General features: G+C 34.6%; 2 protein-coding genes across 2 annotated transcripts; one reads left to right on the forward strand and one right to left on the reverse strand.

Annotated features, from left to right (window-relative positions):
- Positions 1-35,818: 35,818 nt before the first annotated feature.
- Positions 35,819-37,711, reverse strand: LOC128205277 (uncharacterized). The gene is made up of 2 exons (XM_052907199.1): positions 37,572-37,711; positions 35,819-37,273 (listed from the first exon to the last, which is right to left on the reverse strand). The coding sequence occupies exon 2, from the start codon at positions 37,110-37,112 to the stop codon at positions 36,363-36,365; it is 750 nt and encodes a 249-aa protein (XP_052763159.1). The 5' UTR covers positions 37,113-37,273; positions 37,572-37,711; the 3' UTR covers positions 35,819-36,362.
- Positions 37,679-47,830, forward strand: LOC128204340 (uncharacterized). The gene is made up of 3 exons (XM_052906093.1): positions 37,679-37,813; positions 43,227-43,438; positions 45,925-47,830. The coding sequence occupies exons 1-3, from the start codon at positions 37,679-37,681 to the stop codon at positions 46,838-46,840; spliced, it is 1,263 nt and encodes a 420-aa protein (XP_052762053.1). The 3' UTR covers positions 46,841-47,830.
- Positions 47,831-72,089: the final 24,259 nt, after the last annotated feature.

Genomic DNA, 72,089 nt, shown 5'->3' on the forward strand with positions numbered 1-72,089 from the left:
AAATAAGTAATAAAGATATTTCAGTAAAACTGTCTAGTCTGAGATTATATAATGTCATATGTGACATTGTGGTCATCAAGTGGAAGTAGGAAATAGTCATTATCATCATGTTCACATATGTTTGTTTGATAACTAGACACCCACTCACATTTTGAATAACAATTAAAAAAACGTAAAATTGAAGTTTAAAAAAACAACATAAACCGGGTTTATGTTTAAACATTTTGCTACTGAGCTTGTTTCTGTAGCTTTTCACATAATTTTCGAAAGAAATGACTGCCTTTACGGGTTAAAAGTATATGTGTATTAGTTATATAAATCACTAAACTGTGTAAACAGAAACTTTTTATTTAAAATAGTAATATCTACACAGCATTATATTATATATATATATATATATATATATATATATATATATATATATATATATATATATATATATATACTAGATACATCAAAACGCAACTTGCTATGACTTCCAAGAGGTGCACACAGGCACGCACGCACGCACGCACACACGCTCGCACGCAAATACATTTACATACATACATACATATACATATATATAGTCGAACCCCGTTGGCTCGAACTCTTAGGGACAGGCGAAAATACCTCGAGCCTCGGAAAGTTCGAACCAAGCGGGAATGTTTACTTTCAGAATATAGAGATCGGTCCATTACATTCAGTTCGAGCCAACAAGGAATTCGACCCAAGCGAGTTCGAGCCAACGGGTTGATTGTATATACGTGTTCGTTTCCTTGGTAAAATAGTCTCCAGTAATCTACACCTGGGTATGTCATTATACCGTATCAAAGCTTTGCACCAAATGCAGTCAATCCTTGAGATATGAAACTCTGTTGTCTATCAAGCAGTAACATAGAGAGAGAAATCCCCAACATTTCAATACATTTCCTATAAAAAAATATACAGAAATCCTTTAATTATTAGATCCACCTGCTTTATGCCATGATCTGTTTATCATTTTCGAAATCAGTTTTGAAATAAATAGATATGACACTGGCTCTTTCTTTCATTAAAAACTGTTGGTGAGATACAATGCCAAGATGCACTCTTACTCCCAAATGAGAAGTACCACAATTAAAACAATTGTTTTAATTTACCGAATATGATGAACACATATCGAAACGAATTGTTCTCATGGAGGATACCGTGTTTAATTTGAAAGAAAGGTGCAGAATACACGGTATTTCTATCTTTTGAGACGATAGTTGATCACTGTTACTTTTCACCAGCCAATTACTATTTGTGCGTTAGCAGCTACTAAATACACGTTTTCATGTTTTAGTGATTAATATTATTCATAAACGCATTATTTAGTAAGTAGTTAAAGGTTTATCAATCACAATATGTTTGTATTGAGTATCACTTCAATTAATGATATTTTTGGAAAAAAATAGATTAATCAATACAATCAATAAATCTCCAAAAGTTTACGTATAACAAAAGAAAAGAATAGAAAAAGTTTTGTGCTGTTGTTCCATGTTTCTGGTTAGTGATTGTTTGTTTTTGTGATATATGTCTTTGGCGTTTACCCTGTGCCATTTATAGGGGTTTATGTTTAAACTTTTGTCTACTGAACTTGATTCTGTTGGTTTTCATATAAATATTCATTCACACCAAGACAACCTAATCTTTGGCTATTATGTGTGGCTTAGCACTCACCCACCACCATAGCTCGATGAATTCACCTATTTCTGGTTAGATGTTATCTGCAATGAAACAACAACACGAGAGTTATATAAGTCCGCATCAATGATTGTCAAGCTAAGCTCTGAAAAGATTAAGACACACACTTGCAAGTCATACAGCATTATTCATAGCTTATCAGAATAAAGACAAGAAAGGGCATTTAACTGACAAACAATGCTCGTGGAGTAACACCTGTAGTCCTAAAACAGATCAAAAAGAAAAACCTCGCCGATGCGATGAAAAGAGGCTCGAGTTTGTTTCTTAGGTACTTCCCTCTAAAGTACTTCGCAAGTTTGTAAACTTACGATGCAAACAAAGTTTGTATCACTTTCGTTTTAAGTAAATCGTACCTTTGCATCCCTTTAAGCCTTAAAACTTAAATGATCACAATTAATTTCCAATTAGTGAAAACAGTGACAACATCCTATATTGTAAAGTATGTGCTAATTATGGCTTCCTAAAGATTTTTCAAAAGCTGCATCCGCCTCAGAGATATTGAACATGATATTTGTGTCTTTTTTGTTTAAAGGCAAACGGAAATGGGCGTTGTCTTCGATGATCGCCATGTTTGCAAATGCTAGGGCCATGCTGACTGTAAGAGAGAGTTGCAACAGGAGGCAAATTAATTGGACATAGGTATAAAAGCGGACACAATTCAAGAGTTAAGGAATGGGTAATGTGAAAGATGTCACTATCTGGGTATGAAAGCAGTTGGGCAGGTTAAAGTGTGTCCGACGGATTCCAGGCGTACTTTAACCATTCCAACTGCGTTTATATTCCCGATAATGATATCAGTCACGCAATAACTTTCTTATATTTACATCGAAGATTTCTTTCCCGAATTGTTAACAATTACTTTATTCTATAAAAGAAAACCTTATAGTATTTTTCGTACCTGGGATGTTAATAGAACGACCCAATACATATATAAATAAATATATCTAAATGATAATAAATAATAGATAACGACACAACAGCACATCAAATTGACCTAAACCAGACTGCCAGACACGGACTTTCCAATGATCACGAAATTCGCATATCATAGTGTGAATGAGTTAAATATGCTATTGAAGAAAAAACATATTTACACATTGCTTGTTGATTCTACAAAGTTCCATTTTACAATTTTCAATGTTTAAAGTGAGAACGGTGCTAAAAGTAAATAAAGGACGGCGGCAATCGCAAAATTGAACAAAACCATATAAATATTTATATGAACGTTGAAAGCTTAAACATATATCCCATTCTATGGCACAGAACCAAAGCAAGAAACACAGAGCAAAAACAGAAACATTTATACATCATGGTCAGAAACATATTTGGTGGAGCTTGCATCAATGTATTACATAAAAGAACGATGATCACCACTAAAATCCCAATTAGAAAACAACAAGGAAATAGTACCATAATGCGACAAATCTGGCCCTCACAGCGTGTTTTAACGCCAAAGGTAATTTAAAATACCGCCTCTATTAAACAATACATTTGTGGTGAATAGGTTTTTGGTGTGTGATCGTAAATGAGCATTTTAATTTGTAAGCGATATTAAACGATAAAAATTCCTCACAGTCTGCTTTTAAAAACTACAGTGTTTTTTTTTTTTTTTTAATGGGATTATGGAGTGTACAATCTCTAAGGATAAGCAAAGAAAACATAACTACAAATACAATTACAATACATGTATATATTTGCTTAAATCTTCTTTCAAATGATAAATCTTTGTAAAGTATTGAACTAATGTGACGCCATACGCTGAAAAGCTTAGTTATGTATAGATGCTAGATTAAACTTTGTAAACATGAAAGGATTTCATCCTCAAAAACCTGAAGACAAGCACTCTTCAAAGAATTGCCATTATATAAATCAGAATTCACTGAATTCTAGCAATAAATCATTTGCGTTTATTGTTATTTTTTGTGGGTAAATAAAACGCCTAATGCCTTCTTGTTTATACATCAGATAAATCATTTTGGCACAATGGTAATATTATTTCCTGCAATGTTAACCACATTTAAATGATTCAGAATTGAAAGTCATTGCTAGGCGTTTGTAACATGTTCATCGTAAATTATCGGTCTGTTGAGGTATTCTATCATCAACGGTTAGCAAAACCATTCAGTTTTACTCTTTATATTACTATCAGGTAGCAATTGCATCTACCAATCTATAACTCCGAGTGGTTAGGATCAGTTCGCTATGATACAAGTCCTTTTTAACGTACTTTTCTAAAAGAAAGTGTGCTCGGTGCTTACGATTTGTCCGTTACATTTCCATTGCGGTTTTATTATACAGTGTGCAATTTAAGGCAGAATCCATCATTTAACAACTAATTATTTTGATGTTAGATGGAAATGCCATGTAATGTTTGGGATCTCGTTTGTTTTGCGCCTTACTTTGTTGAATGTTATTTAAATGCGTGTATGGTCTGTTAGTGGTGTTTATGCATGAGATGTTTTTTAAGGTCTCTGGTTCACAGTCGTTTGGGCCCTTGCCTTATGCCCCTCAATATAGTTTACATTAGGTTTTCGATTAGTGGGCTTGTCCCTGTTGTTTCACTGTAGCTATTGTAATGTTAATGGTGCAAAAAGGGGTATTTTGGGTTAGTGTAATAAAAAAGACAGCTCAAAAATAGACTAAATTCTAGGAATATTTGTCGAAAAATTGAGAGAAAAACAACACACACGCCATGTAAATGGTAACACAAAAATGGACGATGGCAGTGTTAAAACTTTGGTTAACGTAAGTAGTTCACCTCTTTGAGGATGTTTTTATTGCATTTTATTACAAATGGCCTTGTAACGATGACAGCACACTTATATGTCTGTTAAATTATAACTGAAGAACAAATCCATGGGCTAAGCATTTGAAACACTGCCGATTGACTGGCTACTAACATTGAACATCAAGCGAGTGAATACACATTTATTGATAAACAGTTACTTATACAGGTGATATATGTTTGTGTACTTATTGTACGGTTAGTGCTTGACAATACAATCGAAACTACATGAACGCACAAGTCAGAAACCGACCTACTGTGAGTTTATCCAAATGCACATGGATGATTTTGTCAGAATATGTTTATTTTGAGTTGATATTGATATGATTGTCCCGCCCGTGTTGTTACATTGATGTTCACCCATTTTGAAATAGAAAAAGACGTTTTACTAAGTTCAAGCAATACCGTCTAGTTTTAAGTTATCTCCGTAATTCAATAGTTTGCATTTGATAATGGTTTACCGATACCGTTTTAACAAAAACAAAAACATCTTAACAGATTATTCATGTTGTCTATGAACACAATACAATTGATCAATACAAACGCAACGATGGAATGCATTTCCAAGAGGATTGTTTACTCGATTACTAAACAGCTAATGTTAAAAATATGTATTGAGCTATGGTAAATATTGACATAGTTTGGAATTATTTCAATATGAGACAATGAATATATGTTAAAACTAAAGTCGAATTTAATTTTGGTTCAAGATAATTATATCCGTTAACTTAATCGATTGCAAAGCATGCACTGAAATTGACTAATTGTTAGAAAAATGATAATTTCGTTTCTGTTTGAGGAAAGGCGTCATTAGGATGCAAATCTGTGTTAGTGCATTTTAGATATTAGCATCGAGATTATTTCTGTATACAATTTATATTTGATTAACAATTTATTAACTTTGCATAGATTACATTTTTGAATTACACCATAATGACGTTAATGTGATATGCTACAGGAAGGTAATAAAAGCAAATTGTACTATGAATTTGTAGCAATTATTTTCTTAAATTACATAACGCCTAGGTGAAAACTTTTAAAAATATGCAAACTAAACTCTTTGTAACATTAAAAAATGAAACTTTACCAGTTGCAACTGTTTGTATTAATGAAGGACGACTTTCCTTAAATGCTTAAATAAAAATAACAATACACGAATTAAAATATAAGTTTCGATTCAATATAGACTGTTCATTAATGATAATGTCATGTGCATTATTCTCAACATCGTAGGGTAATAATTGTATGTACACGAATAGATGATTGGTTACAAAAAACAACAACATAACAGAGCGCCTGAATAATGTAACTACTTTAAATGGAACCATCACGGAGACTTTAACGGAATCAAGAGGATGTTGTGGGTAACTGAAGTACTCATCGATATACAAGCATAAACGTTTTCTGTGCAACTCCTGACGTAGCTATGGCGTAAAATGGTGGCAAATAGTTATAGATAAAGATGGCAATGACCGTGTTTCACAATTATTTTAGTTAAAATCAACAGTTAGTTACCGACTGACTGTTCTTATAATATGAAATAAGGCACTGCATTAGACGGGCTCTAGGTATGTTATCAACTGCAGAAACTGCTAATGCAGAACATTTTTTCTTAGGTAAACAAAAGCCAAAGGCAAAATTCATTTTATATGACATATTATGACTTTGACTACACCAATTAGATTATTAAGGTGCATTACAAGTAAGGTTAAGGCAATGCAAAGCAAATTTAATATTTTAATGTTTGAAAAAACTCATAATAACAAACACAAGTATACGAGGGGGAGTCAATAAGTTCGTGAACGAGCGTTTTAAAAAAAACAAATGCACGTTTGCGTGTAATGAAATTTAATATACCTAATCATACAAGCATTTACAGTAAAAAAATGATTCCTACTTTAAACATAACAAGGTAAACGAAACAGATTGAGTTTACTTAAAACTAAATATTACAGTTATCTGACAATTAACCTGTGCTAATTATTTTACTATGTAAAACAGCATTGTGTATATTTTAGATTTTTAAGGTTCTGCAAATAACCTGGAAAAATGGTTTGACCACCTCAGCAGTCTGAAATGAATATAAATTCCCTGTAGTTTATGTTGTTAGCACCATTCCATCATTGAATATAACAATGTATGCAGAAAGTATAAAAATATTTAATTATTTAAAGTATGAGTCTTTAAACTGAATTATACGTCTATAACATTTAAAAAACAAGAGGGCCCTGAAGGCCCTGTATCGCTCATCTGATCCAATACAGCTCATCAAGAATAACAATCTGATCAAGTTCCATGAACATATGTTCATAAATATGGCCTCTAGAGATTTAACATGCTTTTCCTATTACTTGACCTGGTGACCTAGTTTTTGACTGCACATGACCCAGATTCGAACTTGGCCTAGAACTAATCAATATATACATTCTGACTAAGTATAATGAACATACAGTCATAAATGTGACCTCTAGAGTGCTAACGAGCGTTTACAATGATTTGAACTAATGACCTAGTTTTTGACCGCACATGACCAAGATCGAACTTGGCCTAGAGCTAATCAATATACACATTCTGACCAACTTTCAGGAAGATACAGTTAAGCTAAACTCACTATTTTTGGTTTTCAATAATTTGGATACCATTTACTTCTTTAAGAGTTTTTATACTTTAGATAGGACTTCTCTATATGTTAGTTAAATTAAACCATTTTTCATTTATCAAAATTTCATTCAAGTATGTATTTTGAGTAATTCAAATAAGCTACTTAAGCCTGTTAAGCTTAAGAAGTTTCGAGAAATTGGGGCCTAGAGTATTAACGAGCTTTTCCTTCAATTTGACCTAGTTTTTGACCACACTTAACCCAGAACTTGGCCTAGGGATTATCAATATCAACATTCTGACCAAGTTTCCTGAAGATACAGTCATAAATGTGACTTCTATAGTGTTAACAAGCTTTTTCTTTAAATTCACCTGGTGACCTAGTTTTTAACCCTAGCTGACCCAATATCGAAGTCGTTCAAGATATTATTGAGGGTAAAATTCTAACCAAGTTTCATTAAGATAGTGCTCGAACTGTGACCTCTAGAGTGTTAACAGTCAAATTGTTGACGACGACGGACGACCACGACGGATGACGGACACAGGGCGATCACAATAGCTCACCTTGAGCTAAAAACAAGCACATAGATTATTCAACAAAACATTAGTTATTGATATTGATACACACACACACACACACACACACACACACACACACACACACACACACACATATATATATATATATATATATATATATATATATATATATATATATATATATATATATATATATATACTTGTAAACTTGTAATATATGCACAATAAAGCAATTTAACAGTCCACAACATTATCAGAACAAAAATGTACTATAATTATGCTTACATTAGCTCATTCATTAGCTCATTCAGTTTAAAACTACAAAATGTATATTCTTTGCCAATACACTTAATTGTTCAGAACTTATTAGGCTTTGTTTTAATTTTAACAATGTCACTGTATTTTAGACATAGTAAATTGCCCCCCCCCCCCCCAGCAAGAGTTTAACAGCCTACTGACAAGATGACTGTAATACACTATGATGTATTGATCTATTGATAGGGGAATACTCTGCAAGAAAATTGACACATTTCTCTGCATTTGATACATATGCAATTCTTGTCTCTTATTTCAATTGTTCATGATGATTACAGTACTGAAGTAATCGATCCAAGATACATAATGCACTCTGGTATAAAGTACTGAAGTGATCGTCCCATATGACAACTCTGGTATCCTGGATAAAATGTTACTGGTGAATCCAACTTACTGAAGAGATCAATCCCATATGCCACTCTGGTATCCTGGATAAAACCTTACTGGTGAATACAGTACTATAGTGATGAATTCCGATCTGAAACAGATTAACACCTAACTCAGAATATAATAAACAAGGGTCAATTTGTTTACATTGACGCAGATAAAGAGACTATCACACTAACAAATGAAGTCACTGTTGTTAAAAATATGTAAATATGGCCTAAGACCACAGTTATTCTCACTATATGTTTCATATAGACACTAACCTTGAGCTTACAATGTATCTCTTCAAAACAGTATTTTCATATAATATTTTTGCAAAAACAGACTTCAAAACTCCTATAGTTCAATTTCAGGCTGTATGCAACACATACTGAAAGTTTGGCAATGATATTTTAAACACTTTTAGAATGAGTATAAGCACCTGTGGTGTTTTCATAAAAAGCAGAAATAGCCACTTCCATCAATCGGTAAGCCGCAAACTTTTAAAGAGCCATTATTACCCCGTGCATTGGATTAATCTGACCAAGTAAAGTTTATATATATATATATATATAAGACAGCACCATAAAAATGGCCTGCCTATTCTATTAAGATTTTTTCAAAGCAAAATAAGATTTTTCCACTTTATCAGCTTAGCGTTTATATAAAAATTGACATAGAGCCCAACTGAAATGCTTCCAGGGACAAATGGTGCAGCAAAGGAAATGGCAAAAAAAACCCCAAAAAAACTGAAAGATTCATGACAGTGTTTTCATGTATGAGATGGCTACATGGTGTAGAAAATGCAGTGATAGCATAATTATGTTTTAAATTTTTGTGCTTTAAGTATCTGTTTTGAAGGCTAGATTTGCCTTAAAATTAAGATTACAGCTCTTAACCAGTGTCTATAATTTGCTTATTTACACCTGATTAGTATAAATCTCACTCTTTGGAATCATTGACACACAAACAAGTACTACAAAGTTGACTTACATCTTCATTCTGTAATATTAGATTCAGAGCTGCAACTCCTGGATCTAGATTGCAGGATCACTGCCATGGGCGAAAAGCCGCAGCAAACTGGAGCTTACTGGCACATCATATTCTGCAAGCAAGACACAAAATCAAAGTTTGACACAGAATAAGACTATATTCTTCTACTTAAAAAGTATGAGAAATGCCTGTAAACACTCATTTGAGACATACATAACCTTTAATGTAGGAATTATGCTCCAGTTAATTGTAAACACCCACCAATATATATGCAAAAAGCTACAGAAACATGCCCCAAGCCCGGACAATAGCGGGTACTTTGACTTTCAGTCAAGCAATCCCAGGGTAAAATCCCCACCCTGGGAAGAAACGATGTTAAAATACCTGTCAAATGCCCCTGCACTGCTATATTTTGCGCCAAGACAAAACCACCGCATTCACCCGGCACTGCATGGACACCTAAATGGAAAAAAAACACAGCCCTTTTCCCCCGCTATCCCCGGTTTACCACTGGACCTGGAGGGTCCAAAGTTACAATTGACTGGTGCATTAATGCGATAAATGTGCAGAAAAGTTTTATTAATTCCAAAAATATTATAACAAAAATATTGAATATATAGTCTTTTGGACTATTTGCAATAACTTTTTTAACAACTCAAAGGTTAATCTTTACTAATTGAGTACCCAGATGCATTTTGAAAGCCTTTAAACCAGACTTTTTTAGAAATCTGTCTTACTTGCAGACAATATTCCTTTCTAAAAAATCCTTGCCAAGAACGGGTATGGAATTCCATCACTTTACCATGTTTTGATCAGCATTGGTTCTTGTCCTTGAATACCTCAGTGGCTTCAGCAACCAGGCTGGCTATATTAAATAAACAATAAATTAGAGTTTTTAATTTATTAAAGCTGCACTCTCACAGATTGAACGTTTTGATCAAATTTTATTAAGCAATTGTCCCGAGATTCGCTACAGAAAAAAAATCGTTTTGGCGCCAATCTGGTGTACCCTTTAAGGTATTTTGAGTGTATTTAGGTTTTTTCTTTAGTGCATAAAGGGAAAAGGTTCTTATCTCAATCCCCCTGCTCACTTTTTATTGCTTTTGCCATCAGAGATGTATTTTTTTTTCATTGTATTTACTTTAAGTAAATGAATATTCCTGAATGATTGACAGTATGAATGAATGAAAAGTAGCAATATTTCTTTAGATAGGGATCTCATTGTGTTGCTGTGATTGTTTAAGTAGATGTTTTTCATGTTCATAAGCTAAAAATAATATGCACACTAAATGAAACATAATTCTGCATCATGTGTAGTAAGTTGTGATACTTGTTTGCAATTAATGCAGTGTTTGCTTAAAAGAGCAAAAAAAAAATAGGCGAATAGATGGACAATACAGTCCAAAGACCAATGAAGGTCAGCAGTTTTATAAGAAAATGATATTATCTCAAAGCCGCAACAAAAACGGCATGAAAGAAATTCAATTCGGAAAGAAACAGTTCATCAATGAGCTATTGAAATAAACACTGATCATGATGTCATAACAAGCGAATGTTAATAGCAAAGAGCAAGAAAATACTGGCAATTTATTTCAGGGAAACCTTGACAAAAGTCTGGTTTATTTCCAAACTTATTGCCTCCAGTAATACATAACATGGCAATACTTGCATTGCTGAAAATCTGTCCACAACAGTAATATCAAAAACCAGGTGGCATGGATGCATTCTGAAATACAAAAAAAAAATCTGTAATTTGTGCTAATCATACATATCCCATTCACAAGTGATTTACGCTGAAATGTAATTGTTCTAAACTATAGTAACACAACTTCTTTTTTATTTTGTATGACATGTTTCTTTGCCCCAATTTATGGAATATTTTATAACAGGTTCAAGCTTTTTAAGTCCGTTACGCTTAAGATTTATCGAGAAGCTGGGGTCTTATGCACCAGTCAATTGTAACCACGCCCCCCCCCCCCCAGGTCCGGGGGTATACAGGGGATAGACGGGGAAACGGGCCTTGTGTTTACCTTTCAAGTGGCCCGCAGTCCCGGGTGAATGCGGTGGTTTTCTCTTCGCTTTAAATACGGGGAATGGGCCTTACCTAGGGTCCCTGGGGTGCAGGGGCATTTGGTGGGGATTTTACCATCTGTTCGTCCCCACAGGGCGGGGATTTTAGCCGGGGTTGGCTTGACCAAATGTCAAAATCCCCAACATTCCCAGGACCGGGGGCGTGGTTACAATTGACTGGTGCATTATTGCATGCAGATTTGAGTGAATCGCAGAGGGTGTTTACAGTATTTACTGTCAACAACACAAACTTTTTTAGGCATCTCATTTAGACATTTTTACTAATTAACAAGCAGATATTTAGACACAATGGCAATTTTGTAAAATATTGACCATGAGATTGAGTGTGAGCAAGCCAGTACAGTTTGACTTACCATTTAGGTGAAAAATTACTAAACGGCGATGTAAATTGAAAAAAATGGAGTTTGTAGAGTTTTGTGCTGTTCTATGTTTCTTGTTTGTGATTTTGTGTTCTATGTCTTTGGCGTTTGCCCATTGCCACTAAACCGGGTTTATGTTTAAACTTTTTGCTACTGAGCATGTTTCTGTAGCTTTTTGCATATATATTGCACCTAATTGTTTAAGGTGCAGGTCTAAGAAAAGGCATGACGGTCTAAATCTAGAGGTGCAGTTGTATATTAAAGGTGTGCACCTCCATCTTAAATATAGAGGTGCAGTTGTATTTATGTAAGAAGTGCACCTCCATTTTAAATTTTTAATATATATATAGAACAGAACGTATGAATAAAGAATTGCACAGCTTAATAATATACAGGTGCACCTGTAAAGTAAGTGTATTTTAGTAACATTGATGATTCCATCACAAAGCCATGCTGTTTCATGGAAAGGGTACGGCAACTCTCACTCAGTCATGGGGGTTGTTTGGCAGGATGGTTCGCCTTCTCCACACTCTGGACTGACTATTTAGTTACAATATTTCACACGATCTGTGGCCTACAGCAAAACCATCAACCCGCATTTGCCGATTTGTCTTTCAATCACAATCTTGCACTCTTATGGTGTCAGCCTTCCTCTCAACATATTCAGTCACAATCTCTCATCTGCCATAGTGTTGCTTGCCACGAGTTGTCACTCGGCACTATTTATTTACAATCTTTCACACAATCTGTGGATCATATCAAAACCATTCATCTTTACAGTCAGAATCGCTCAAAAAGCCATGGTGTTGGACCGCAACCGTCCATTTAACTTTTCTGTTATAATCTTGCGCTCCGCCATGTTTTTTTTGGCAGGAGGGGAAACCCCTCCCGCACCCTCCCCTTCCAACTTCTTAATTTAATAACATCTGTCACAAAAAAGTGGTGTTGCATTTCAGTTCCCGGGTATTTGGACTGCAATTGTGGCCAGTCGAGCTATCTGATTGGAGCGATTCGGTCCCTTGGGTGATCTCTTGGTCTGAGAATTATATAAAATGTGTTTGTGTACTCTATGATACATATAATAAACAAATAATCCACTTTTGGTTGTATATTTTTACATATTAAATATTTTGATATTACATACAAACTTTATCATTCACATGGTGTCGGCCGCAACCATCCACTGATCTTTTCAGTCATAATCTTGCGCTCCGCCATGGTTTCACTTGGCAGGAGGGGAAACCCCTCCCGCAGCCTCCCCGCCCACTTTCTTAATTTACACAACAGTGGTGTTGCATGGCACAAGAGTTCACCTGTCACACAATTCCTGTATATTTTTTTAGTTTCAATCTCTCAACCAGCGTGTTGGTAACTGAAAGGTGTTTCCATCTATTGATCTCAGTCAAAACATCTAACACATCCATTGTTCAGGCTCACAGGCGGTACACCCCCATCCATCTTTTCAGTGACAATTTCTCGCTCAGCCATAGCGATTTCTGAACGGGTCAACCGCATGTCATAAGTTTATGAAATTGATATCTTCATTGTATGATTTACTGAAAAGTGTTTTATACAAAATAATCATACTGTACCTGGCTGACGTGTCAATCTCTGCTATGTGTACCGGTATAATCCATGGTCGTAATTAAATCGGTAATCCAACAGGAATTAATTCTTCGCAATTTCTATCCGATCAACAACTGTCAAACATCTAAATAGTATCGATTTTGTAAAGCCTAAAATGACAACTACTAACTGTCAAGTGTGACCTTCGTATAGAATGGTAAACAATGCGTATGAATATCTTTAATAAACAAGTGAAAACAAAGTATATATCTCAGACAATCTATAATAATATGTTTTATTTATCTTTGTGAGTTTACCAAAAGTATTCATAGTAATTGTTTATAAGCATATTTTGAATTATTTTAATAACTAGTGGGGTGCTATTTCGCATCTCATAAAATTTCATGAGCCTGTTTTCTTCCGTCACGTGTGTCGTCACGCTCTGATGATTTTGGTGTCCCGCATTCACGCGCTCAATATAGTTTGTGAAGAGAAAATTACAGGTTACAACATTTCTCTGTGGAGTGACACCTGTAGTCTGAAAACAGATTAAACAGGAAATTTAGGCTAGTTTGTTTTTCCTCTCAAATACCTTACAGTATATTGCTACTTTACGGTATTAAGAAAGTATAATATGTGTCAATATATTGTTAAATAAATCTAGTTTAATTTATGTAAAGAGTCTACGTTTTAAACTGAAGCAAAGTATGTGAAAGGTTTCCGAGTATTTGCTAGAAGTATACGTTTAAGAGCGCAAACACATTTCGCTAAATAAATGATGATAATACTACGTATTTAGATATCTTTTTTAAGTACTTTACATCGTAGATATCGATTGTAGCCTTGTTGTTTTAACTGAATCCAAACAATATAGTTACAAAAGAGGCTTTCTTAAGCGTGTGGCTGAAATACGTTTGAACAAGAGTGGCACTACCTCAAATACAATATATCTTAATATTAGCATATGCTAAAAATAATACATGTTGTCATCTACACAAAAACATTGGATCTATTTTAAATTTAACGAACCCGAAATCTACACAAAGTTATGCCGATAGTTTCGCACATCAATCAAAGAAATCAGACCATATGTTGTCTGTCAAGCTATTGCATAGACATTCCAAACATTTCAAAACTGTAATCATAAACAAATTTGTGCAAAACTTGCTGTTCAAATATAAGATACACCTGCTTTATTCCATGATCTGTCTGATGGAAATCAGGTTTGATTAATCTTGCAAATACACTGAGGCTTCCTTTTAATATATTATGTCGGTGCTATGAAATGCCATTAATTTATTTATATTTTTTAATGATTTATCATATCCACGGAAATTTAGGTTTAAATCAGTGAAATGAAGTTGATATGTAAACATTGCCATTCAATAAGAAATAAAAAACGCCCATTCACCCTTTTTTCAGAAAAAAAGTTCAGGATGCTTACTAGTTCTATCTTACTAATGGACTATATTTACACTATGACAAACGGAGTTCCATCTCAAATACCTCACAGTAGAATTATTGTTTACGTCAATCTAATGTTAAGTAGTTGTAATTTCATTTATGTAAGGAGTCTACGTTGTAAAATTGAAGCAACGAATGCGACAGATTTCCGAGTATTTGCAATATGCATTTAAGAGCACAAATCAATGATCATCATACTACAAAGATCAATTGAAGTAACGTTGTTTTAGCTCAACCACAAACATTACAGTTACAAACAGGTTTTCTAAAGCGAGTAGCTGAAAAGCGTTTGAACACAGTTACGAAGGTCCTTCAAAAAGTATGTTTATGTTAAATATCTGTGAACCGCTATATACAAACTTTCGCTTTGTCACGCAATAGCATATGCCCCTGTACACAGAAACATTTCAGTATTCATTCTAACCAATGCTTAAAACAATTAGAGCAGCATGACTTTGGTATACGTTTAAGACACTAACCCATTAATTACATTAGGTGATTTCTAGTTATGCATGTCGGCCCCAATTGCACATCCAGGAGAATACCTTGTTGGTGTCAATAATTGAAGTTTAACTTGATTCGTGTTTGTTTGTTTGTTCTCCCCATAACATACTAAATACCTTATGTTATGGCCCAGATAATGGCCATATTAACAAGATGTAAAATCGTTTTAAGTTGTGGTCAAAATAATGACGTTTCCTCTTTCTTAAATCCTTACCACAAAAGAGATACGTAAAACTAAATTATTGCCAATCTTCTACTACTATCGAATTCACAGCAACGACGTTCTTTATAGTCAAAGGCGGTATTGCCGTCCATTACAGTTGCCATGTTTGACCAGCTTACAAATATATGTTCATATTCATGATCTCCATAAATCAAGCTGCGTTTACATCAGACAACACATCATAGACGTATTCTAATTGGAATGACAGTCTACTTTGATTTCTAAATTTAATGAACACAACGGCGAATATTTGGACTGTGAAAATTGAGAGATACCACCTCTAAATTGAATATCCTTTTTATTACAACACCAAACAAATAAAAAGTAGATGCGATGCAGACAAACAAGCTTGACAAGCATGTTTTAATATAGGCTGTAAATGAAATTGCAAAGCAACTTACAACAAAAGTAATTAATGGAAATGGCGATTTCATTTCATATTGACGGGTTTTCATATTTATATTCATAAATAAAAAAACACAACATGAAAATAAAAAATCATATTAACAGGGGACATTCTGTATTAACTTATAGCCAACTGATTTTAGAGCTGCTATCGTCAAAATGATATGGTTACAGCATTTGGAAAACACACAATATGTAAAATATCCAGAAGTATTATTATGTCTCCCCCTCTCTGGGGGAGACATATTGTTTTTGCCCTGTCCGTCAGTCCGGTAGTCCGTCAGTCCGTCAGTCCGTCAGTCCGTCAGTCCGTCCGTACGTCACACTTCGTTTCCGATCGATAACTGGAAAACCGCATGACCTAGGATCACCAAACTTGGTAGGGAGGTTGGTCATGAGGTGTAGAAGATCCCTATTGTTTTTGGGGTCACTAGGTCAAAGGTCAAGGTCGCGGCGACCCCCAATGTAAAAAACATTTCCGCTCAATATCTTGACAATGGTTTGACCTAGGTTCACCAAACTTGGTAGGGAGGTTGGTCATGAGGTGTAGAAGATTCCTATTGTTTTTGGGGTCACTAGGTCAAAGGTCAAGGTCGCGGCGACCCCCAATGTAAAAAACATTTCCGCTCAATATCTTGAGAATGGTTTGACCTAGGTTCACCAAACTTGGTAGGGAGGTTGATCGTGAGGTGTAGAGTATTCCTATTGTTTTTGGGGTCACTAGGTCAAAGGTCAAGGTCGCGGCGACCCCCAATGTAAAAAACATTTCCGCTCAATATCTTGAGAATGGTTTGACCTAGGTTCACCAAACTTGGTAGGGAGGTTGGTCGTGAGGTGTAGAGGATCCCTATTGTTTTTGGGGTCACTAGGTCAAAGGTCAAGGTCGCGGCGACCCCCAATGTAAAAAACATTTCCGCTCAATATCTTGAGAATGGTTTGACCTAGGTTCACCAAACTTGGTAGGGAGGTTGGTCGTGAGGTGTAGAGGATCCCTATTGTTTTTGGGGTCACTAGGTCAAAGGTCAAGGTCGCGGCGACCCCCAATATAAAAAACATTTCTGCTCAAAATCTTGAGAACGGTTTGACCTAGGTTCACCAAACTTGGTAGGGAGGTTGGTCATGAGGTGTAGAAGATCCCTATTGTTTTTGGGGTCACTAGGTCAAAGGTCAAGGTCGCGGCGACCCCCAATGTAAAAAACATTTCCGCTCAATATCTTGAGAATGGTTTGACCTAGGTTCACCAAACTTGGTAGGGAGGTTGATCATGAGGTTTAGAAAACTCCTATATTTTGGGGGGTCACAAGGTCAAAGGTCAACGTCGCTGTGACCTCTAATGTAAAAAAATATTTCCGTGCAATATCAGGAGAATGCTTTGATCTAGGTTCACCAAACTTTGAAGTGAGGTTGGTCATGATGTCTAGTTGATTTTGCAATCAGTTGGTCAAAGGTCAAGGTCACTGACCTTGAGGTGAAGAACCGGTTTCTGCTCAATAACTCAAGAACGTTTACACCCAGGAACTTCATACTTGGTATGCCAGTTAGTCATGACTAGTTGATGGCCCCTATTGATTTTGGGATCCATCATTGATTATTTCTCACCTACGACCACACAATGGGGGAGACATGCGCTTTTTCAAAAAAGCAATCTCTAGTATTTTACTTGTTTCAGCTATCGTAACTTCATATTACGTCAACTTCCTTACAAGTAATGTACTCATTAGCTTTAAACATGTCGGTAGTCAGTTTCCTTTTAGCCAAATGTTAATTTAAGAGAAGGGATGAATGTATTAAAATACTGGTTTAAAAGCCCAGTGAATTATATATATATATAATATATTTAATTTTATTGCATTTGTTATCTTTCTATGTTTCTTTAAGACATTGTGTGTGTCTCGTTATGCGAATGGTAGGCCTTAGAATTGTGCTCTTAACAAGATACTCGTTAAACTTGGCCATTGCCCATTGTCTTATTTTCAAATATGTTGACGTCAAAAGAATAAAAAGGTTAAAGGTTTATACACGTACTCAGTCAGTCTCTGCATGACTATACACCTGTTCAAGCGTTGCTCATATTAATTGCGGCTCTTGTCATAGTAGCATTGCTGATAATTTTACATTTCATGTAATAAAATACTGAAGAATGCATTTCATAATGGATTATATAAGACTATTCTTGTAATACGTCAACCAAGGGAGTTGTTAATGTACATATTCAGATCTGAAAACGGATTAAAACCCATTTAACGGACGTCACACGAGTTGAGAGCTTCATTTGGTGTATTCCCTAAAGAGATATTATAAACATGGTTACATTTCAAGAATGAATGTGCTTGTTAATGATACAAGTCTATTTGTTATAGTGGACATCCCCCAGACTGCAGCTTTAAAACTACAGACATATATAAACAAAATTTCTATCAGGGGTAATAAGTGGCTTGGTCGTATCAATGGTCGTATCTCGGGAACGAAACAAACCCAATCATCCGCTTGTGTACATGTTTGACACTGATGTCCCGTTTGTTGAATCTCACAAACACCTGGGTATTATTTTTATTTCTAATGAAGGCAATTGGCATACTGACATTAACTATATTAAAGAAAAAGCTTGGTCCAGAGTTAACATCATGAAACGTCTACGCTATCAACTGGATAGGAGGTCTCTGGAGTTTATTTATCTTTTATTAGGCCAATTATGGAGTATGCGGATGTTATCTGGAATAATTGAACACAGTATGATAAAATTGATCATGACAAAATTCAAAACGAATGCGAACGCATTGTTAATGGTTGCACTCGCCTTGTTTCTCTGCGTCTGCTTCACATTGAATCTGGCTTTGAGAGCTTGGAAACAAGGCGTGAAAAACACAAGCTTTCACTCTTTTACAAAATGACAAAATGATCTCTCCTCTAATTATCTTTCAAGTTTGGTTCCTCAGACAGTCGGTCAAGCATCAACAAGATCACTTCGAAACGCATCCAATATCTCTAGCTTTCATGTACATACGTCACTTTATATGAATTCATTCCTTCCTTCATCAATCTCAGCATGGAATAGTCTCCCAGCTGAAGCACAAAACATTGACACTGTTTCGGGTTTTAAAGCGTACCTAAATTCGGATAATTCCAAACCAAATACACTGTTTTATTATGGAAAACGTCGATTACAGGTCATTCACACTTGCTTACGGCACGAATGCAGTTCATTGAAAGTTATAATATTATTGTACAGCGTTTATATGAAAGTATGTTGGTTGATGTTGCAAGAGGTAAATGTAATTGGGCATCAAATGTAAACTTTAATAGATAATGCAGGTTTCACGGATATTTGGCAAATGGCATGAATGTAAAATATTTCTATGTATTGTATAAACAAAGACTGATAGACAAGTTCAAACAAACATGGTTTAACTCTGTACAGATTAGACCTGTTTTATTTATGTATAGAGAGTTAAAACATATATTTGATTTTTTTGTTTATTTGGACAATGTACCGAAAACATACCGCATTGCTTTTACAAAATAAAGGTTCACACCCTTTATGTATTGAAACTGGCCGATACGGCAATGATAGAATAAATCATGAGCAACGATATTGTTTAATATGTGTTTCTGGTGATTTGGAAGATGAGTATCAATTTGTCTGTATTTTTTAAACATATGAAAATATTCGGAAAAAGTATCTTTCGAAAACCTACTATGTAAAACCAAGTGTTGTCAAATTTATTGAACTTTTACAAACAGTTAATACTAATGTTCTCCTACGGTTGTGAAAATTTATTCATGAAGCATTTGTTATACGTTCTAATATTGTTAACAATGTAGTGCAATAACAGATATGGATTTAAATCGTTCTTTGTTTGATGAATAACGTAGCAGTCCAACCTCTTTTGATATTGTTATTTATGCATGCATATGTTTATTAATTTTCTCTTTCATTTATATACTTAATATGAAAATAACTGATTAGTAGTGATTATGTCACGTGATATATAATGTAAATTAAACTTACCATGTAACAAGAAACAATATGTTTACGTTACTTAATAAATATGTTTGAATCTTGAATCTTGATTGAACCATCACCTTTTTCTTAAAAACACTGTGCCCTCATCCCTCTGTCCATGTGGAGTTCAGGAAACGACGTATAATTATCTTCTTATCTGTCCACTTTATACTGACCAAAAGAGACTTCTGCTCAACTCTATGGAGGCTTTGACTGACGTAACGCTTCGCAATTTACTATACGGCCCTTACAGAATAACAAAATAAGACACTGTTCGATGCAGTTCACATATTTATTCAAATGACAAAAAGATTTGATAGCAAGTGACAGTCACGTCCTACTACTAATAACTAACCCCACCAAGGAGTGTCTCCTTTCTGTAAACATGTAATATAAAGCACTACCAATCAGAGCTCAGTGAAGAATAGGCACTGGAAGTAATTCATTTAAACCAACCACCCTACCCTCTGTCTTCTCTCGTATCCTCTTTTACCTTCTTATTCTGTTCTCTAACAGAATTTACGACTTTTGTATTCGATAAGTGAAAATTAACTAAATTTACTATAGCAGTGTTAATCGCACAAAATGTCGGATTAAGTCGTCTGTAAAAAATCTTTAAATATTTAATAATATTAAATAAAGCCAAATTACGTTAAACACTATCACATGATTCAATTCAACAATATCAATATCTTTGTGTCATCTACATTGTAAGCTGTACAAATGTCCGTCATTAAATATGTACTTTTACTAAGGTTTGGAGAAGAACTGTTTAAGATATATTTATCTTTCGTTCTAATCCTTTTCTAGATTGAACATGTGTATTCTGTTTGTTTTTATGTTATGTGTGTATACGCTGATGAATAAAATATGTTTAATCTAAAATTGAATGTTGCTTGAAATAAATCGGTTAATGTTCACATTTTCATTGTTGAAGATAAAGTTCATACATGTTATGAATCTCATTTTTGATACACTTTTCAATGTGTTTAAATTGATTTTAAATCAAGTGCTTGTCTTGAAAAATAACAAAGTGTTCTCGAAGTAGTCACAGAATTTAAAGCCCCTTTTAATGCCAAGATGATAACATAGTAAACATATGTTGACTTGTTACATACACATTACGGATGGCATGACCATATTTCTGTATATTAAACGATTATTTTCTTTGACAATACAAACGAAAGTTAAACATATAAATACTGAGGTAGGAAACAGAATAACCTCAAAAGAAAAACATGTATGTGATTTTACTGAAAAAACAAAAACATTTCGTTTTATTTGGCATCTTTTTTTATTCCTTATGGCCTGGCAGATTGGGACAAAAACTACTCACCGATATTGAAAACGTATAAGGGATAAAGTTCTCATCTTGAAACAAGAATATATATCTACTTAAAAATGCGATAACTACGTACTTGTTCCCTGAGTGAAGTAAACTACTCCTTCAATATCATAAATAATTGTTTTGGTAACTAGTACACGTGTACTTTAATAAACATTGCTACATTATTTGTCGAGATCTAAATTGTCTTAATTACTGATTGTTTTCACACAAAATCGCAGATTGAATATCAAATTCTATTATTGTGTTGCCTTGGTACCCTATAAAACGTTTCTATGCGTTTAAATAGAGTAATTATTCAAATTATCCCTGTTAGTCGTAGCTAAAATGAATACATCGTATGACGATAATCTCGAGGAATCGTTGCATTTCCAGTTCGTCTGAAAAAAATGAGTTAAAACCATTATGCAGACAACGGGGAAATGAAACTTCTACAAAACAGTTAACATATGAAACATCGTTTATTCATACTCAGTCTAATGCATTTCGTAATTGATAACAAATTGATACCGCTACTTTCAAGAAGATGATTAGTGTTGTCTCAATAGACAATACCATAATGCATTTGTGTAAGTTTTACGGTAATTGTGGTGGTGTCTATCAAGGTATGTGTTATGAATTATATTATCATTTAAATCATACCAAATATCTATTTTGTTTATGTCCCTGTGGAAATGTGAATGCAAACATTATGTTTTACAAACCTATAACACTTCCAAGCGTATAACTATCATGTAGTAGAAATTCATTTGGAATAGCATATTTATATGAGAAACTACAGAAACAAGTCCAATAGTCTAAAGATTAAATATATATCACGTTAAATTACATAAGACCAACGTCAGAAACACAGAACAACAACAGTCATATCCACAAACAACACACAACATACAGACTGTATAACACACCTTCTATTGATCACGTTTCACGAAGGCTTTATTCATACGCAATACATTCATGAATCTAGCATCACCGATTAGTTAAACATATGTTGACAAGAACAAGTGTCTAGTAATTGGTCCAAAAAACAGGGTTGTTATCTGAGTAGTCACAGGATCAAGGCTGTGTATTTTTATTTTGCATATTAATGTATTACCGGCGTCTTGACTTCGACATGACTAATTAAATGTATTTGTTTACGAATACAAGTTGAATCTAGTCGTTGAAATTTGACGTTACCTTATCCGTTTATGAAATTCATTTCATTTTATTCAAAATACTGTGTTCATATTGATGCTGGCTCCGATTAGAAATACAATTTAAATTATTGTTTATCAATATTAGGACACGTGTGTGTAGAGGTTGCGCGCGTATAAATGAGTTTAAACGTTCAGTTATCTCATATATCACTGACCGCTACAAGGTGCTAGTCCCAAAGCTGTTTGAAGTTAGCTAAACATACGACATTGGACATTGAACATTCAAAAATAAAAGTCGTGCTGGCACGACATCAGACATTGGATATTGGACATTCAAAATTGAATGTCGTGCCAGAACGACATTGGATATTGGATATTGGACATTCAAAAATGAAAGACATGCTGGCACGACGTTGGACATTGAACATTCAAAAATGAATGTCGTGCCAGCACAACATTGGACATTGGACATTTAAAAATGAAGGTCGTGCTGGCCCGACATTGGACATTAGACAAAGTTTTCAACTTTTTTAGTTATGGACTGTTTTTAAAATACAAATACAAAAGCCGCAATACCAAAATCTCAAATCGTGAACGTCTGTTTCCGGTTGTCTGTTTATGATTATGTAAAAGTACGAGAACTGTCCACAAAATCATGTACATTGTTCAAAAATTGGCTTAAATCTGTTTACATACGTATTTCACGTTATCTTGTGTTTAAAGCATAGTGTAGCCAGGCAGTGGCATGATAAATGACCCTCGTAGTCATAACGTCTAGGGTCAATTATCCCGAGTGACACATAAAGGCCTGAGACAAAATCGAGGGTCTTTTTGTAAAGTATGTTAAAGTACTACGGATGACAATGAAAGCAAAGGGTAATTAAGCTTAAACACATAAGCAATTTGAGGTGGTTTGACGTCAGCGTAAAATTTGATCAAATTACCCATACATTTATACATAGGTGTCGATAAATATATAGCATTTTGGTATACATTTATCTGATCTTACACAATGTGTCAAATTCAGAAGGTTTAACAACTTTCTTTCTAACAGTATTAAAAATCCTTGAAAAAGCCAATATAAATAAATATTTATTATGTAATATATTTGTGCGAACACCTTTTGGACAACAATCGTGTAATCGTAAATCGAAATTCATGGTTTTGTATCATCAGGTACTGTGCGAAGTTCATGCAGTGGTATCCGAACGTTCTGAAATATCATTATAATTTATTTACAGTTTATTTTGGTAGAAAATTGAATTTATCCTTTTTAAACATTGTGTACGTAAACAAATCATTATGCAAAATACTACTACTATTACTTCTACTACTACTGCTACTGCTACTGCTTCTGTTTCTGCTCCTGCTGCTGCTGCTACAACTATTAATACTCCTTTTACTACTAAAAATGATCATACTCATAATTGAACGCACTTGCAAAATACGTTTTACTGTTACCGATCTTTGAAATGAAATGAAACCCGGGAGCCCAGTATTTGCTATATGTCTATCTTTTAGGCATTTTGGGATATGCAATTGCACTGGTTACTTTACTTTACGGTTATTTTCTCGTTTACATGCACTATTGCTATTACTTTCAGAAAGCAGTTGCATGAAACGATCTCTAATCTGTGATATTTCAATCATTGCACAACTAGAACATTCTTTGTATGTGTAAGAACCAGGACAGAGAAGTCACAAGTCTCTTCAATTTTATTATTCGATACGACATGTGCTCAGTGCGTGCTGTATTGCAATACATTGCGTCACTAACATAAGCAACATTCATTGAACAACTAATTATTTTAATGTTTAAAATGAATGTTATTTGATAGTATGGATCTCGTTTTCTTCTTCACCCGTTGTATGGTTTTAATTCCCTTAAATAATACGTTCTAGACATACCTTGTCTTTGGGTTTACATTTGAATTAGACACTTCACCTGCGAAGGAATGATGCAAAATGCAAAATATCATTGGGGAGTTTTTATTGGTTAAACTATTCAATTGCCTCGCGTCAAGATAAACATTTCATGGGAGATTTTCCGTAAATATTTACTAACAAAACAATATTCTGTAATAAAAATGTGTCTCATAGTTTGTGTCTTAATGTTTGTTATGATGACTTTCAGTCAAAACACAATTAGTAAAAAAATACTAACAGTATTACGCATCTATTTATTAGGTGGGCGTCAAATTGACAGAATCCCAACACATTTATCAGTAAAGTTATTACGATGCATGCTTGTTTATGTTGTTTTGATTTTTATATGTAGTGTTGATACGTTTGTGTCTTTGGATCCTTATCATTTCGGCCCTTGCCTTGTGCCTTTAAACAGGAAAGAGTTTAGAAATTTTGATTACTGGTATTGTCCCTGTTGTTTTCATTTATGAATACATTAATGATACAAAGCAGAAATAACTTTGCTTTGAGGTAATACATGTGATCAAAAATTACATTGGTTATTTTCATGCTTTCATCAATTATGTTTAAGCCCTAATCACTTGGCAAATAGGCTAGAAAAGCAGGATAACCTCTTATTTATTAATTCATGGAACAGTAAGAGACGAAACAGAGCGGGCCCCAACTTTGGGAGAGAACTAAGGTTCCTTATAATCATGATTAAGCTTAATTCAATATTTTTGTTATAATATAATTTCTTATATATAACTCGTGTAATATTTACGTTTTAGGAACTTTTGGACTTAAATGGAAATATATTAATAATACACTCAATTAACTTGTTTCTCTTTTTTGTTTTTTCTTCTTTTTAGTAAAATCAAGATTGACTGTATCAAAGTTTTGCAGTAAATACAGTCAATTAACGTGATAAGAATATATGTTGCCTGTCAGTCTATTGCACGTTCATATACTGTTTTTATAAACACATATCTGCTAAACATGCAGAAAGATTATGTTTTTTTTTTTAAATATTTGATACAACTACTGTATATCTTGATCTGTCTATCATATTAGAAATCAGGTGTGTAATAGTTTTGAGATTACACTGACGCTTCCTTTCATTTTATTATGTAGTGCCATTCTTTATTTAATTAGAGGTTAATACACGGCGTAGCCGGGCCGTTGAGTGATAATTGGCCCGAGTGACTCACAATGGCCCGAGACGTAGTCGATATTGCTGTCAAGAAATCGGTCATATATCTAGGACTTCAAGGGGGTTTTAAAAAAACACACAACATTACAAGATGACCCGCATGTCATGAAACAGTCTCAATCACACCGGGACCGTTAATTTCATTAATGTGGAATGATTTGTGTATCCGATGAATGTCCTCCTTAATGTAATTAACTAACTCAGTCAATTCAATATAAATTCTAGTTTATAACTGGCAACCAACGTTTAGTAGAGTATGTACTTGTACCAATTAATAGTGTAAATGTGGCACATTGCTATGATTAATAATTCTTTAAAATCACCCATCAAAGAAATTATCTAAATAATGTTGGATCATGTTTTCTGAATTTTTCTCCTGTTTTTTAAATGATGTCATTGCTACATTAAAGCTTAGGAACTTCGTCTCCTGACAATATGGTTCATATTGTTTATGAGAATTATTTTGTTACCGGGTTGGAGATACACAATGCTTGTAATGTATTAAAACTTGACACTACTTCCCGTTCAATCAGCATCGTCACGAATCCAAAAACATTTTCTAGCATCATCCGTTACTAATGAATATCTCCTTTCTCCAGTGCAACACATACCATGTACACATTTCAACTTGCTCCCTTGAGAAATAGTTGATTGCGCATTTTTTCCCGACAACGGGAAAACCACACGCGGAATATAATTAGTCTCAAGAAAAATAATTACTTCTTAAAGTTTCGTCTTCATTGGCTACGTCCCTACATATAATAGAAAGGAATAAAATTTGAAATAAATCAATAGCAATTATAGTTATTTTCTTACAGTTTTGCTAAACGTAACATTTAGTAATAAAGGAAATAAAATAAAGAAGATTCTACTCGTTTCTATCCGTTATATTCCGAGGGATTTAGAAAAGTGGATTGTTCGACTAAGATCCTTTAATGAAACGGGTTAATAGCGATTATTTTGTGTTCTGTCTTGAGTGATTTTACTTTTGTCCCAGCTAACACAATAAATACTTCTTATTGATATTTGCATGTGGGCTTGTCCATTGTGTTGCGTTTCTGTGATATAATAAATTATGTTTAACAAATAAACCACTTGGCTTTGAAAAGTTATTAATAACACACTATATACAGTTAAAGAATCAAACGTCAAACAAAACAATAGTTTTTGCGTATGCCTTTATCAACATTGATAAATTAACAATACAACAAAACAAACATGAAATGTATTTCATGTCAATTGAAATCTAAAGAACAGGTGGCGGATGTCATTACTCATCCGTTCCATTGAGTTGGAGAGGGAATAAACTAACAGCTTTATTTGTATCATTGATGGATTAAGCCTTGTGGCGATAGAGTAAGTGAGCCCCTGCCAACACACGTCCGTTGTTTTTTCAGTTGAACAGAGGACATAACTCTACAAGGCGATAGAGTGAGTGAGCCCCGGCCAACACACGTCTGTCTGTTTCAGTTGAACATAGGACATACCTCTACATGGAGATAGAGTGAGAGAGCCCCGGCCAACACACGTCCGTTTCATTCAGTTTAACAGAGGACAAAACAATACATGGCGATAGAGTGAGAGAGCCCCGGCCAACACACTTCCGTTTCCTTCAGTTGGACAGAGGACATAACTCTACATGGCGATAGAGTGAGAGAGCCCCGGCCAACACATTTCCGTTTCCTTCAGTTGAACAGAGGACATAACTCTACATGACGATATAGTGAGAGAGCCCCGGCCAACACACGTCCATTGTTTTTTCAGTTGAACAGAGGACATACCTCTACAAGGCGATAGAGTGAGTGAGCCCCGGCCAACACACGTCCGTCTGTTTCAGTTGAACAGAGGACATAACTCTACATGGCGATAGAGTGAGTGAGCCCCGGCCAACACACTTCCGTCTGTTTTAGTTGAACAGAGGACATAACTCTACATGGCGATAGAGTGAGTGAGCCCCGGCCAACACACGTCCGTCTGTTTCAGTTGAACAGAGGACATACCTCTACATGGCGATAAAGTGAGAGAGCCCCGACCAACAAACTTCCGTCTGTTTCAGTTGAACAGAGGACATAACTCTACATGGCGATAGAGTGAGTGAGCCCCGGCCAACACACTTCCGTCTGTTTCAGTTGGACAGAGGACATAACTCTACATGGCGATAGAGTGAGTGAGCCCCTGCCAACACACGTCCGTCTGTTTCAGTTGAACAGAGGACATAACTCTACATGGCGATAGAGTTAGTGAGCCCCTGCCAACACACGTCCGTCTGTTTCAGTTGAAGAGAGGACATAACTCTACATGGCGATAGAGTTAGTGAGCCCCTGCCAACACACGTCCGTCTGTTCCAGTAGAACAGAGGACATAACTCTACATGACGATATAGTGAGAGAGCCCCGGCCAACACACGTCCATTGTTTTTTCAGTTGAACAGAGGACATAACTCTACATGGCGATAGAGTTAGTATGCCCCTGCCAACACACGTCCGTCTATTTCAGTTGAAGAGAGGACATAACTCTACATGGCGATAGAGTTAGTGAGCCCCTGCCAACACACGTCCGTCTGTTCCAGTTGAACAGAGGACATAACTCTACATGGCGATAGAGTAGGTGAGCCCTTGCCAACACACGTCCGTCTGTTTCAGTTGAACAGAGGACATAACTCTACATGGCGATAGAGTGAGAGGGCCCCGGCCAACACACGTCAGTCTGTTTCAGTTGGACAGAGGACATAACTCTACATGGCGATAGAGTGAGTGAGCCCCGGTCAACACACTTCCGTTTTCTTCAATAGGACAGATGACTTACCTCTACATGGCGATAGAGTGAGAGAGCCCCGGCAAACACACTTCAGTTGAACAGAGGACATACCTCTACATGGCGATAGAATGAAAGAGCCCCGGCCAACAAACTTCCGTTTTCTTCAGTTGAACAGAGGACATAACTCTGCATGGCGATAGAGTGAGAGAGCCCCTGCCAACACACTTCCGTTTTCTTCAGTTGAACAGAGGACATAACTCTACATGGCAATAGAGTGAGAGAGCCCCGGCCAACACACGTCCGGTTTTTCATTTGAACAGAGGACATAACTCTACATGGCGATAGAGTTAGTGAGCCTCTGCCAACACACGTTCGTCTGTTTCAGTTGAACAGAGGACATAACTCTACATGGCGATAGAGTGAGAGAGCCTCGGTCAACACACTTCCGTTTTCTTCAGTTGAACAGGGGACATAACTCTACATGGCGATAGAGTGAGTAAGCCCCGGCCAACTCACGTTCGGTTTTTCCAGTTGAACGGAGGACATAACTCTACATGGCGATAGAGTTAGAGAGCCCCTGCCAACACACGTCCGTCTGTTTCAGTTGAAGAGAGGACATAACTCTACATGGCGATAGAGTTAGTGAGCCCCGGCCAACACACGTCCGTCTGTTGCATTTGATAGAGGACATAACTCTACATGGCGATAGAGTGAGTGAGCCCCGGCCAACTCACTTCCGTCTGTTTCAGTTGGACAGAGGACATACCTCTACATGGCGATAGAGTGAGTGAGCCCCTGAGAACACAAGTCCGTCTGTTTCAGTTGAACAGAGGACATAACTCTACATGGCGATAGAGTGAGAGAATCCCTGCCAAAACACGTCCGTCTGTTTCAGTTGAACAGAGGACATAACTCTACATGGCGATAGAGTGAGTGAGCCCCGGTCAACACACTTCCGTTTTATTCAGTTGAACAGAGGACATACCTTTACATGGCGATAGAGTGAGAAAGCCCTGGCCAACACACGTCCGTTTTCTTCAGTTGAACAGAGGACATACCTCTACATGGCGATAGAGTGAGTGGGCCCCGTCCAACACACTTCCGTTTTATTCAGTTGTATACAGGACATATCTCTACATGGCGATAGAGTGAGAGATCCCCGGCCAACACACTTCCGTTTTCTTCAGTTGAACAGAGGACATAACTATATATATATGGCGATAGAGTGAGAGAGCCTGGCCAACACATTCCGTTTTCTTCAGTGGAACAGTGGACATAACTCTACATGGCGATAGAGTTAGTGAGCCCAGGCCAACACACTTCCGTTTTCTTCAGTTGAACAAGGGACATAACTATACAAGGCGATAGAGAGAGAGAGCCACGGCCAACACACGTCCGTCTGTTTCAGTTGAACAGAGGACATAACTCTACATGGTCATAGAGTTAGTGAGCCCCGGCCAACACACGTCCGTTTTCTTCAGTTGAACAGAGGACATACCACTACATGGCGATAGAGTGAGAGAGCCCCGGCCAACACGCTTCCGTTTTTTTCAGTTGAACAGAGGACATAACTCTACATGGCGATAGAGTTAGAGAGCCCCGGCCAACACACGTCCGTTTTCTTCAGTTGAACAGAGGACATAACTCTATATGGCGATAGAGTGAGAGAGCCTGGCCAACACATTCCGTTTTCTTCAGTTGAACAGTGGACATAACTCTACATGGCGATAGAGTTAGTGGGCCCAGGCCAACACACTTCCGTTTTCTTTAGTTGAACAAGGGACATAACTATACAAGGCGATAGAGTGAGAGAGCCCCGGCCAACAGACTTCCGTCTGTTTCAGTTGAACAGAGGACATAACTCTACATGACGACAGAAATAGCCAAAACGACCGGATTTTTATGCTCCTCAAAACTATATCATGTGTTTACCTATACAAGTACGATGCGTATTTCAGATTCGATACTGAAATGAGAAGAAGAGTTAACCTGTAGTCAATATGAATGTAGAGAACGAAGACGATTGCGCAGTTGAGTGAAGTATGCATAAACTTAATAAACATAAACAAACTTCAAGTACAATTGCCATAAAAAGGACCAGGCATGCTTGATTTTAGAAAATGATTTTAAAAAGATCAGTGACATAAAATAAACTGCAATATATTTATATATATATATGATGATAAAACGACAGTACGATGATGATAACACGACAGTACGATAATAACACGACAGTACGATAATAACACGACAGTACGATGATGATAACACGACAGTACTATGATGATAAAACGACAGTACGATGATGATAACACGACAGTACGATAATAATAACACGACAGTACGATGACAATAACACGACTGTGCGATGATGATAACATGACAGTACGATAATACTAACACGACATTAAGATGATAATAACACGACAGTACGATAATAATAACACGACAGTACGATAATAATAACACGACAGTACGATGATGATAACACGACAATACGATGATGATAACACGACAGTACGATGATAATAACACGACAGTACGATGATCACAACAATACAGTAAGATGATGATGACATGACAGTACGATGATGATAACACGACAGCGAGATGATGATAACAATACAGTTAGATTATGCTAACAATACAGTTCGATGATGATAACATGACAGTACAATGATGATAACATGACTGTACGATAATGATGACATGACAGTACGATAATGATGACATGTCAGTACGATGATGATGACGTGACAGTACGATGATTATAACAATACAATAAGATGATGAACACGCAACAGTATAAGGATAATATCATGACAGTAAAATTATAATAACGCGACAGTAAGATGATGATAAAACGACAGTACGATGATGATAACACGACAGCGCGATGATGATCACGCGACAGTATGAGGATGATATCATGACAGTAAAAAGATGATAACGCGACAATTGGATGTTGATAACACGACAGTACGATGATGATAAGACTACTGTACGATGATGGTAACACGACAGGACGATAGTGATATCACGGCAGTACGATGATGATATTACGACGGTACGATGATGCACACCCGATAATATGATATTGATAACACAACAGCGCGATGATAAACACGCGACAGTTCGATGATAAACACGCGACAGGTCGATGATAATCACGTGACAGTTCGATTATGAAAAATCGACAGTTCAATGATGAAAAAGCGAAAGCCCGGTGATAAAACATGATAGTACGATGATGATTACGCGACGGTACGATAATAATAACGCTACAGTACGATACTACGATAACAAAAACACGATATTTAATGATGGTTAAAACGTGCCATAACGATTTTGAAAACACGAAAGTAAATCGCCTTTTCATCCTCGTACTGTCGTGTTATGATGTGTTTTTAATTGTCGTACTGTCGCCTTTTCATCATCTTACCGATAAGTTTTTGTCATCGAAGTTTCGTGATTTCTTTTTGCATCTAGGTACTATCCAGGTTTTCTGAACAATACAGTCAAGGGCGATGGCCCTAGTGGCAGTGAGTACAAAACAGAAATATGTTTGATGATAAAAGAATGTTCAAAACCTGATATCGCAAAGAACATTTAATGCATTAGTTAATTGAAACAACAGTCATCCATGGTGAGGAATACCGGGTACTTTGAGTTTCGGTCCAGCCAATCCCATGTGCACCCCCCCCCCCCCCACACACACACACACATTAAATTGCTCTTATTTGAAAATGCCTGCTAAATGCACACGCGTGGACATCCTAGGAAACCCATATTTCCCGCTATATTTGGCGCGGAAACAAAACCCTAGCATTAACTCATCATTGTCGGGCCACTTAGAAATTGAAAACACGGCCCATCCCGGAATACCCACGGGGGTAGGGGTACAATTGATTGGAACATCAACAGGAGTATGTATTTGACAAAAACGTCAAACGTACATTGCCTCCTGTTTTCAATGTTTTAAGATTTCTTAACAAAACTGATCCCATATTACAAACTTCTCCAGCAATGTTGGTTGACGAGTACAGTTTGCTCAAAACTATATCTTATACTGTTTAGTACATTTAATTAATCAGAAACATATATTTGACAAACACATAAACGTACAGTTCTCACTGTCTCTCTGTTTTCAGTATGTTATATGATTGCTTATCATAACTGGATCCCATAAAACCAACATATTTTAAAAGTATATGCCATTTATTTGATTACTAATGAAAACTGGATCCTATATAACCAAAGTATTTAGAAATATGTCTGATGAGTACAGAATGCTCGAAACTGAATCCCATATAGCCTTCATATTTTGAAATATGTCTGATGAGTAAAGAATGCTCGACACTGAATCCCATATAACCAACATACTTCGAAATATGTGTGAAGAGTAAAGAATGCTCAAAACTGAATCCCATATAACCTACATATTTCGAAATATGTGTGATGAGTAAAGAATGCTCAAAACTGAATCCCATATAACCTACATATTTCGAAATATGTGTGATGAGTAAAGAATGCTCAAAACTGAATCCCATTAAACCTACATATTTCGAAATATGTTTGATGAGTAAAGAATGCTCAAAACTGAATCCCATTAAACCTACATATTTCGAAATATGTTTGATGAGTAAAGAATGCTCAACACTGAATCTCATATAACCTACATATTTCGAAATATGTCTGATAAGTAAAGAATGCTCAAAACTGAATCTCATAAAACCTACATATTTTGAAATATGTCTGATGAGTAAAAAATGCTTAAAACTGAATCTTATATAATCAACATATTTCGAAATATGTCTGATGAGTAAAGAATGTTCAAAACTGAATCTCATATAACCAACATATTTCGAAATATGTGTGATGAGTAAATAATGCTCAACACTGGATCTCATATAACCAACATATTTCGAAATATGTGTGATGAGTAAAGAATGTTCAAAACTGAATCTCATATAACCAACATATTTCGAAATATGTGTGATGAGTAAAGAATGCTCAACACTGAATCTCATATAACCAACATATTTCGAAATATGTGTGATGAGTGAAGAATGCTCAACACTGAATCTCATATAATCAACATATTTCGAAATATGTCTGATGAGTAAAGAATGCTCAAAACTGAATCCCATATAACCAAGATATTTCGAAATATGTGTGATGAGTAAAGAATGCTCAAAACTGAATCCCATATAACTTACATATTTCGAAATATGTGTGATAAGTAAAGAATGCTCAAAACTCACTCCCATATAACCTACATACTTCGAAATATGTGTGATGAGTAAAGAATGCTTAAAACTGAATCCCATATAACCAACATACTTCGAAATATGTGTGATGAGTAAAGAATGCTTAAAACTGAATCCCATATAACCAACACATTTTGAAATATGTCTGATAAGTAAAGAATGCTCAAAACTGAATCCCATATAACCAACATACTTCAAAATATGTGTGATAAGTAAAGAATGCTCAAAACTCAATCCCATATAACCTACATACTTCGAAATATGTGTGATGAGTAAAGAATGCTTAAAACTGAATCCCATGTAACCAACATACTTCGAAATATGTGTGATGAGTAAAGAATGCTTAAAACTGAATCCTATGTATCCAACATACTTCGAAATATGTGTGATGAGTAAAAAATGCTTAAAACTGAATCCCATATAACCAACATACTTCGAAATATGTGTGATGAGTAAAGAATGCTTAAAACTGAATCCCATAAAACCAACATACTTCGAAATATGTGTGATGAGTAAAGAATGCTCAAAACTGAATCCCATAAAACCTAGATATTTTGAAATATGTGTGATGAGTAAAGAATGCTCAAAACTGAATCCCATAAAACCTGCATATTTTGAAATATGTGTGATGAGTAAAGAATGCTCAAATCTGAATCCCATAAAACCAACATACTTCGAAATATGTCAGATGAGTAAAGAATGCTTAAAACTGAATCCCATATAACCTACATATTTTGAAATATGTCTGATGAGTAAAGAATGCTCACCACTGAATCTCATATAACCAACATATTTCGAAATATGTCAGATGAGTAAAGAATGCTTAAAACTGAATCTCATATAACCAACATATTTCGAAATATGTCTGATGAGTAAAGAATGCTCAAAACTGAATCCCATATAATCAACATATTTCGATATATGTGTGATGAGTAAAGAATGCTCAAAACTGAATCCCATATAACCTACATATTTCGAAATATGTGTGATAAGTAAAGAATGCTCAAAACTGAATCCCATATAACCAACATATTTCGAATTATGTGTGATAAGTAAAGAATGCTCAAAACTTAATCCCATATAACCAACATATTTAAAAATATGCCTAGTATATGAATGCTCATGAAGACTGAATCCCACATAACCTACATATTGAAAAATATGCCTATTATATGGTTGCTCATGAAAACTGGATCCCATATAAACAACGTATTTAGAAATATGTGTGATGAGTAAAGAACGCTCAAAACTAAATCCCATATACCTACATATTTAGAATGATAGCTTATAAACACTGGATCCCAAATAACAAACGAATTCAGAAATATGTCTATATTGAGTTAAGAATGCTCAAATTGATTCCATTCTACCAGGAACGTATATTTGATGAAAAAGAAAAGAAACGCACATTACCCTCATTTTTTGTTTTATTTTATATACCATAACCTAAACCATGTGCTTTCTTTTAAACAATAGTCTCAATCATGAGAATTAACATCAAGTTGATGTTTGTTTTCAATTTAACCATTCAAAACACCCGCCATACACAATACGAGAACAATTTACGGTAATTAGAACGATTTACGGTTTTCCAAAATAAACTCCTCTAAATACTCGATTTTGTTTCCCATATAACTCTTGCCGAAAGGAGACACCTTCACTTACCTGTAGTTTAGTTGTGTTAACGAAACGTTTTGATATGCTTCACTGAATATTCGCATAACCCGTATTTCGCGAGTAAACAAGTTATGTCTCGTAAACCTAGAAGTTTTATAAAGCCGGCATAAAGACATAATTGATACTTCGCCCACTCAATATTCATATCGTTCAGGTACGGGGTGTATGTTACCATTTATAAATATAATGAATACAGGAAAATAAATTTAACATCAAAATAAAGAGACACACCAGGATTATTTTATAAGACGTTTATTCACAGACCGCAAGAGAGATGAATTCGCAGGTGTCCTCGAGTATGAAATACTTCCTGATCTTTATTTGACAGCTTAGGCGACAGAGCAATCTTGGTTTTGATATAAATATCCTATTGTAGCTTATGTGGTATTTTAAAGGTACAGAAGAATCAAACCTTTCAGGAACCAAAGATGTTGGATTTATAAACAATATATAGGGAACCTATCCATGCACCAAGAACACACCCTTAATCGACTTCAGCATCGAATTATATTGGCTCTATTTATACGTACGCCCTCTTTGGCTCCTACTACTATTCAGGGTTTATATGGCCTAGAAATAAGAAATAAATATAGTTCAGATTAAATTTATTTCAGAGTACAAGTCGTATGCTGGCTACAATTTGGTCAAATAATAAACACATTATTGTTTTCTATTTGTTTTTAAATCATGAACTTCACTACAATTTGAAATTTATATAAATATATCATAGCCACGGACAGTTTCCCATGCTTTGTCAGTGAAAGTAATGATACATCGTATGATACATACAACAATACATCTATCAGTTTGTACATGACATGAAACACAAAATATGTGTTTAAAGAACTTTGAATATGAAACGTTTGAGTTATTGTTCTTTTCTGTTTCTATTCTCTGAAAAAAGTCATAGACACGTGTGATGTTTTCGTCTGTGCTCCATTTAAGCGGGTTTAATGATGACCATATCCAATCCAAACGTGGACAAAGTAAAAACACTCAATCCAAATGTCGACAAAGTAAATACAGTGTTTATGCCCAAACATTCTTAAGCCGTACGAAACATTTCAAAGAAACTGATTTTAGATTTCCAAAACAATTCAATGTTGATAAAAAAGGTTCGTTCAACCCTCCTTGTTTTTATTCTTCTTGCAAACCTTTAAGTTTGAATGCGACATAAAGGACACCAGCGACAGCGTTTTGTCGCTCCATATTTCCGGTGGACACGGACAGGTTTCCCAGGCGTGGATCCTGCTCCACATAGGCGAAATAGTGGATGAGCTGCTGTTCAAGGGCGAGAATATAGTGCTGCTGGTGGTAGAGCTCGCATTCAACTTCATCATCGCTGTCGTCTGTTTCCTGGAGGGACGCAGATGCAGACAAAGCGAAACGCAACTGAGGCTTGTTAATGGGATCAGCCTTTGGGAGGAGGTCCTTTGTTATCGCACAAAGAACGATCAAACCGTCGTATCCTTCCTTTTCGTAGGAAGTCTTCCATCGTCCGTTGACGCCATCAGCAAGTCGCCATGTGTTAAATTTGAACGGATCAAACGGAACCTTTTTCAGTTTTCTGGCGTGTGTTTTACCAATTACAAACTTTTCAACGGGCCCCCTCTTTTCAGAAAGCTGTTGAAGAATATTTTTCACATGTAGGACGAGTGCCTTAACCGATCTTTTAAAAGTAAATGGTACTTTTTCCCGGTAGCTTTTATCCTTTTCCTTAAAATGTTTTCTTTTAGACGGTTCACCAGTTTCGTTATGTTGATGTTTCAAAGTTGTCGTGTGTTCTTCAATATCGTCGCCCTCATCGTATAATCGTGCCAAATTTGAAGCATATCCTATTTCCGGATTCCGTTTGTCCAAGAGCTTTTCAAACTCAACTTTAGGCATTCTCGTAAGTTGAAGACTGTCAATATACACACTCTTTTTCGTCTTCCTCTCTGTGCCTTACTATATTACTTTGAAAACTTCTGTGCTCAAATGTTTCGACCTCTGACCAAAAGACTGTTTTTCTCTTAAGAAAAATAATTCCTTTCCTTAAGGAAAATGCGCTGAAAAAGTAAATGATATCGCAATGATATGCATGTATTTAAAAGTTTTCCCATAAAAAGATGCATGGAATCCTGATAACAGCATCATAAATGAAAACATGCTTGAACATGTCAAAGCGGTGGATACGTAATTCAAAAAACTCAATTACGTCGTTTGTAATGACGCACAATTTAACTTTAAGTAAGTTTATCAATATATTCCTTTTTAACACAGTAAATTCTATATTTCATGCTTTAAACGCACAAACTCCGTTTTGCTATACGCCATGAAATTGTAGATCAAAATGCATGTACTTACTAAAACTCCGTGCGGAAACACAGTAAACACTATTTTCAATGTATTTCTTGAACGTACTCATGCGGCCATTTTGCTATTTCGCTATCAAATTATAAATAATACAATGCATGTATATACTGAAACTCAGTGCGGAAGATAATAACAGTGAATCAATACACAGGGTAAAAAAGCTTAACCTTGAAACGCTGATAAACACTCGTCTTGAATTTTGTGAAAATTGGAGTAACCCATTTGTACTTCAGGTAAATACAATTTATTTTAAGCATATGAAGTAAATTAATTATTAAAATTTATATTTGGATTTAAATTTAGGTAAATACAGTTTATTTTAAGCATATGAAGTAAATTGATTATTAAAATGTATTTTTGGATTTAAATTGAAAACAAATTATCACTATTATTTTTATAACTTGAATGAATAACTAAATAAGTTCAAGCTTCACAAAAAAGGTGAAGGTTCTAATTTTGTTTGGGTCGAATTATTTATATGTATATGTACTGTTCTTCGGTGACTTGCGGTACTTATCGAGCTTATGGAAAGTTTTGTCGTGTACTACAAATCTGATGTCTGTTACTTTTGTGTGCTTTTTCCGAAGGTTTCAGTATTCGGTTTAAAATGGGAGAACGCAATCATTGATGACAGTATAGGGTCTATAATAAGTAGTACTGGTTAACGTTTAGCAGATCAATGCAGTTGTGTTATCCAGTTAAGTGAAACGCTTTAGAAATAATCACTGGGAAGATACACTTGAACTACCATTTTTATTTAGTTATTTTTGTGACAAGTATTTGCAATCTTGAATCGCTTACGTCCTCGGTGGAGGTGCCCTATCGTTTCTTTATATATATCTATTTACTGCATGATTGTGTTTACAAATTGTTCTTAATCATCTTTTCTTAAAGACAGGTGTGATACAAACTTAATTCGTCGTTTGCAGTTTGTTTAAATACAAGATTTATTAAGAGTAAGATTTAGCTGCTCTAGGGTTGGACGAACCGGAGGAGGAACAATGATAAGAGTTTTTTGGAGGCAATGGAATCGATCGTGTGGGGTGGTAGGTGATGATGAAAGAAAAAATCGAAATATTGAGTTTTGGTCATGATTTTAAGTGTCCTTTTTCTTAAATTTATTATAATAGGACACATTCAACCACGCATATCTAAATATACCATAAAGGGAAATGACAAAATTACTTAAATAAGCGGCTGAAAATTGATGTGTCTGAAAACTGTTTGAAACATTGTGAGAGGTTAAAAAATGCTACAGGCAAAATTTTAGTGTTTACCTGTCGCATTTTTATCCCATTTGCCTTGATAAATTTTAACGTAAAACACTAAGTAAATGATTGAAAAAGAATGAATGAGTGAGTGAGTGAGTGAGGTGGGGTAAGGTGAAGTGAGGAATTAAATTTTGGCAAGCTGTCCAGTCATTATCTTCCGGCCTGTACAAACAATAACAAAGTAACAGTATGAAAGTGAGTAAATAAAGGTGCGGAAGCCGTATGATGGTGATATAAACGGGTCCTAAATGTTACTCTTCATACACACTTAAATGTTCATAAGCATGTATACAGTAGTGTGTGCCAGGAAAGTTGGGAGGCTTTGGTTCATACTTTACTTTGTTGGAGTGTTATAGTACACTTAACGAGTAAGGCCCACTTTCCTCGTTCACTCCGTGGATAGAAATTCGATGGACGCTGGTTTTCTCCGAGGATAAAACTGTTTTCCTCGCTGAAAACCCGCCAGGTTTTGCCGGGATGCTCGTTAACTGCGGAGTTTGATATAAATGGTAGGGTCGGGATTCGTCCGATTGTATGACCCTGCGGCGGAACTCCGCGTCTGAGGAGATAAGCAAGAAATTAATATTTCCAGTTCAGAAGTTAATCGTTTTTATCCTTTTGTGTTTTGGTTTTCGTATAACATGGCTGAAATAAAATAAATAGAATAGCTACCAAAGGCAACATGTCCGTTTGTCAAAACGGGTGTCCTAAGTGACACTCCACATAAGTGGCCTTGAAAAACAATAACATAAGCTCAATAACAGCGCCTGTTCCATGATCTAACGGTAGTGATGTAGATACAAACATAATCCCAAATGCTAGACGTGTTTGCAAATAATCACTTAAACTTGTATTTATTTTATTGTGATATTTCTACTAAACCAGTAACATTCATTTACTTCGTTACAAAAGTGGTCGGGTAGGCAAGGTATGATATAAAAATAATAAATACATGATTTAAGAGCAAACTTTCAAAAAAATGTTTAAAGCAATGTGTTTTGCAAAAATCAGTGACATTCGGTTTATGGAAAGGAAACGCTCTTCAAATTATTAATAAGAAGGCTTGAAAACGTTATCTGGAATGAGAGTGATCGGAAACTGGACATGTTTTGGCATTTTTACCATTAATTATAGAAATTTATAACATTTTTGAAACGTGTTGTATGGGATCGACGGTATATCCTATGTATATAACAAATTAAATACGCTCCCATAACCTGAATTGCACGTGCTGCCATTCTTCACAGCTCTGGTATCGGATCCCATGCTGAGCACGACGCACGTTTTTCCTTATGCAATGCACGGGAAATTCGACATTGTCGCGCACAAGTTTACACATTCAGCAATATAATTTTCACCAAAAAAACAATACTTTGTATTTACAATATACTACTTCTGTTTTAGATTAAATATGTATTCAGGGATTAAGGTTGATCAATTACGTTGGCTCTTTGAACTAATGATACTTTCTTAATAAATGAAATGAAATACCAAAAAAAAATGAAAGAAAATGTTTGTTATGTAAAAAAAACATATCTCTTTATGCCAAATGTCTTAATAAGTTGCGTTTTAGAACAAACATACTTATTGCAATAACACATTAGGAGAAATGGCAAAAATGTTATATTTCAATCATAAATATGTATAATAAAAAAGCTGGTGTTTGACTCTTGTTTGGGGACATTTTGACTAAATTTTTGACGTTTTCACTATTATAATATAACATTTCATCCTGGGACGTTTTGAACTGCTACCATCGGCATCACACCAAAATTTATTTCAACTACAGATCAAGTAATTATTCCAAACAAATGTAGCCATTCGATGCTTAACCGTTTAACCTTGTGAAATCATTATCAAACGATCAATATATTGAATAATACAGTCGAACCTCGCTATGTCGACGTCGGATAAGTCGACTTTCCGGTTATGTCGACTTTTTTTACCGGTCCCGAATTTATTCCTTCTTATTTTGTATAAAATAAATCTATTTGTGTCGATATTTTTATCTCGACTTTTTCGCTATGTCGACCTCGTTTTTCAGTCCCAGTGGTCGAATTTCACACATTTCCTATGTTCTTTATGTCGAACTGTAGATCGAGACGTAGGTGTGAAAATATTCATGACGGTTTGCGGCATGTCGCAAAAGTCCGTGCGTGTCAATATAACAAACTGTCATAATTGGGGGATACAAAAATGTAATTGGTTAGTGCGAATAATTAAAGTTGTTCGTTTATGTATTTAATAAAAGAGACATTTATTGCTCAAGCTCTTTGTATAAAACATGAACATTTTATTGATTATATATCAATCCTGAATGGGAACAGAAAGAATAACTTCAAAATGTCAAATGTTAGTTCCACTGCTCTGGTCGACCAATTCAGAGAAGGACCCAGTATAAAATCTTACAATGTACAAATGTATGCAATTGTGGTTTTATAAGTGTTTTGTGTGATCCATAAACGTAAAAGAAATACATTTGACACTAATAATTCTTCTTTTGTTTCACTTTATTTTTCAATAATAAGTTTGCTGTTTTCACGACGAAAATATTTAACACGACCGTTCAATATGTGGATGTAAACATCGGACAATCCAACTCAAACGTGTTGGGATTGGTGATATTTTTTGTAATTCGGATGAGTCGACTTTTCGTTATCTCGATTTTTTTCACTAGGTCCCGAAAAAGTCGACATAACGAGGATCGACTGTATTGTGTTTAAAAAAAAAAGTCTGTGAATAAAGAGTTTTAATGCCATGACTAAATTCTGACGTTTCGTAACTTGTAACGAGTTATTTGATTGGCTTATCAACGGCCAATCTCAGATGAATCCGAACGGAATGTCCTCATATTCCCACAGCGTGATGTCACGTAGCGTTAATTGAGAATCTGAACTTAATGAGACTGTTATTTAATATGTATTATAATGGTATGTAACTTATTATGTAAGCTTATTATGATTAAGATGTGCTAGACGAGCGCAACGAGTCTTTTTATTATAACCCTATTAATATAATTCCCATATGAAAAAAAACAAATCATGCTAACGCCGTTTTCTGATCAAAGTACAGTGTATTGAGGTCTACCTTTTATTCATAGCATTTTATCTAAATTTAAATGATTTTTACTGTCAATTGGATTTTTTCGCAAACATTCTAACATATTTTCTAAATGCCCGTCGAACATTTTTCTAAAATTAAAAAAGTATGATGTTTTCTGGTGCCATTGTTAAGATCATTTTTAAAATGATAACTCCCAAAACCTAAAATCGCATAGGGCATGAAATAATTTAAATATAAAAATCACACAAGTAAAGCATTTTTTGCAAATAAAACTTATTAAAGCATGCCAGATTTAAGTTAAACATCCTTTTAACTATATGAGATTGTTTGGCAATTGTTTTACCTTTTAATTGGTATCTCGATCTCATTGAAACAACCTTACTTTTGAGATCTTTAGAGATTCGCGCTCCAAGCAATGCAATAAAATGGCTTCTCAAAATGTTAAACGTAAAGGATGAAAGATATATTGAGCTGACATTCACTGATGCTATTATTCGAAGGTGTCTATGGATGGTCTATTTTCAATCAAAGGGAAATTACCAATTAAGTAATTTGATTTAAATTTGACTCGTTTTGGCAAAACGAAAGGAATTTCAGATAAACGGATGGATAAGAAAATATTTCACGTTTCAAGTATTTCAGGAAATGAACGAACATCCTTTTTTGTACGGAAGGCATCAGCACATAGTGCAGCAATTTCATTTTTGAAACTAGGTAATATACAAACATCTAAAGTATACACAAATAACATGTTCGTACAAGTTGTATGAATATTTATACGAAAAACTACAGAAACAAGCTCAGTAGCAAAATGTTTAAACCAAGGTTGATGGCACTGGGTAAACGCCAAAGACATAGAACATAAAAGCAAAATATCACAAACAAGAAACATGGAAGAACAGCATAAAACTCCACAATCAGCACATTGCATAAATACTATATATATAAGAACTAGTTATGCTTATTAAGGATTGTTAGGTACCGCCTTGGAACGGTCAGTTAAACTCTTATACAAAACAGGACTATACATAAATGCGATTTGTTTATGACGTCATTTCAGGAATGGAAATTCCTACAAATGTCGGGTAAAAGAAGAACAAAATTCTTACTACTACCTAACCTCCGTCGCCATCGTTAGTTGAACTGTGTCTTAACTTAAATTGTCGTCATTGTTACTTTTAGTAGGATAACATTTCCTTTGTTCGTATTTCTTCTCTTTTTTTTCGACCCTTTGTTATTTTACCTTTGGTGTGCTGCAGATGTTAACATTGTGGAATTTGAATTTTTGAATAATGATAACGATTTTCTTCAGGACATGTCTGATTCAAACAACACAGCGTTCAAAACAGCCATTAGGAGAGCGTGCAGTAATGTTCTTCCTATGAAACAGCTAAAGGTGTTTGGTGTTGTTTGTTTGGAAAAGGACAAGGAAAAAGAACAGACGCTGAAAATTGACATCAACATAAATAACAACGAAGAGGTCGGCGCAGGTCAATCTCAGCAGAGTGTCGAAAAAAATCACAGGTATGCGACTTATTTGATAAAAGAAAAAAACTAAAACCCAATTTACCTGCAAACAGACCTGTCAACACCCCAACACGATGTATAAATAACGGAAATCAATGATAAAAAATAAGATAATGCGAAATTTGAAAAAGGGCCGTATCTCCACCAAAGCTTGGTAGATTGGAACCAAAGTATTTTATCATGTGAAACACGCGTACGCATAATAATCTAAATCCACTATACCTCTCATCAGTTATCGCCCATACACCGAGTTTTGCTTTAAATCTGCACTCTCACGGATATACCATTTTTACAACTGTTTAATTTTTTGTCTTGGAAAGAGCAAATTTTTGCTTAATATCTGCAAGCCATTGATATAAAACTGCTGACAAAATTCAGATCGTAGATTTTCATATTTCCGTTCGAAATGTTTCATGGCTTAACCCGTTACTAACGGTTTAGGAAAAATGCATAAAAAATCCATTTTTCAACTTAATTATAAAACTCTGCGATCTAAATTTTTTTAGCAGTCTTATATGACTGGTTTCCATGGATTTTTGCAAAAATTGGCTCGTTCCAAGACAAAAAATAAAAAGTTGTCAAAACCTTCAATCTGTGAGAGTGCAACTTTAAACTTTCTTAGCTGAAAAGAGGACATAATTTATTAAGAGTTTGCAATTTATAACGTCAAACTAAATCTGTATTTTAATGTGCGAAACATGTGTACTAAACAATACGTCAACCCTTTCATGCGTGATCGCCCGAACATCGTCCTCTGCCCCCCGTCGACTCAAATTTTTTTGTGGGGATATGACACTCATTTATTCATTTCACTCATTTCATTTGTAAAGGTCTTTTTTAAAGCCAAGCCGTCAATTAGCCATGTCTGCATCGTAAAGTTTCGTTGATTTACGAGTATGTGATTTATTTAATTATGTGGTTTGGTTTAGGCTTATTTCGTCTTTTTTTAGCTCACCAGAGCACAAAGTGCTCAAGGTGAGCTATTGTGATCGGTCTTTGTCCGGCGTCCGTCCGTCAGTCAGTCCGTCCGTCAACAATTGCTTAAAAAAACTTCTCCTCTGAAACTACATGGCCAAATTCAATGAAACATCAGTAACAACGTTGAACAAAATGGCTGACTTCCTGTCTTGCTTTAATAAATATCTTCTCTGAAACTGCCTGTCCAAATTCAATGAAACTTTACAGGAGGCTTCCTTGGGTGACCCTCTACAAAAATACAACAAGGGGTCACGATTGATCAACAACAACAACAACAAAATGGCCGACTTCCTATTTTGCTTTGAAAAAATCATTTCCTCTAAAACTACCAGTCCAAATTCAATTAAACTTTACAGAAAGATTCATTGGGTGACCCTCTACAAAAATACACCAACGGTCAAGATTGATCAACAACAGCAACAACAACAACAAAATGGCCAAAATGTTAAAATCTGATAGTTATGTAAGGTTAGCTCTTGAAACAAGGGCAGCAAGTCTTGCTATATCGTCTCCCTTTTAGTTTAGGTTCCACTACTATTTTATGTAATAAGGGAATAGATTTTAAATGTTATTAAGTCTTCAACATAGTCACTTAAAGGTAATTATTATTCATTTTTAAGTTTATAGATTAAAATAATTATTATACACTTTATTATTTAGAAGAAATTTCATTTTAACTTAATAATAAATTTAATATTCAGACTTTTCCATTGAACTTCATAAAGATTATTCTATGCTGCGATCTTATCTTCTGTGTTGATAGTGAATAAGCCTTAATCCATTTAAAGATTTTTTATATTTAGAACATGTGAAGGAAAGTAATGTTGACATAGATGGAAGAAGCAGTGATATCAGTGGAAGGTGCTGAATGTGTTCCGATATTTGATTAGAAGAGCTTAAGGCAGTTTATTGATTTTATTGGATGGTGCACTGTTTGTTGTTTGTGTGACTATACTAAAAGTTCTTTCAGTGTGCAAGCAATTAAACATAGCACATAAACATAGTTTTGTCAGTGTGCAGGCAAATGAATGAAGTCCTATTTGTGTGCAGGCAATTAAATAAAGTCCTGTCAGTGTGCAGGCAACTGGAAAAAAGTCCTATGAGTGTGCAGGTATCTGTCAGTGTGTCAGTGTGCAGTCAGTTATCAAGTCCTGTCAGTGTGCAGGCAACTGAATGAAATCCTTTCAGTGTGATGGCAACTGTGACAAGTCCTGTCATTGATTATCCTGGAAACATGTTTGATCAGTATGTTTTTCAAAACAACAAATACCAAGCTTTTTTTATTACAAAGGTTAAACTTTTTACTCAGGTGAGCGATTTAGGGCCAATATGGCCCTCTTGTTCCTTTTAACTCTTTTCGTTGCGAATGATCCTTGCGTATGTTGTCACTTAAAAACTCTAGTTATAATGATTCAATTCAGAATTTAAATATAAATATTGTTATCACTTTAGATTAAATAAGATATAACTTTGCCTTGGTTACATAATGGTATTTGCATTTTCAGAGTTAGTGCGGATACTACTGAACTGTCGACAAAAATTTGGATGTTCGCTAAAAGGTTAATCAGTTATACAAATCAGTTGAAAGTGTTTGGTATTATCTACATATCGCATAGAACAACCGAGTATTATATCACTCTTAATCACAGTGTAGGTGAAAAGCCTGTCACAACTGGGAGCGTAAAACGCAGTATCGGTCAAACAATTAAAGAAAGCAAAAGCGTAACTGAAGACGTTATCCCTCCAAAAGGCAAGAAGCTAACAAAGAATGAAGACAAAGAAATGCAAGATAAGTCTCTTTGCACTGGAAGCGTAAAGCGCAATGTCAGTCAAAAAACAGAAGCAGGCAAACAACAACCTGTAACTAAAGACGTTTACCCAACATATTGCAAGAAGCCAACACAGAAAGAGGACAAGGGAACACAAGATAAACCTTTCCGCACTGAGAGCGAACAAACAGTGAACAAGCAAGAGAAAAACTGTAACATGGGAAACAGAACATTTATCTCACCTAAGTTTAAAGAGCCAAACAAGAAATTTCGACTTCAGACAGAGCATGGTATAATAGAGGGGTCGGAAGATACTATGCAGTTTGTGCATGTGCATGACGAATCCAAAACTGCTGAGACAGTAAGAAATGAATGTCGGGATTATAGCACTACAATCACAACACCGAGTAGACCCGTAGCAGCAACAAATGTAAACATGAAAAGAAAACGTAAGAGCCAGGTTGAACAAGTTGGAGCAACAATCGGTAAAAAAATAAAGCAAGAAAGATCTGGAGAAATGAATAAGGTTAAACTTACGTGTCGGAAGTGCAAAAAGAAGATATTGTACAGCAAGAAATGTATGATAAAACATATTAAAGTATGCGCCAATGTATTTGACCAGGATGCCCTAGGATATATCATTAAAGGATAAATAACTGGGCCTGTTGCTTGACAATTTCTGAAAAAAAATCACACATGCTGAAGAACCTACATGCATCTTCAGTGGTTTTCTATTGAATTACTAATATTTAAAGTTGCTCACAGTACGTAAACTACTCTTCGTTATTCATGGTAAAAGAGATAAGTTTGCAACACAGCTGTCAAAATGTGCCCAAAACGCCTTTTAGTGTCACCTGCCTTGCCTCTTTGGATTAGCTTGAAACCTTCCTGTTTAAGATCTTTATATACATAAAGCTTTGACGTGTAAATAACCAGACATATATGTACTATTTTATCTTAACGTTTTAGTTAAGTTATGATAAATCTATCTTACTTTTTTGACTGTGACAGTTTCCCAAACCAGTTTCAAGATGTTACAATTATCAAGTATTTCTAGCTTATGTTAAGCAGAGACTAAATGATAACTTTATTCAAAACTTGAATGAAAAACAACAAAAGCATTGATTTATAATAATAGTGCTTGACTTAAACCTTATGCAATATTAAAAAATAGAATGATCAGAGGAATGTAATATTTGTCAAGTCTTAGAAGTAGAATATCATTTTGTTCTAGTCTGAAGTCTTTATTCTGCTAATAGACGTTAATATATACCCCTATTTTAAAGGCGTAGATAAAATATGCAAAGGTGTATTAAATAAGTTACATCTGATAAAGAGGATCTCAGTTCATACGTTCACAATACAGTTTTAGCTAGTAGACAAATTAATGTATAAGTATGATAAGTCGATTCATTTTTATCATGTTACGTTTTTTTATATTGTATTTTAGTGAATTACGAATACTTATTGCTTAACATACATATGTGAGAGACATACTAGTTAACTTTTATATAGACTTCATACTTTTGAGCTTTAAGAATATAGTTAAACTAATCTGTTAGTTATAATTCCATTTTTTAGTATATACGGTTGCTAAAGTATATTTATATGTATTAAAAATATCTATTCATTTCAACAATAACTTTGTGTCTGTGTTGTGACTATATATTTATTGTTCTCTAAAATAGTTTGACAAAACTGTTCTTAATCTAATCTCATTTAATTTCATTAAGGTGACAAGAATATATTTAAAGATTATGACATTTTATTCTTAGTATGGTAATGTGTGGAACTAACACACTCGCGAAGTGCCCATTGTTTAACGGCCAGTTGTCCTCGTCATTTGTTTCTGAATACTCAGCATATTGACATTTAACTATGCCTGTTCGGCATACTGGACAATTGTTATTTGCAGATGCTGTCATGAGTGCATATAATAATATTTCCACAAGAAAGGTAAATTACATCCACAACGCGTTCAAGACAAATCTTGCAATTTCGTCTTTAGATATTTTTATTTATTCTTGGAATGTCTGAAGCTCATCAACATTTTCGTTGCGTTTTTTCATTCACACTATGATTCATCGCCATACTTTAGTTTTTTCCATCTCCATCAAAATGGATTACAGGTCACTTGCGCGAAATTGAGCGATTTGACATTTCCTCTCCGTCTGTGTATATTAGCTGAAATGCGTTTCCAACCCATATGGTTACCAAACTGCGCTGCTTTCACCGCCGCTTTCTGGCGAGATGATTCAAGTTCATCTAAGTTAGAAATGTTTTTTTACTATAGATTTCAAAGTAAAGTCACAAAATACCAAAATAACAAAGCTTGTCTTTTCCTGGTATTTCTGTTACGACATTGCTTGTTGTTTACCCATTTCGTTTTTGTCAACGTACGTTTTGCCTTTACAAATGATCATACGCTGGCATGTCAGATACAATCTGCATGGTCATACATTGGATCGTCACAATTTTAAAGTTATTTAGCCCGCCACCTCAGTGGTAGCAACGAAGTGAATCGCCCACACCTGCAATACATATGAAAATGAAATGAACATTTGGACAATGAAAACGATGTAAAATAAAACGCAACCAAAAGAAACAGACCAATTCCCGAGTACACTGGCCCGGCGAAACCAAATCCCTGACCTTTACGGGAGTATTGACTGGCGATGGTGTTGAATATTATGTGGATGGCTCGTCCTGTAGGTATTGCATACCAAACAAACGTTGGTTTTATTGAGCATATGCCTAACGAAATTGGTGTCGACTTATTTGACATTTTATTGTGAGTTTTTATTTTCGGAATAAAACTTGAAAAATAATTTCCATTTGATCAGTATCGATTATGCATTTTTTTGTTTGTCCGAGTTAGTACATAAATGGCTAATGTGTCTCTGAAAGTACAAATATCCGTTTGCGATTATTCCATCATTCATTATATCGATACAGAGAAAATATGCCTTATTTGTTCGAACGGAATGTCAAGGGCATGTTTCTTGACAGCTGCGGTATTACAAAAACTCTTTGAGGCACAGAGTAAAACTGGTGGCAAACAACTAGTAGTGAAACAAGGGTGATGGTGGAGTAAGCGATTTCATTTTCCACTTATGATGATGGATTCTCGTTACATTTGATCAAAACGAGTACGAGGTATTCCGCGCATAGTTGACTTTTAAATTGATCGAAAACAACCATGAAGAGTCGGCGAAGTACTATGCTGTGTTCAAACGAATGCCAACGGATCTAATCACATACATGGACAGGTTTTTCCCACAAGGGGCCAGTTGCTCAAAACCTCAGTTAAATTTAATAGTACCTTACCTTAGTCATCCGTTAAATCCATAACACACCTTAACGGTCAGTTAAATTTATGTTTTTATAAAAAAATATTAATTAGACATTTGAGAAACATCGTTTTAAAGTGACACTCTTATTCAAAATCAATACATACACATGTATAACACACATTAATATTTACTGATAAACCTGTAACTTCTCACTAAGTAAAACATTTATCGAAAATATTATTTACTGATAACAAGATCGTCATCCGTGTATTTAACAGAAGAAAGCGCAACCATATCAAATGATTGGTGATTACTAAAAGATTTGCTGTCTCATTTCTTTTAAATTTAACTTGGTATCTATCAGAAGAACCATTTGTTTCGACATTTATTCATCCTTTTTGAAATATTGAAACAACATTATTAATTGTGGTAAATCTTATCTAGGATAATGAGTTCATCTTTAAGTTTATGGATCCAGAATATTTCCTTACATAGGCGGTCTTAATTATTATGAACAACATCTATGGGAAGAAAAGAAACATCTGACAATAAGCAGTCGTTGTCGTGTGATCCAAAATGGATTGCGACAATTGATGGAAGGTTGATTAAACAAATTTTGATATCAAATCTATGTGAATTCATTCTGCGAGACACAAATAGATTAGTTTTGAACATATTGAATATAACATTTTTACATGTTACAAGATATATTAGATCGCTAGAAAAACAATTAAATTCAAATGTAAATTATATGTTAAACCTGTGAGGCTACTATGAAATTGGAAACTAACATTGATAGTGTTACAATGTAAACATTTACGTCTTAAACATTTATTGGAGGAACACGGTTTAGTATCGAGAGTACTATTTTTGAGACAATCCTGCGTATTTTAAGGGCGTCTAGAAGCCATTTCATGTAGAGATTTTGTTATCAAAAATAATCAAAATGTTCCAATATTTATGTATAATATCACGCCGTTTATTCGTTTGCTACTTCCTCCGTAGAAAATACAACATCGTAACAGAATTTTTTCATTTCTGTCAAGTGTTTTTCCATTGGTGATGTATTTACTTCAAACAGCAGCTAGTGTTTGAGGTAAAGGAGCTTTCGGCAGCGTGAGTGTGAGTCTGGTTCATAAGAAAATAAAAGTAGCAAGTGCTACTTCGCTCGAATAAGATAAGTTGTTTTCGTTTTGTTTAAACATGTGTCACTTTTGGACGCAGATAAGGTTTTTAGAACAGGTGTTAAACTTCAAATTGTGATGCTTCGTTACTCGTTGGATGTGTACAAATATGTACATATGCTTATATTTTCACTTGTGGACAAACTTAAAACTGGAAATATAGATTGGTTCTGCGTTGCATTATATGAATGAACGGTGTATATTGTATGGCGATTTGAAATCCGGAAATACATGGATGGATACTGGCAAGAACATCTTAACAGATTTCAGTTTGTCGATAAAAAAGAAATGATAACAGACAGAAACCAAAATGTACACAAGTCCTTATCGCCCACTAATTTTGTTCTACAACGACAGTGTTGAAGATGGACTCATGGAGAGGCATGACTTTGAATTCTTTGCATTATTTAAGACGATGTTTTACATTCGATTTCATTTTCAAACCGCGCGTGGAAATTGCAAGAACCCAACGTATATATAAAAGAACTTATTGGTTTTAACGATGTGTTGTATAGGGATAATTCTTTCAAAGTTTTTGAGATGTTATTTTTAAATTACAAACAATAAGATCATTAAAATCTGTTCTGCGGGTCTCTTGTTTACATCGGATAGAGCAAACTTTGCATAGGGAGTTTGTTAAATGTACATTTGTGGTTGATACACTTTTTCTTTCCCATTGTCAGTTGCCAACAATATATGGAAATATGGAATGGACTTCTGTACATTCTGCCTGTCATCGGTGTTTCTTAAAGTACAACGATGACTGCCCACATTGTTGGATAAACCCTCCGGTACGAAGAATGCATAGAGGAAACTTAAAACGTTACTAAACAGATTGGACAATATAAACAATAGTAACTCAGAAGTTGAAGTTGATTTTTTATCCTGCCTACTCATTACTCAATACTGTTTTTCCAATAGTCCTTTGTCAGCTAACAGCTAAGTTTTACTTAAATGTTTCAAGAATAGGTCTCGAACATTGCTGTGTGTAATAAAAAGGTAATACTTTACGTGAATCAGCGTATAATTTCGGTGTGTTGGAACTGTTATTTATGCCTTGAGAAGAGCCCATTGTACAGGCAACGCTATAGCGTTATTCAGCTGACGAGAACTACAAAAAAACAGACTGTTACGGGGCTTCAACATTTCTACGTCAGTAATGCTGACTTTTAGTTAAGCAACTGATTTGAATCGTCAAGACACTTATGGAGCTAAAGGAAACTGGAACTACAACTGGAAATTCAACAATCTCCCAAAAATAAACAAAATATACTTGTTTTCACAAAAAAATAATTATCAAAAGTAACAATGAAGTGAAAATGAATCATCTATTAACAAGTCAACTCGTACAATTGTGTATAAATGCATTCTTGATATCTTCAAAATTTTCAGATAATGTAACATCGAATTAATTTTGCTCTGTAGAATATCCTCATAAGTTACTTCATATTGATTTGATATGATATATTATGTATTTTGTTTAGTTCGCCATAATTTATATCCGTTACATACTGAAACTTATATATTCCTTATAAGATCCATCCTATGTGCTATTTCCTTATGTTTTATAGTTTGATTTGTTTAAATGTATGTATATGTCACAAGAAACTATGTAGTTTACGTGAATAGAAATGTGTTCTGTTCTGTTCGTCATAATATCACATAAATGATCAATTGTACAAATACAGAGCAATGTTGAAAGGAAGACCCAGCTGGAAAAAAAAACAGAAATGAGGCAGACTGGGAGCAGCTTTAAGACTATCAACCTTGATGCGTGGGAAGAAATGGTAATTATGCTCATCAGTCACATACAAACATAACCTGTTAACAATTTAATCGATCCGATCCAATAGTGCTTGCTCTTAAAATATATAGATCCATTTCAAATTTATTGAAATTGTATTGCTTAAGCGAATTAATGCTTACCTTATGTTTTCTAATGATTTGTACAGATTTATCAGCGATATAAAAAATCTAAATTTTTTTGGTTTAAAAAACTGAGAAATTACTGTTTGATATTTTCTTTGCTTCAATATTTATCCCGCTCTCACTTCCATATCTAACAGAGTTGAGAATCATCTCAATGATGTATTTTCTTGTATGCTGCTACGTTCGCAGCCAATTAAAGCTGCATTCTCACAGATATACCAACTTGTTTTTATTGTTTGTCTTGGAAAGAGCAAATTTGGGGTAACCTCAATGATTGAACGGAAAAAAGAAGTGCTCAGTAGAACAGTTACCATTGTACTAAAGCATTACATTCATATCAGAAACTGCTGTTGTTGAGTAAAGTATAAAATATAATTCTTTAAACCTTAAATTCTATATTTGATTTATGACATTGTTTTAGTGTAAGTAAAGTGTAAAGTAAAGTGATTGCTTATTATAGTGTCACCCCTCTTAGTTAAGAGCCAGCCCGTTGGGCTTATGAGACACCTACATTCGTGAACATCTTTACCCCGATTCCTATCCCAAATGCCAGGTGCCTGGCAGGAAGGCAATCGGAACCCTTCGAATTAACTAGCTGCTGGGTCGGCAACCGGCCATGTCAGAACAAGCCCCGTGTGAGACTCGAACCTTCGACCTCCCGCTCCATAGGCGGACGCCTTAACCACTAGGCCACGGAGACGGTGTAATTCAGCCATATTTGAGCGTAAATGGAATGCTGTTATATTTAACTTAATTTAATGTAGGAACCCAATTAGTTTAAAGTGACACTCAAAATCAATAAATTCATAAGAACCATAGTAATTGACATTTATTCATCCATTTTTGGATATTTAAACAATTGTATTAATTGTGGAGTAAGAGTGCATCTATAATAATGATTTTATTGCAATAAATTAAATAATATATATTGTATAATTAACAAAAAATAGTATTCATATCATGTTAAAACAATTGCCAATACCCATTTTTCTTAAAGCTTGAGTAACGCTTTTAGACATAAAAGATTCATTTTGGACCTTAATGATGACTGCTATCTCATCATATTCAATCTGTGAGAGTGAAGCTTTAAAGTACTGTATTTATTTATTTTTTGTAGATCTACTTTGTTTTCACTAGCCGCGTCAATGTTTGTTTCCCAGCATTTAGTTCTTACAAAGTTTCCACTCGCCAAGCCAAGGCAATTTTACCTTTAAGAAATAGAGATTTTAAGAAAGTAACATGTCAAATAAGATTCTAAAGTAAAACTTACCGTTTTTGTGTTTTTTTTCTTTGTTTAAAACCCCTCAAAGATTAATTTTGTAAACGGTGTCATAAACAATATTTATGCGACAAACTACAGAAACAAGCTCAGTAGCAAACAGTTTAAACATAAACCCGGTTTAATGGCACTGGGTAAACGCCAAAGACATAGAACATAAAAACAAAATATTAGGGATGCAAACGAATGACAAAACTAATATTCGAATATTCGAATATTCGAATAACAAAATACATCTTTTAGAAGTTGTAGCAAAATATTATTATTATTATTATTCGCTTAAGAAATAGCCGGGGAATTTTAACACTTCTTTGTCGTAGCTAGTACGCGCAGCGGACCCCGATTTTCCATAAATGAGCCTCTAAAATTCCCAACTTTAGAAAAAAAGGCAAAAGATTATGAACAAACTAACAAAATCAAATTATTTCAATTTCACTGCGTTCATTTTTGTAAAAATGTGAAATTTGATGGATTGGTGGACAAATGGCGTTATGCGCCAGCGAAGGTCTTTCCGTAGGTCGAGCAGCCTCGTTCTGGAATAGACCTCTGCTAAATATAACTATGAAAAAGCCATTCGTTCGCGATTTAAGCAATTTTGCACAAAAGACAACACATTGGTGTGAAGGCCGATTCCTTAAATTCTTGATCAGCAAAGGGATATCAATTTAGCAAAAATGATTGAAATCTTTGATGTCACTTGTCTCTTAGCCAAATATTGGAAAAAAATCAAATGGGTTTTCTATAGTACCCGACGGTTTTGTCCCTAGATGTAAGATGACTTGTGTTTTAGTGTATTGTCATCAGTGTAAATACAACAACAAACTTGTGGTCAAAATTAGTATTATTCTATTTATTCAACAACAAAAATCGAATATTCGAACACCTATTTTGATATTCGAGTACCAAACATTTGATCGAATATTCGAATATTCGTTAGTATCCTTAACAAGAAACATGGAAGTACAGTACAAAACTCCATAAACAACACAGTGCAAATTTCCTTTAAGCTCAGTGAGCACCGATATTGTTGTGGTATTTCACTTCTTCCTGATGTCATATTACATACCACAATGTTTTAATGTCTCACTCATTCAATAAGGTCATATTAAGTTAATGATTCTGTTTGATATTATAATTTCAGCTTCTTGAGTTACAACAGAGGATGCGAAGAATAATCTTCAGCTACGAATAGGGATGGCCCTGGAACAGCAAAATCCCTATTCTTTCTTCCATAGACTCAACATGAAAGAAAACGCTCCAGACCGTTTTTAAACAGTCTCATTAAAAACTGTGTTCAGCTGTATCATTCAACAGTATAAGATCCAATTTAATGATATGTAAACTGCACTGTGGTGTGATATTGCTCAAGTAACTTACTGCCTTCTCATCCAAGATTTTAACTTAGGTCCCTGATATATATATATATATATATATATATATATATATATATATATATATATATATAACAATCTTTTTGCATTGACCTGTACAGGAAATGTGCCTACAACGTTTTGGTAACAACGCAAAATACATCGAGCTTAAAGTTCAAGATTGTTATTTATGATATTAAATTATAATTGCAATGTTACTAAGGTTAGCGCAAATATGGAACCGACAACAATAACAAATCTTTATATAACACACACAAACAATGTTGTGACGAGAAAGTGATACCATTATAATACAGCTGAGTGAAGGGCTTCTGGTATGAAATATATTTAAAAGGAAAATATTTTCCATACATTCGTATTTTGGGTGGCATAGACCATGCAAATTGAGGATGGTTTAGCCTAGGTTGATAGATAAAAATGTTTGACTGTTGAATTAAACACAAACACAACAGTGAAAACAGTGTTAACATCGAAGACACAGGTAATGTTCATATAAGCAAGTACGCTAAAATCTGGTCAATGTCCACGATAAGCAAACGCAACAGAAAAAGTTCGAGGAAAAAATCCTGTAAGGTTTTATTTTAAGACCTGCACGCACATACAACGTATGTTTGCAAACTTAAATGCTTGTTTTGCATTCTATTTTCACAATATATTAAAGGTCATTGTTTCGTTTGAATTAACAGAAAAGTTTGAAACCAATTACCAGTTTAAACAAAGTCAAAAAATAATATATTTTAATATCAAAATAACTTGCTTAACGACATAATGCAAATAGTTTTGTGCATGTGCGCGTTTTATAAACGCGCGAATATAAAGTTTGGAGGGTGCAGTAAATAAATCAAAATGTATATCAATACCATAATCTGTATTATAAACTGCAAAATGGCAGAATGAGTACTTCGGTTCGGTTTTGGTGAAAATGTAAATTATCTCATGCGCAAGCACTACTTCGTATTTTTGAATTAATAAAATTATGCATAAGTCAATGTTCAACCCTGTATTATTTATTTATTCAAATTATGCAAATGGCAATACAAAATAAAAATACAGTTGAACATCAATAACCTGAAATCGAAGGGACCACAGCGATATTTCGGATTACCAATTTTCAGAAAATGACAACGTTCGTGTTCGCGAATTATAGATAACGTGAAATATTAAGTCATGAAGATTGCAATATCGGTTATACGTTTCCAATACGATACATTAGGTTTGTGTGATTTTTCGTATACATGTTAGTTAAATCATTGTTTTATAAATCGTTACTATATTTCTTTATTAAAACAACATTAAACATTTTAAAAAAATGATAGCACATGTATGCATTCGGAACATATCACAGGAGTTACCGGGCCCTTCTTCGGAATGTTCGAGAGACCAATGCGGCGATCGAATCTGATGCGAATGATATTCAGGTTGTGTTAACGAGCAAGTATATACACACTACATCACCCAAATGAATAGCTCATTTTCTGAGAACGATGTTTGTAACATACGCGTGCTCAATGTCATTCTTTAACAAGCGTTAGTTGTGCACCATTGTCACCTCATGCCGATGCCCGACAGCATTCGAAGCATGTTGTGAACAACTATCAGATGATCTAGTTCGAAATAAGGATTGATATATAGGTGTGAAATACTAAATCGGACCGTTATTTCTACTTCGAACTAGCGATTTTTTTTCGGATTAGAGATTTCGGATAAAGGATTAGAAATTTAGCAAAACAAAGAAGGAATAAAATCGGGACTGAAAAATAATTTCGAATTAGCGATAATTTCGGATAAACGGTGTTCGGAGTAGCGGTGTTCAACTGTACTTTCTGATTATGATCAGGTTTAAACACAAAAAATATATTCTGTCATTTTTGAAAAGCCATAACGAACACAATTGACAAGTGGATTAGAGTCGGGTATTTGTTCAGGTGTCCACCTCTTACCCAAGAATTAGAGTTTCATCCCAATCCGGGGAACCTTCTCGTAGCCGGTCAATAGGACACAAACACTATTTTATACCAGAGAATGTGGGTTACATTCCCAAACGGGTAACCTTCTCCTGGCCTGTCAATGGGATACCAGTAATAGTTTATACCAGAGAATTAGGGTTTCATTCCCATCCGGGGTACCTTCTCGTGGCCTGACAATAGGACACCAGTATTAGTTTATACAAGAGAATGTGAGTTGCATTCCCATCCGAGGTACCTTCTCGTGGCCTGACAATAGGACACCAGTATTAGTTTATACAAGAGAATGTGAGTTGCATTCCCATCCGAGGTACCTTCTCGTGGCCTGACAATAGGACACCAGTACTAGTTTATACCAGAGAATGTGGGTTTCATTCCATCCCGGGCTACCTTTTCGTGGCCTGTCAATAGGAAACCAATATTAGTTTATACCAATGAATGTGAGTTTTATTCTCACCTAGGCTACCTTCTCGTGGCCTGTCAATAGAAAACCAGTACCGGTTAATACAACATAATCATATACGACTGTAATTCAATTTTAACAACCGAGCTACAGCAAATATAACAATAAACATGTTCCTACAATATTCCGGACTGAGGACTCGATTTTATATTAAAGCAAAAACAGCAACATACATCAATAAATATAATTAAAAGCATTAAATGGTTTTATCCAACTTTAGTTGTCAACCTGTTTTGCTTCATGTATAATTAATAAACCCCTCCTTGAAACTTTCACCTCGGTATGTTGATGGATTGTTTCAAAATTTTGCAAGTACTGCCGTCAATCAACACTATAAGGAACTTTGACAATGTCAAGCTGTTGCATAGACTTAATAGATATTTCAGAGTCTATGATTGACAAACGTCAACACAGCCTGCAGATATTGCTTTTGGAACATTAGATGTACCTGCTTAATGTCATTAATTGTAGAATTGCAGCATTACTTTTCGGTATTGAACTTGTTAAAGTAATTATTAATTAAAATTAAAATATTCAAAAGGAATTGCAAGTTAACATAAAAACATTTGTTCTGCAAGCATAATATCTGAGAACTACAGTTAACAAATTATCTAATTCGATATGCCGGCATAACATCTGTGAAAAAATGACTAATTTATTAGATTTGTTATACCAGCATATCATTTGAATACGGAAATAACCAAACGACCGGATAATTACTATGCTCCTTAAACTTATCTCATGTATTTACGTATGATGTGTGTTTTAGATTCGATACTGAAATGAGAAGAAGAGTTAACATGAAGTCAATGTGAATTTAACGAACGAAGACGATTTCGAAGTTAAGTGAAGTATGCATAAACTTTTTAGAAGCACAATTTACCATACAATTCTACACATTTTCTAAAACATTAACAAAATTCAATACTTATGTCAAAAACTACAGAAACCAGCTCAGTAGTCAAAAGGGTTAGGGTTAAAGTCGAATTGCCGTGAAAAGGACAAGGCATGCTTGATTTACAGAAAATCAGTGACATAAAATAAACTGCAATATATATCCTTTTGCATTGACCTGTACAGGAAATGTGCCTACAACGTTTTGGTAACAACGCCAAATACACCTAGCTTAAAGTTCAAGATCGTTATTTATGGTATCAAACTATAATTGCAATGTAATTAAGGTTGGCGAATTTATGGAACCGTAAACAATAGCATATCTTTATATAACACACACAGTTAATGTTGTGACGAAAAGTAATACCATTATAATACAGCTGAGGGAAGGGCTTCTGGTATGAAATCTATTTAAAAGGAAAAGATTTTCCAGACATTCGTATTTTGGGTGGCATAGACCGTACAAATTAAGGATGGTTTAACTGTGGTCGATAGATAAACATATTCGACTGTTGAAGTAAACACAAACACAACAGTGAAAACAGTGTTAACATCAACTACACAGGTAATGTTCATACAAGCAAGCATTGCTAAAATCTGGGCAATGTTCACGATAAGCAAACGCAACAGAAAAAGTTCGAAGGAAAAATCCTGTATGGTTTTATTCTTAGGCCTGCACGCACACACAACGTGTGTTTGCAAACTAAAATGCCGGTTTTGCATTCTATTTTCTCTACATATTAAAGGTCATTGTTTTTTTTGAATTAACAGAAAAGTTAATATAACATAATTTAATATCAAAATAACTTGCTTAACGGCAATACACCTTTTATATTCCTATAGAAGTGGTAACCCCAAAGTGGATTAAATAATTACAAGAAGAAGTTATTTTATTCAATCTGTTATGTTAAGTTTTCAACAACGTAATCAGATCTGCAAGCGGAGCAAAAATCGTGTTGGAGACAGTTATCTCCAGTAATATAAACTGTCACTTATGTATGTCCAGATGCACTAATTGGAAAAATCACCTAATATAAATTCCGGTTCATTGGTACCACATCAATATATTAGACATTCATTAACTTAGCACCTAAGATTATATAACCATATGTTGTAAAAGCGTATTTCCTAGAAATTGATTCGACTGCAGTGTTGTATTCAGACGGAGTCGTATCATGTGTTTCCTGAACTAAAAGTACATTTGCGCGTATGCAAACAACATCAGGAAAATAATATATGAGCCGGAAGGTATCACATAATGAAAGTAGTGTATATTGGTGTTACGATATTCAGGTCCAATTGCATTGTCCACTCCCCCCGGCGCTTCTTCGACGTACTTTAGAAAACAATAACGCTTGAACAGCACATGTTACTGACCACAGCCAGTCCGCAGCCAATTGTATAAACAATGGTAAATAATTACCTCGGTAAGTTAAACCACAGGTAAATTGTGTGGTAATATTACCATGGCGGTAAATACGTTGTATAAAAGAAATTACCAAGGCGGTAAATTTACCAGGGTAAATTTTACCAAAATGTCCCATAATGCAATAGAGTGACGTCTTTTTCCCGCACAGCTGTCAGATTGGTGGTATCTTTTTTATAAAAAAATGAACGTCCACATTCCATTTTTATAAAAAAATAATCTAAAAGGCAGGTTTAATGACAAAATTCATTAAATCGGTCAAACAAGTTACATGGTAAATATTCAAAAAAACAGTAAAAAAATATTTTTAAGCTACTCCCGTGGCTGATCAATAAAACACATGCAACACTTCAAGGGGTAGGTTTATTCTGAATTCAGGGGTGTTACTCTTTACTTCATACAAAACGAATACCGCAGAAAAATGCGAATATTATTGCAGGTCATAATGACACAATATATCTGAATAATTTTAAAACAGAAATTAACTGACAAGAAATTATATTTACACAAAATACAACAAAAATATCTTTGAATAAAATTTAATGGCATCGTCCATTTTTCTCACGCTGACACCTATGAAATTTATAGTCAGTTTCAACTTGTAATAGAAATGATGCACTGAGTTTCATAGAATTTATTCTCATTAAAGTGATCAATAATTCATATTTTTAATCTAATATGTACCATTGTTTCAGTATTCCATGTATTTCTTAATTAAAGCTGGGGGTACATTGTTATATTTTAAACTGAATTATTGGTGAAATTAAGAATATATGTCAGCAAACACCACTGATGCTTTTAGTGTCAATATAGACACACATTGTAAATGTTCTAAGTCTTGATCTTTTTTATATCTCCTATGTGAAATGTCATTTCTTGAAAAATTCCATTTATTTAATGCTGCATCCAACCACTTTGCAAATTCATAAGCTTATTAAACTACATGCGACATTAGTTTATCAGTTATGTTTATTATTAATGACCAAATGATCTTGAATCTTTTTCTTTGATCTTGTTTGTAGCATATATATATGTTTGTATAATTATGTTCCTACCCATAGGCTTGCAGAAGCCTCAACTTGGCACTAAAAGTGCAATAATGTATATAAACTTAATGAAATTATTTTTAGTGTCTGCTTATATATGTCATCATTGTTTCTGTTTAAAATAGAATGAAACATGATCTCTTCAGTTATTGTCAGCACTATTTAATAATATTTTTAACTATCTAAAAACTAAGCTGTCCCATTGTGGATGTCAAATTTAAGGGTTAGAAGTACTTACTCAAATAGTCACCATATTTCCATTTTACAGGAGCATAAAGTCAATACACACGGAGTGTAACATTTATTTTCTATTTTCATTAAACTATAAATGGTCTTAAATTCAAAATCAAAGTCAATTCTTATGTAGATACCAATAACCAGAATCAGCAATGTTAAACAGCATATAATACACTAGCGGCTCCATGAAGTTCATTTTGTGATGTTTTCTTGACGGCACATTTGTCATATAACCTTGGTCCTCCACTGGTAGCAATCTAAAGAAAAGCAAAATTATTTTGTAATCATTAAAATTATATGTTGTCTGTGAAAATCAGCTTCATATCATGAATGGCTGATTAATAAATATTGGGCGCGGATATGGAAATATGCTCTCTTTTTTTTTTTTTTTTTTTTTTTTTTTTTTGGGGGGGGGGGGGTTGACGGCGTTCCCCAGAGGCCAATGTTTCTATAAATTTGAAAGGTAAGTTAACAAGAGCGTCGGTAAGAGATGATGGCTTTCACAATAAACAAACCAGTTATTAATATTTTGCTTTCACTAAAATGACAGTATTCTGATAATTTACAGTAGAAAAAAACCCATCTTATTATTACCTCACTGCTCTTGGTGTCTTTAATCATGTGCCTTTTATATGTTCTAACATCACACTGGCTCTGCTGGCTTTCGCTAATGAAAAGCCTAAAATGATTATTTTTTATTCATTACCACAATTATGAAATGGTTGTGTGCAATTGAACATAAACATGTTTATCACAGAACTGTATATGTAACAGTATAATTTATATACATTTTAACAAACTCAAAATATCATACTTGGGTATGTTGTCATACTACAGCTGTTGTTTTTGTCAAATATACAGTAAACTTTTATATTATCAATGCACTTTAAAATACAGTATTTGGTTAGCAATCACCCCATTGTGTGCCTCTATATCAAAGAAAACTGTAGAAATAGACTATAGACTGAGGTATTTTTCCTAGAAAATGACGTCATAGCTGTCATTTATTGTTCAATGTTTACAGGCGGTTCAATTTGATTGTAAATATTTATGTGCAAAATACTCAAAATATGTGCAAAGTGGGATACATTTCAACAAAGTAAGGTCGGGACCTGCAATCAAGTGTTGGTCTCGAACCATTGCATTGAATTTTGAAAGATTTTGGAATTATTTAAACGCGAAACAAGGTTATTGCATTCGTAAACTTCAGATTTCTTGTGTCACTGTTTTTGTACATGACATGTTCGTGGGAATATTTTTATTGCATTAATTTGTTCACACAGTGGTTATTGGCGATTTCTTACCTCTGAATTCCTGTCTGCTATTGATATGGATGTAATGGAACAGTTTTCTATTCACGAAGTTTCAATTTGTCTTAAAAATCGACAAAATGAGTTGTGAATCGAGCGTTTGTTTATGTCTGGTCGGCCATCTTGATTCTGGTAACTGAAACGGTAAATCAATTTACCCACCTCTTGGAGGAGGGTAAATATTACCGCGGTAAATAGCTTGGTAAAATCTTTTTGTTTAATACAATTGCTTACCGCCAATTTACCAGAAAAATTACCGCCGGTAAAATATTACCCTGGGTAAATCTGTTTATACAGTTGGCTGCTGGCTGACATATTATAAGGATTTCCAATGATTTAGGATTCGGCGGAATGGTCTTGTGATGGAAATTTTTATGTGTATTAATGTACATCATTGAATGGATGAACGTCATATAAAACTAATGAAAACGCCATTTACATTGCTTTATTTAAGTTATCGCGAAGTATTACATGAACTTACGCCAGGGATTTTTAACCGAAATCTAAATGAAAAATTCTTGAAGATTCTTAAAAATAACTTCAAACAAAACACTCATCTGTTATGTGTTTGGTGTTATGGCCCTTAATTATCTCCGATGTTTGTAGAAATGCATTTCAATTATAAAAAACAATAACTACTTATATATTACGACGTATCCATCTATTATGAGGGTATGACATGATAATGTTAATGGTGCAAAACAAAACTGTACTTTTTATAATTCGGTTATTAGGCTTATAGGAACAGAATGACATTAAGTAAAATACGTTTTTGCTTCATAAGCTGCATTATTACGAAAAACTTCGTCCAGTTAAACGAACCTAAATGTTTTAGTTTGGTCCAGTCAAAATATGTGAGAGAGAATCGAATCCCATGCAAAATAGATGGAAAGCCAATAATTATTATGTTCTTGCAATGTTAAAACAATAGTATACGTGAGCAAATAACCCCTACCAGATCTGTTATTTGTAATTGCAAATCTGTGTTTTTATAACAAATGACAATGCTACGATGACAGCACACTTTAATGGCTCCTTGAAAAATGGAAACTGTAAGCCAAGTTTATTGGCTTAAACTTTAAACCCTGACAATTTCCTTGGTACTAAGATTGAATATCAAACGAGTCGAAACGCCAATATTCATTCGCAAACAGTTAATAAAACAGCCCTGCGTAAAGTGTAGGTGCTTTGGCTGACGTTTGAGAGTTGGTTCTCGGCTTGCAGTGTAAACGGTGCGATGTAATCGGGATACATCACAAAACAGTGATCTAACGTTCGCTAGACTAAGCAACGTTTAGCCTGATTTGAAGTTATGGCAGATATTAAGTTTGATTGTCATTTTATACGATACGTGTTTGATAATAAAACACGATGATTTGTTGATGACGTTGAGGTTGATATTGAGGTTCGGTTGATGTTTATGCTGTCGCATTTTTGACCACTCGTGAAATGGATAACGACAATCACTAAAATCAGCAAAAATCCTAGTTCGTACGGGGGTTGTTCCTACTTTGCCTTGATGAATTACATGATACTGTGTCAATGTTTAAAATGATACAACATATCAATTTCTGTGACAACATCTTTGACAAACCAAACCATGAGGATGTTTGTCAATGTTTGAATGCATATATTAGGTATTACATTCACGCATCCTTTCATCAGATGAAATGATTGTCTTGTCCTAAACCAAGCATCTACTGTTATGTATTAAGGAATTGAAAACATCGACATTCATTTGCATCATCTTAAATCGATTCCAAACAACATGTATTATTAATATTTTCTTTCGATTCTAGAGGTCTGAAATAATTATTTACAAAACTCGTTTAATTCACATGCTCATAATTTGTTTTTGTTTAAATAATTAAAACGAATCAATTAGGCTGTACATTAAGGTGAATTATAAGCGCAGTTAAACTGTTAAAATCCTCGGACAAAAGCTATATTTAAGTAAAACACTGTTATCCCAAGACACATTAGAGCGCGCATGTAGCGCGGAAATAATTTACGGATTCAAAACTGATGTAAATGCAAAATTGATAAAAAAAATATTGTTTACTAAAGCATTCCTGCATCAGCCAGCACAAACCCTTTTCCGTCAAATTCCTGACGAAAAAAACTGTTTCAACAATGAATTTTTTAATGAATAAACAAATACTAACTGACTGACAGTTATATCATTCACCCGGAAAGATCGTTTTATAAATATCGTAATGGTTATATAACAGTGTGAAGATCACTCATCGCTTTCATTCTGGCAAATAAAGTTTGTAGATCTGCCAAAATATCTGCAACAAATTGTTGTTAAATTTAGAACAAGACGTTGCCTTTGTCTTGTTTAACAATGACTTACGTATGTGAGACTGTCGATGCAAAAATGACGCCCAAGCATAATGCAGACTAAATAGTTTTGTGCATGTGCGCGTTTTATAAACGGGCGAATTTTCCGCGCGACTATAAAGTTTGGATGGTGCAGTAAATAAAACAATATGTATATCAATACCATGATCTGTATTATAAGCTGCACAAATGGAAGAATGAGTACTTCGGTTCGGTTTTGGTGTACATTATCTCATGCGCAAGCACTACTTCGTATTTTGAAATTAATTAACTATACAAAAGTCAATTTTCAACCCTGTCATGTTGATCAATTCAACAAATAGCAAATACAAAATAAAAATACAGTTGAACACCGTTAATCCGAAATCGTAGGGACCCCAAAATTATTTCGAAATAGCAATATTTCGGATTAACATTTTTCAGAAAATTCGCGAATTATAGATGGCGTGAAATATTAAGTCATGAAGATTGCAATATCGGTTATACGTTTTCAATACGATACGTTCGGTTTGAGTGATCTTTCGTGTACATGTTTGTTGAAATATTGTTTAATAAATCGTTATTCTACTTCTTTATTAAAACAACATTTAACATTTAAAACAAAATGACAACAAATGTATGCATTCGGAACATATCACAGGAGTTACCGGGCCCTTCTTCGGAATGTTCGGTAGCGGTTCGAGAGAGCATTGCGGCGATCGAATCTGATGAGAATGATATTCAGGTTGTATTAACGAGCAATTATATACACACTACATTACCCAAATGAATCGCTCATTTTCTGACAATGATGTTTGTAATATACGCGTGCTCAATGTCATTCTTTAACAAGCTCTAATTGTGCTCTATTGTCACCTCTAGCCGATGCCCGCATTCGAAGCATGTTGAGAAAATGAGATGATCTAGTTCGATATAAGGATTGATAAATAGGTGTGAAAAACCAAAATCAGACGTAATTTTTACTTCGAAATAGCAATTTTTTTCGGGTAAGCGATTTCGGATAAAGGATTAGAAATTTTGCAAAACAAACAAGGATAAAAATCGGGAACGAACATTTTTTCGAAATAGCAATAATATGGGATAAACGGTGTTCGGAGCAGCGTTGTTCAACTGTTCTTTCTGAATATGATCAGGTTTAAACACAAAAATATATTCTGGCCTTTTTTGAAAGCCATAACGAACACAATTGATAAGTGGGTTAGAGTCGGGTAGTTGTTTAGGTGTCTGCCTTTTACCCAAGAACTTATCAGTTTCATCCACATCCGTATTAGGACATTAGAAGTACCTGCTTAATGTCATAATCGGTATATAATAGCATAACTACAAAATGTACGAAATTCCACTGACATTTCCTCTTATTTAAACACGTGTGTGTGATTAAATGTCATGTTATGCTGAATAATCGTTGAAATTTGTGTCACATAACCGCGAAACATTATATTAATCAGTGGAATAGTCAATATTTCAGAGTTTCCAAGGTTTATATATACCATAAAATAATAGAAAATTCCATTAAACCAACCTCAGAAACATCCAAGATGCTTACTAGTTCCATCTGATGGACTATATTCGTACTAGAGAAAAAACGAAGCTGTAATTGTCCAACGCAATAGCCATTACCTTAAGGGACATATATGTACAATTTTTCTTATTTCGATAATAGGTTATTTCTAATGTGTGTACACGTACATGTTTTGCCACTGTCAAATACAGCGAAATGAACTAATTGATAAATACCTATTTTGTAAAAACAACGAACAAGCCCGTTATACAAGTTCGCGTCAATATTTTATCCAAGCAAAGATAAAAAATCTGTAAATGTACACTCAATGTCTATCTCTGCTATTTCAATACCGCTCAGTTTCTACCAATAGGAATAGAGCAAATGGATATTACAAATGCGTATATTAAACAAAGCGTAACTGTTATATTAAACCTGAATGTGATAAATACAAACATATGTAATTGTGCTTCATCTACAAAGACCTTTAACAAAAAATCAAAGTTGCATGCTATTCACATTTGAACAAAAGCAAACACAAGAATGTGCCGAAAGTGTTAGTAAGATTTAAATACCTTCCTACTTGGATTACCCTAATATTGACTTATGTACACTCTTAAACACTTCTTAAGTAAATCACTTTCAAGATAAGTGTTGATAATTGGCAATTATCAGAGATGTCTAGTAATGGAAGATTAATGTGGGTCTGTTGTAGTGTTTATCGCAAATGAGTTGGCACTTGTCTCGCTTGTCCTTGGCTGAGCCAGGCAATAAAATAATTTTGTCAGATATTTTGCAGATGGCGGAACTTATTCAATATTTTATGTAATGCTTTCTCTGTGTATCTTTGTGATAAATCTTGGCGATCTTTTATAAACAGATCCGGGAGCAGCAGCAAGGTCACAGGCTCATTTTTTCGACAATATTTGTCATATGATCTACTATATAAGCTAAGCGTTTTAAGTATATTTTTTAGATTTTTTTATGGTATTTTATCAAACTGAATAAATGAGGATAAAGCACATTCTGTTTTGAAAAAGGCTTGTTTTTGTTAAGGAAAATGCATGACTGACGGTCGGATTATTTATATTATCTATATGGATTTATTTACCGTCATGGAAAAACTGATATTTATTGCGCATTTTACTTTTTAACGCTATTCTTATTGTGCAATGTATTTATATGTACATGATTACTCGTAAGTCGTGATGATTATATGCTACGTCATTCGTCAACCAGAAATCGCATTCATTAAATTACATCTTAAGCAAAAAACTAGGCTACGGAAAATTAGACAAATCTCAAATAAGTTCGAACATCAAGGTATTATAAATGTTTACAAATGTATTTTCTTATGATAAAATGTATAAAAGTCTGCTCCAATATTGCGAATGTATGTTTGGTTTAAAAAGGTACATACAAGCAATATATTAAGTTGCATTAAATACTTAAAACCGACCACAACTGTCGTTGAACGGTTTCGTTGACGTATATTGGTTGTAAAGGCGTGCCCTTGGCACCTTTTCGGTCAGCAGGATTTAAAGTTTTGGGACATTGCGTTTAACGTCCTTTCCTCGGTCGGTGATACGAGACATAGGTCAGTCGAAAAAACTGCTCAGCAACTACTGAGGAGACCAACCCGACTGCTGACCTCGAGTATAAACGATACAGGTCAACCTAAAATGAGGATTGTTCTAGATAATGAACGCAGCAATGAGTGTTTCCGTCTGCTTTGTCCCTATTAAGGTTAAGGCATTTGTTAAGTTCAATGATTTTAGTGCCATTATTCCGTTATTTTCCTATTATCATGTAAGAATAACCAAAGCGGGGAATGAAGAAAAAAACACTTTTTCAAATCAGTTACATTCCCACAGATTGAGGATTTTCGAACGATTGTTATTGAAATGGGCCCATGACGATTATTGTGTGTTCTGTCCTGTGTGATCCTAGTAACTTCGTTGTAATGTCGTAGGCACAACAATAACCACACTTTAATTAAATTTAATTTAAGGCTTGTACATTGTGATTTTAGAGGAAGAAATCATTTAAGTTTGCCTTGTAAATGTCAGCTTTCAACAAGACGTAACCTACACATAAGGTACCTGCACATTAAGAATAAAACGTCAATAAAACAATAGTTAATTCACGTATGCCCTCAAACAACATAAAAACAACATAAATACGTTAACAATACATCAAAGCACAAATGGAATGTAGTTAATAGAAAACAAACGTACACGAAGCGAATGCCAACACTCAACCGTTTCTCTCTGTTGGACAAAGCACAACACATCTGATAACTTGGTAAACTAGATTGAGACAAAACTGAGGGAAAAGCGTCAAACAAAGCTGCAATGTTGTCCCTTCATGCAACATATCTGCACACCCTAAATGCACGTTTAATCAATCGTGTTGCGTTTTGCTTCAGTTCAATTCTTTCTTTTGTCAACATATTTATATGTTATAAACTACTTTACGATTTTTGTTTAACTCATTTTTGGTCTTATTGCATGAATAATGCATTTATGCAAATTATTAATTACTGATAACAAGGTTGTAACAGTGTATTTAATAGCAGAAAGCGCAAAAATATTAAATGATTGGTGAATGCTAAAAGATTTACTGTGGTCTACTATAGTCTCATAAGTTAGAAATATCGTATTTTATTCTCATTTCTCTTAAATTTACTCGGTTTCCTTCATAAGAACCTTTGTTTTCGACATTTATTCATCCTTTTTGGAATATTAAAACAATATTATTAAATGTGGTAAATCTTATGAGGGAGTAAGAGTGCATCTTTAAAGACTGACAAACAAAACTTGTTTTAAAATGTCATCGTTTTAATGAAAAATGTCTATTTGCCCTTTGAACAAAGTTAAGCACAGTGAATTGAGTGTATCTTTTAATATATTCGTAAAGTATTTTGTTAACCGGTGAATAATAAACCGCTGGCCTGTGAAAGTGAAACGATAAAACAATGATATCATAAGGCTGCGCCTTTTTATCGATCTTTACCGTAATTTGCAGCTTTAAATATCACACCATAATACGAAATGTCAACCTCATAACTGTTCATTTGTACATTTATCGTTGTTTATGGTGTCCTGTTTACATTTAAATTAATAGCTTGAGTTGATTACATTCAAACCTGGTTGAACGGTCACCTGCTTTAAATGGCCACCTGCCTTTACGGGCCACTCCAAATTCCTCCGTACGTTTTTACTATATAATGTACGTGCATTGAGCGGCCAACTGTCTAACGCGGCCACGGCCACTAATTTTTGTCCCCATGAAGCCATTTAATCACTAATTAGCGGCCACTACTAACTAGTACAAACTAAAACAGTATAACTTGAATGATAGAGTACATAATACATACTTATGCCCTAAAATACGACAATCTGAATGGTAAATCAACGCTCGTTATGAAAACGTAAGCACACATGAAATAGAGCCGTGTAATGATCCCCAAGGACTGGAATCGCCGTACCATATGTTACAATTTGTTCAAGACAGGGAATATACATTTCCATAATGGTTAACACCATAATACACAAAGGAATTAATTATAGCTATGTTCTGTATATATGATAGATGACATAGATGACATGTTAACATAAAACATTCCATATGCGGATGAGTCTGTCAGCCCTCATTAGCATTGTTCATACATTTCACACTCGTTTTTATGATTATTTCTTCCCTAAGGCATATGACATATTCATATTCAGATTAATGCTGAACGGTCCGGGAATATTATGACAAAGTTAGACGTGATTCTTCTCTGAGCATGCTAATTTCATTGAAAAGTCAGAAATATCAACTACCACTCTAATCTTTATCAGTACATTACGAAGGTGATGTTGGTAGTTTTTACTTATATTGTACTGTAATTGTGTTGTGTGTGTTAGGGAAATATCTAATGCCTTCTTTTTAAACAAATGGCAGGGTAATGTATCATTTGGCACAGTCGTAATTATTTGACAGCCAAATTCATTTATTTTGATATCACTTCCAATGAAATTCAATATCTACTATGTATAACGTATTATTAGCAAGTTAACATTTTAAGCTTCTGCAAACATTAACTTTCATAATTACTTCACCGATAGGACTATTTTATTTGTCACAATTAATGTTAGTATACGGAATCATTTGCACAAACCGATCTCTAATGTTTGTAGCAATGGCAAGTACTCTATTATAGTACTAGTACATGTTCCAAAACGTTTTATATATATTATTCTACAGGAACAATTCCCCATACTTTCGTATTACCTTTAAAATGTCCTTTGCTATGTGATAATATCTGACGACATATCGAATCGCTGACTGTGGAAACTATGTGTATCCTTTAATGAATTTGGTCGGCAATAAAATATAAACCTTTGGCAGATGACGGAACCAATTCTATAGTAATGCCTTTTCTGAAAGTGTGTCCAAACAGTTTTAATTATTATTATTTTGCTGAGAAAAAACCCCCAAATACGTTCACAATATTGTTTTTGATACTTAGTTCTAAAACAATTTGATAATGAATGTTGCTAAGATAAATGAGGGTTGATTTATTGGAAAATACTCAAAATTAAATAGTTCTTTCTCATTCATTCTGAAATTTGACTTCTCCAAACGAGGTACGTCAACTCATAGACTCCCAATAAATTTCAAAACATTTTTATGTTATTTCTTTCTTTCTTTGTAGAAACGCATGAATCGCAACCACAAAATACTATTAGATTTCAACGCCCTTACATCTAATACCTCAGCTCGACCACTTAAGAGATGTCAATGTTTTAATATGGTTGTAAAATAATTGACTACCTTTATCAGACTAATCCCTGTTAATACACATTTCGATCAGCAGAAGGTCTAACGTCCGAAAACAAAGTCATGTTCATTGTTCTATGGCGATTAATTTCGAGGTTAGTCGGCAACCACTCAAGAATAATCCGAAACACGACCAGCGTAGTCAACTTTCGGTAAACCAATTTAAACAAGATGACATGACGACACGGTTAAATGCTTTCTATGATTCCTAGAGCCGACAGCGTTAACCATCAGCCGACCAAAAAGACAAACACGAACATCCTTTTAAAGCATTTGACAATTTCTACTTTAGGGTACACATAAATTTCGAAGCTTGTGGGTGTCCTTGCAAGTGCTTGCTTGTTGGTCATAAACTCCCCTAAAAGAACACTGCGATAAGTGGATTTGGAAACTCATTATATATAACGTTTATTTGGGCTACAATAATACAAAAATACCTATTTTATGTTTTGCCGTACTCTGCCGACCAATTTGTAATAATAAATAGCATTCGGTTGTACCTCAAGCACGAATATTGAATTATAAAAGGAGATAATGGCATAGTTGTATTGAATCTGCTCAAACAAATCAATTATAATAATTAAATTTTTGTCAGATCGCGTCGTTCTTTATTCATCTTGATGTTTATTATTAACGCAATTCTGACAATACACCTTCGGAAATATTCTCCCGACAACATGAAGCATAACATTTATAGAAAAAAATATTCCGGATAGGAATGACAAAATGTTTATATTATGCAAAACATGAACTATGTTTTTCCTTTTCCATCAGCAATACTTTAAATGCCAAAACATTTTCGTCCGATTGCAAA

This window comes from Mya arenaria, chromosome 1 (assembly GCF_026914265.1).
Source record: "Mya arenaria isolate MELC-2E11 chromosome 1, ASM2691426v1".
Taxonomy (NCBI): Eukaryota; Metazoa; Mollusca; class Bivalvia; order Myida; family Myidae; genus Mya; species Mya arenaria.

Bases quoted from the DNA above. Each gene is read 5' to 3' on its own strand.
- LOC128205277 (XM_052907199.1), bottom strand. From the start codon at position 37,112: ATGCCTAAAGTTGAGTTTGAAAAGCTCTTGGACAAACGGAATCCGGAA.
- LOC128204340 (XM_052906093.1), top strand. From the start codon at position 37,679: ATGTATATACTGAAACTCAGTGCGGAAGATAATAACAGTGAATCAATA. The intron at 37,814-43,226 runs GTAAATACAATT...GATTTTCTTCAG, and splicing joins GTAACCCATTTGTACTTCAG to GACATGTCTGATTCAAACAA. The intron at 43,439-45,924 runs GTATGCGACTTA...TTGCATTTTCAG, and splicing joins AGTGTCGAAAAAAATCACAG to AGTTAGTGCGGATACTACTG.